Genomic DNA, 72,089 nt, shown 5'->3' on the forward strand with positions numbered 1-72,089 from the left:
TTCAGACTCAGATTCTGATGCCGATTCAAGGTTAGATTCAGACACAGATAGTGAAGATGAGAACAATGATTACAACTCAGATTCAAATGATGATTCAAGTGACTTTGATGAGGATAACTCTAGCAAGAGGAGACATAGGAAGAAAAAGGAGAAATCAGGATTAACAAAGACTAAAAAGAAGAAAGAAAAGGACAAAGATAAGAGGAAGTCAGAGGACAATAAGTTAGATAAAATGATAAAACAGAAGCTAAAAGATTTGGGTATTTTTGAAAGTAAGAAGAAGGAAAGCATTGTGAGATATGCTAGAGAAGGGGCCATGAGACTAGGACTTGCTGGTATAATCCTAATGTCACGATGGCGCAACAAATGCCAGTAATGTAGGCTAGGCCAAGACCTATTCAACCAACTGCAGTAAATTAGATTATTCCTGACACCATGTCACAGAGACCCTTCAGAGGACCTAGAAGAATGTAGGCTAGGCAGCCTTGGAAAAAATTTCAGGCACAACGGCAAACTATCCAAACGAGGGCATGTCGCTATTGTGGAGGTCAAGGACACTTTGTTAGACCAAATTGTGAACTTTGGGCAAGGCATAGGACTGAGAGAGGAATGCCAGTAGCATGGTCCCGCAATGACGAAAGACCTGCATGAGCATCTCATCAGCATCATCCACCTGCCCTAGTTGCAGTAGTCCTTATAGAGTTACCTTATCGAGATGAGAAAAGGCAATCTCTTGATGGTACAGGAACTGCTAGTTGTAAGAAAATTCAGCAAGAGAAGGTTCAAGAAGAGGCAAAGGAGGGACTAATGCTATAAGTATGCAAGTTCATTACGATTTTTCTAATTGCATTGAAATAGAGGAATGTCAAGAGGAACCAATGGTTTTAGCAGTCACCAGAAGTCAAGGTGGTATGAAGCTTGATTGGCAAGAACAAGAGAAGATAAGGAAAAAGGCAGTAAAGCAGGTAAGAAAGGTGCAAAAACTTGTTGAAAAATGTGAAGCTGATCAACTTCAAGATGTAGGGAATTCAGGTCTACAGAGACCTAAATTGTAGGATCAGTTTCCTGAAATTCAGGAGTATGCTCCTAAACAACAGAACCAGTCTCTTGAAGATCAGGGAATAGTTTCTTGAGTAGTGTTGCCAAAAACTTATAGCAAGGAGGCTCGGAAGAGCTATTCCAAGCTTTAGCAAAGTGTTCTCTGCAGTTAACTTTGGAGAAAATCTTGGATCTAATATCAAGATTTAAGGAGAAGTTACTTCTAGAGATCAGGGGCAACAAGGAGTCCTTGAAAGTATAACAATTCAAGATCAAATAGTTCCTGATTGTCAAGTAGTGATACCAACCCGACAGGAAGTGGTGGATGATTAAGTACCTACCATTCAGGTTGAGTATGTAGGTAGTTAGTATGATGACGTTCTATTGGATGGAGGTTCAGTGGTTAATATACCTCCTAAACATACATATTTGGCAAATAAGCAAGAAGAGTTATTGCTAGCCCCATCGTAGGTGCGGATGGCAGACCAAAGGAGGTTATAGCCTTTGGGTATTCTTAGAAATCAACAAATTTGAGTAGCTGGCCTGAAGTTTAGGGTTAGTTTTGTGGTCTTGAGAATGTCAAAAATTGGGGATTCTTATACAATGCTTTTGGGGAGGTCTTGGTTTAGATTGGCTAAACTCAAGCAGGATTGGGGAAATGATTATGTGTGTATTCTATAAGAGGACTCAAGGAAATTAGGTTATCCACAATAAATAAGTTATTTTGAAGAGTTCATCTAGACCTATTGTGGCCCAAACTATTAACCTTGCTGATGAAGTAGAAGATGATGAGGAGGAATTATATCTTCAAGCAAATCCTTATGTAGTTCTAGTTTTTGAGATAGATGTTGATGGTATTATTCAAGGGTATCAAGAGCAACCCAATAGGGATGGAGATGTATTTCTGGAGCAACAACCTGTTGAAATTGCAAGTCAAAATTAGCATGCATAGCAATCAGAGGGTTTTCTTCAAGGTCTGGAGAATCCTAAATTTAAGGACAGGTCAAGGCCTGAAGGGAATAAATTAATTCAAGACCGAGGCATCACTCATCCTAAAGTTTTGCAGCAAGCAATACTTGCTAAACAGCAAACGGGTATGGAAAATTTCATGGATAGTTTTGGTACATTGGATGAGCATGGACAGAAAGCTATTGTTTAGGCTAAAGTAAGATATGAGCATACAATGAGAAGATCGACAAGAGTGGTTGAAGATGAGGTTCAAGAGGTTAACTTGAATGTGGAAGACAAGCTTTAACCCATCAAGGTCAATATTTTTGTGGAAGATAATTTCAAGCAGGATCTAATTCAGTTGTGTAGAGAGTTTCAATATATTTTTGCTTGGGATTATAAAAACATGAAGGGATTTGATCCAGCTATGTGTCAGCACAGGATAAACTTGAAAAGGATGCTAAGCCTGTTGTTCAAAAGAGGTATAGAATGAATCCTAATTATGCCAAACAGGTCAAGGAAGAAATTTACAAGCTTTTGAGAGTTGGGTTTATTAAACTGGTTAATGAGGTTACTTGGTTATCTCCTATTGTTGTAGTGCCAAAGAAGAATGGGAAGATCAGAGTTTGTGTGGATTACAGGAAATTAAATGCAACTACCATTACTGATCCGTTTTCCATTCCTTTTACCGATTCTCTTCTGGATGATGTATTAGGTCATGAGATCTATAGTTTCCCGGATGGTTTTTTAGAATATAATCAGATTATGATGCATCCAGAAGATATGGATAAGACAGCTTTCATTATAGAGTGGGGAGCTTATGTTAGCACAATTATGAACTTTGGGTTGAAAAAATGGACCGCCTGAATTCCAAGGAGCTGCTCACAAAACCTTTGAATCATATTTAACAACTTTTATGATAGTATTCATTGATAATTTTTGTGTTTTTGGCAACAAAGCGGAACACGTAAAACACCCAAAATTATGCTTTCAGAGATGTAGAATGTTTGCTATGTCATTAAATCCTTTCAAATTAGTGTTTGTAGCCAAAAAAGATGTGTTGTTGGGTCATATCCTGTCTAAAGAGGGTATGAGTATAGACCCTAGGAAGATTGCAGTTGTGCAGAAGGCTAAGGCTCCCAATAATGTGCAAGAAGTCATGAGGTTTGTGGGGTAGGTTAAGTGGCATAATAGAAATTTAAGGTACCTGTCACATATATGTTCTCCTCTTACAACTCTCACAAAGAAAGGAATGCAGTTTGTTTGGAGAGAAGATCAGGAGAGAGCTTTTAGGGTTTTGAAAAAGATGTTGGTGGTGGCTCCAATTTTACAACCTCCAATACGGGATTTATCTTTCCATATTTTTGTTAATGCATCTAATTTGGCTATGGGAGTTGTTCTTATGCATGATAAAGTGTCTGGTTGGTACATACCAATTTATTATGTAAGCAAGAGATTGAGTGCTGCGGAGAAGAACTATTTAGTAACGGAAAGGGAAGCACTTGGAATGGTCTTCTTGGTGTAAAAATTTAGCCATTATTTATTGGGGAATCAAGTTGTTTTCCATGTGGATCATCGAGCATTGATGTTTTTGATTAATAAGCCCCAGTTGACAGGTAGATTGGCTAGATGGATGCTACTATTGCAAGAGTTTGATTTTAAGATTATTCATACATCTGGAAAAGAGCACGCCATTGCTGATTATCTAAGTAGATTGCAAACTGATGAGCCTGAAGTAGGAACTCATGATTAGTTACTTGATGCTGAATTGTTTGAAGTTTAGGTGCTTGATCCTGATTCATATTATGACCAGATGCTGCATTTCCTCAAGTCAAGAATTATGCCTGCACAGCTTTCAGCAGATCAGAGAAGAAGGTTGGCATTAAAGAGTGTATTATTTCATGCCATTTTGAACACACTCTATAGAAGGGGAGTTGATAATGTATTGCGAAGATGTGTTCCTGAGTTTGAGCAACCAACAGTATTGCATGAAAGTATTCCAGATTATCAGGAGGTCATTTTTTAGGAGAGATTATAGGTAGGAAAATTTTGCAGGTAGGTCTTTGGGGGCCTACTGTGTTGAAAGATGCTCATCAATATGCCAAAGAGTGTTTGTAGTGCTTGAAGGAAGGTCAACCACTTGATAGGGATAGGATGCCTGATCATCATGTATTACCTCTTGAACCATTTTAGAAATGGAGAATTGACTTTGTCGAGCCCATCAAACCAACAGCTAAATGGACAGGTAATAGATCATACATTTTGGTTTGCACTGACTATGCTATAAAGTGGGTAGAAGCTAATGCATGAAAGGATAATAAAGCAGCAAGTGTGGCCAAGTTTTTATACTCTAATATTATAACTAGATTTGGTTGTCCTATCGAGCTAATTAGTGATCGGGAAAAGCATTTCTTGATCAAGTGATCAGAGAACTCACTGTCAGGCATATGATTTTGCACAAGAAATCTACTCCGTATCACCCTCAAGCTAATGGTCAAGCTAAAAGTTTCAACAAGATTTTACTCCGCATCTTGAAGAAAATTGTGGAGGATAATAGGGAGGATTGGGATATTAAACTTGATTCAACATTATGGGCCTTCAGGATAGCATATAAAGCTGCCACAGGGCTTACACCTTTTAGGTTGGTTTATGGTTTGGAAGTAGTGGTTCCTACGGAATTTGTAGTTCCAAGTATGAGAGTTGCTATTATACACAAGATGGATCTTGAAGAATGAGTGCAACATAGATTAGAACAACTTTTCACACTAGAAGAGGGTTGGATATTAGCAGCTTATATTACGGGTGTCACACAATAGAGGAGATTCTTTTGATCATATCCAAGAGTCTTTTGATCTTACATCTTGTCTATATATTTAATCAAAGAATTTGTTTTCTCATTCATCTTGAATCTAAAATTCTTCTGGATAATTATTTACATTGAGTACTCCCATCGCAAAGTGTCCTTGAGCAACTTTCACGAACCCCCCCTGTGAATTCCGTGCGACAATGAGACGCCATTGCATCTTGGATCTGGACATGTATGTAACCATATGGGCTAATTCTCAAAGTGTGACACCTATACGCACATTTGATGTAGTTTTAGGTCAGTGGTATGCTCCACAATGTGAAGAATGTTGTTTGACTATGCCACATCTAATGGTACTTTAGGATCTCTTAGTTATTGCATCAGGTATTGCCTGTATGCTATTATGGTTAATGTGGATATTTGGTTGTTCTTTTTGCCATTGCACTAAAATAATTAGGTGCATGAGTAGCTGTAGTAAGTAACGAGTTAATGCTAGTTGTTACACACTATGAGATGTGGTATACCTTGCTTGCCTTCAAATAGGCGCTTGATAACTAACACAATTCCTCTCTTGAATGTAAACCGATTGAGTCTGGCAATAGCTCTTAGTGTTGTTTGTGTTTTTAGCTTTCCATATTAGAGTATTGCCCATCCTTGCTCTTCGTGGCCTTAAGGATGGTGCTACTATGATCTTGTCAGATGGCATCTTTTCTACTTGCAACCTGTCTTAAGACCGACATTAACACTTGCATTCTTTGTCGTGAGACTCTAGATTTTGTTGACGGAATTGTTGGTTGCGTCTAGTTTGAATATTTTAGGAACATTTACAATTGATGAGATCTCTATGCCATCTATAGATAATCTGGTCAACTACACGTGATCACAGGTTTCGAGTAAATGGATAATGTTATTGATATATAGGAACAAGAGTTTCTTTTGTAAATGCATGTATAAGTGTTTTGGTAGGTGAATTGGTCAAAGACCTGTGCTTTGTGTCTACATGAAACATTGAAAGTTTTGAGGTGATGTATGCTAAACATCAACTAGGCAATAGTTGTAAAAGTAGTTTGTGAGCATGGACATGATAAATCATGGACAACTGGTCGGTGACGGTAACTAGTTAGCATAATTTGTCCTAGTCTAAGTGTTTTGGCACATTCAAGAATCAAAGGTATTTAATATACTCAAGAATCAAAAGTATTAAATGTATTTCCATCAGTTCTGAACTGGAAAGTATTAAGTATACATGAGAATTTCAGCATTGCTTTCCGATAGATATGTGTCCAATGATGGACCAAAACTGTGTTCCCGATGCAGGAAGTGGGTTAGCAGCTGCAGATGCTACATTAATCCTTGCAGGCTGATGATCATTGCCGGCATTGTGATATTATTGAGCGCGCCGCCTCTTGTTTGCCTTATTGGGGTTGTTTGTGGGCGGGAGTTCGAATCGGCAGAGGGGGCATGTGTTTCTGATGTGCAGCCACTGGGTGATGCATTTCTTGTGGAAGAGGTGCTTGCAGGGCAGCTCTGTGCAGGGGCCATGGTTAAGGTCGTCAGTGCACACGCTACAGTTACCTGCATCTGCAGCACTCTCCCCCTCCTCCTGCCCCCCTGCAATTCGATCATCATGAGTGCTTGTTGTGCAGCAGCAGCTGAAGCCATGTAAAGTATCAGGAGTACTATCAACAGTATTAAACTGCAGGTCAGGGAGGGCAGTACCTGCATCTGCAACAGTATAATTGGTGTCCAGCTCGGTTTCAATTATGTCCTGCTCCTGAGGCGGAGGAGCAGCATAAATAACATGCCCCTGCAATATGAGACGAAGGTGCATGAGGAGCATGGCCAGCCGCTGGCTCCTGGGGTCGTCCCGCTGCACAATCTGCCCGGCCAGCCTGCCAACCTCCTCTGCCACCAGCTGCGCCACGTCCACGCCGTCCGGCACATCGTCCACCCTCGTCACCGCTAGCAGCTGATCGACGCTAGACGTAGCACGTGCTTCTTCTTCCGCGCCTGCTGATCGAACCAGCACGCGCTGCCGGTAGATGACATGCGACTGCACCTCCCGGCCATCATGATCAGTCATACTCCGTCGCCTGCCGATCGCGCGGCTCTTCTCCACGACCGACAAGGTGTGCTCAAATAAGGCGTGCGCCTGTCCCTGAAAACGTCGATCGTCCAGCTGCGGGGCGGCGGAATTTTCGTCCGCTGGTAGTGGCGTTGTCTGCATCTCCAGGGCGTACCCCATCACCTCTCGGCTCACAGGATCCAGCTGCCGCTGTTGAGGAGCCCGACGACGAGCATACTGCCGTGGTGTCAAATTATGGCGGAGCTCAGGTTCGCGCCGCCTGCGCCGCTGCTGCTGCTCCTCTATGATCTCGAGAATCGATGATAATTTCAAGCGGAGAGTCGATGGTGTGGATCGGCGGCTGCAGCCTGCTGGTCACGAAGAAGAAGGATAGTGATGATGACGAAGATGCCGAGTGATGATTTTCTTGGTTGGTGGGTTGCTGTCACGCGGCAGACGGAATACGACGAAGGCCGCGCAGTGTTCATTTTTGAAGGGCTAGTCCATATTTTCTCCGGAAGGTCTCTCTATGATCTTGCCCTTCGACTTGAAGGTCATTTTTCAAAATATAGCCTTCGAATGATGTGTGCAATAAATATTTCCTTTCAAGATCTAAAGTTTGTGCAAAGATTCAAGAAAGCTTTTTAATCAAAATCACTTAACAACGGTAAAATTCTAATTCATGTACAATACAAATTTTCCTTTCAATTTTTACTATGCATATTAGATTTAATCAACTCTATTATGAATCATATCAACTCTATTATGAATCATTGATATAGCTTTTACTATCTATTCTCGATAAACTATGTAATCAGACCTATTTTCATGTATCTTTGGTAAGAAACTTCAAAGTAATAAATGAGACATAAATCTTTGTATTCTTACAAGCTTTAACAACAATGTTAATATCTTTTTATTTGAATTGTATGCAAAATAACAATTGTCAAATCTCAAGTCAATAAAGAAAATAAATTAGAATAGTTCATACAAGTGATAAAATAGTGAGAGGCTAGAGCACAACTATCTAACTTGTGGTATGGATATCAACATCCCGATGAGCTTTCAAGCTATCCCAAGTACAGTAGATCGCATCCCAATCTACCTCTCTTGGATCTCGTGTGCCATTGTAAGAAAGAAACATCAGCTTGTTAACATTCTCCAAGCTCAATCGATTGCGGTCATTTGACTGGATCCGGTTCATCTTGGAGAATCCCCTTTCACAATTGACTGTGCTTGCAACAATAACCAAGCAAGCACGCCAAAGCTTCTTCATCTCACCAAAAGACTGATCCCATTCGATATCATGTGCACAAAATTGCCATGCCATATGCATACTCTTTCCAGGACATGCTCTCTTCAGTTTTGCCATGAACTCTTCATATTGCAACTTACACATATTCACATTCACTATATCTCCAAACTTTTCCAACAATGGCCTAATCCATATAGCACCCATGTTGAAAATACCACGTACATCCTCTGGATAGTCTCTAGGGCTAAAGATTTTGGTAGCCTCAAAAAGCTCCAAGTCACGAAATCGAGCATGCAATGCAGTTCTCAAACTATGAAGAAACTGTCTTCCAACATCAATACAAGCATCCCATGTGATAAGATCCTTGGTTGTATCTTTATTTCCCAAGACATTGATATGCACTGTATGCTTATCTATCAGTTGTGCACCATTTTGAAACACCATGCAACCATCTTTCACTTGCCCGAAAAACTGGGTAATATGCTCAGCACCTCTACCAAACTCACCTGCAAGAAAGCGAGCTTGAAGAATATCGATTGTAGTCACAAGCTCTGTGCCAATTGTAGTAATATCCACATGATCAACTTGGAACTTTTTGTTCAAAACATTCAAATGATGAAGTACATCTGTCAATAAATGAAGAAAAAACTGAACTTTTAAAGAGGTAAAGGAGGTATACAAATCACATTTCTCTCGCTTCCAAATTCGCAAGAGCACTGGCATCAAAGTTACCATCCTCTTTGTTACTTGCCCACGTGATAACCAACGAATGTCATGCATTCTCAAAATCTCATGGGCTGAAAGATGAAACTCTGAAGCAAGGTCCTTTACCTCTTCATGTCTCTTATAAGAGCTATTCACCCATTTGTAAGGCTTCTTTACTGCCTTTTCCACAACATCAAAAATAGGAAATCCACCCAATGCATCTTTTACTGCCAAAGCATCTCTATGTGCAATGCAATGAATTCCAACCAAATGAGGTACATCTCTGGCAAAACGTGCAACCAATCCATTCTCCATGACCATCATAACACTGCAGCCATCAGTGGCAAATCCCACCAATTTTGATTTTGATAAACCATACATGCATAAGAACTTTGAAAGTGCATCATATAAAGGAGCTGCAGTTCCATTTCTTGTATGAAGCAACCTAATGAAGCGATTGCATACATGACCAGTTTTTGTCAAATATGTTATACACACAATCATATGATGGTCATTAGAGACATCTGTACTCTCATCTACCATCAAGGAGAAGAAAGGACTCTCAATAATTTCACTTTTAACCATCTCATAAAAGTGTGTATAACATGCCTCCAAGAAAAGCAAAGAAGATGTGTATGAAAGGTAGGATGCATAACAATTCTCAATAGGAACATTTGGTGTTCCAAGGAATTCCAATTCCTCGACATTCTTTTGAAAATCACACAAAGATTTATCCCTAATGGAAATGAAATACAAAACTTTCAAAAGAACTTTTACACGAGATACCTATTTATCTACTGCATTAGAGTCCATCTTTTCAAGATGCAAGCTCATAGGCACCATAGATTTCCTTTCTTTTTCAGCCCATAGAAATGCAGCCTTCTCATGCTCCTTCGATTTCTCGTGAGTCTGTAATGATGGCCTTTGAAGTACTGTACTCCCAACAGTAGCAAAAGCATTACTCATTCGAAATTGTATGCAATAGCTACAAAAAATCCTTTCTTTACCATAAGCATCATGCAATGAATAACTCCATGGATGATATGTTTTCCAATGCTCTTTGTAAGAGCGTTGACCTTTCACTTTTTGAGGTACACTATCCTCATAATCTAGGGTGGCATCTACATGAGCAACATATTGCTCTCTTACCCCATCAAGACTTCTCATAGCTTCATCAAAAGAATCCACACTTTCACTTGCATCCCCTATAGGCATGTTTAGATCCAAACTCATATTTATATGAGTAGATGCAATAGGTGTGTCAGATGTGGGCAGAGGTGCAATCGATGAGGCACTTACAGGCATGGAATCTCCTTGAGCAACCCGTTTCCTTCGAGCAAGTGCTAGAGATAGAGTCAATTGACTCAAATCCCTCTTAGGACGACCCATATCTATAATATGGATGCAAAGAGTTAAGGTATGCTAAAGTTAAACACTCCAAAATCCAAATGGTAGTGGACTGTGACAAATACTAGCAATCTTTAAAACTTGAGATTTAAAAATTGGTAGAATGTTGAACTCATACCTGCTCAAAGTTTCGATGAAGACTTGATTTAAAGTTAGATGGTATACTCTAATATCAATCTGCCCTGTAGGCTGCAAGGCAAAGACATCTATCTAAGATTAATAGTCTTAGATTTTGAAAGTCTCTAAGCTCAAGAATCGTATGTTAAAATCTAAATTCTCCAAGCTCAAGAATCTATGTTGTACGACAATAAATGTACCTTTGAAGTTCGAGCTGCGCAAGGCTGAGCCAGTGAGCAGTGAGTAAGCTTTAGCTCCTCGGGCGGTGGACCTCAAGATAGCTTCTATTATAGCTCGACGCTCGTATTGAATCTTGAAAGGCTGAATCCTGATTCCTGGGACCTGAATGATGAATCTTGAAGTGCCAATTTCCAAATGGCATTTGGTACTAGCCTCGCGACTCGCGAGTGATCGGGACTCAGCCCTCTAGGCAGTGGCAACTTGCAAGTGCCCTCTAGTCACAATCTACAGACTCCACGATGGAACTTGGAAGTTCAAGGCAGTGCCGCTACCCGCAGACTGCAGTGGGCACTGGCCCCTGGGCACGCATGCATCGTGATTCGTCACGTCCAGCCTCCAGGCCCGCCGCCCCACGCTGAAGCCTGACTCCTGAAGGCTGAGACGCTCGCGAGTCGCTAGGGAGTCGACTGTCGGACCAGCATCCACGGTCCACGACTCCACGCCGCACGGACCAGTGACCACTGACCACCACTCGAGCCTGGCGAGTTGCGGCTCCAGAGTCCAGCGGCCACGCCGGCCAGCCTTGAGGCTTGGCTCTTGAGTCTTCAGGCTTCACGTCGACTCCTGAGTCCTCACTCCTGGGACCTGTCACCTGAGGGCCGAGTCCCGACTCTCGAGTCCCAGCCGGCAGCCTCCAGGATGGTGGACCGTGGTCAGTGGTCACGACTCACGAATGGAGTGATGACTCACGAGTTGACTCTGCTTAGAGGCTAGAGCTACGTGCCTCACTGCCTGTCGCTTTCAAGAACATGAGCCTTGAGGGGAGGGTTTTGCTGACTCTTGAGCCTGTCGCACTCAAGAAGATGAGGGCCTACTACCTACTACCTAGTACCTAGGGTTTTGATCGCCACAGCTCTCAGTGTACTTAGAAAGTTAGAACTTAGAAGTTAGTAGTATAGTACTATAGTCTATTATCTAAATTTATTACTAACTAGTAACTTCTAAGTTAGTAACTCGGGAGTCGGAGTCTCGGATCTCAATAATAGTAGTTACAACTTACTCCTAAGTTCTAACTAGTAGACTCACTACTAATAAATTTATTTATAATATAATATATTAATTTTTTAGGAAAAAAAGTGCCCTTCGAATGTAGTGCTTGAATAATTTTGCCTTTCTCCAAGAAGGGCAAATTTTTTCTTTTCCCCTTCAACTGCATTGCTTGCAATATTTTAGGATTCTCCAGCAGGTCAATAATGGCCCAGAAGGGTTGTGTAACCTTCAAAAATGAACACTGCGAAGGCGTTGTCTCGCTGCTACGAGACGTCCATCTCGTGTATATAGTCGTCCCGCCGGTGCCAGCTGTCCGTCACGCGTCCAAAAAGCACTATATCCCAAAGGCGCAATACTTACGAAAGCTTCATTTGCTTTTGGGGAGGGCATTCATGTGTTCTAGTACGTTGTGTGTTTCGTGTGGTGTGAATCATTGCAAAGCTTGCGAGGTTATATCTTGCTTGCTTTGCATTTGGTGAGGCGAAAGTTTTTTCTCATAACTAGGTTAACACGTTTAGTTAAGTAAAGGAGTATGAAGTTCCCTATGAAAATCTTACATATTTGTTATATAGCAGTTTTACTCATGGTGATTAGACGTATGACATGTTTTAAAGTGAAGTATGTTTGTAGATAAGATTTAATGTTCTTTAAATACATGGAAAATCTCGAAATGAGAATATGTATGCTTATATTGTTTGAGTCAATGATCATGAGTTTGAACATTTACATTTTATTTGCTATGTTATATGAGGTTTCTTCTCTTTAAAAAATAATACTTTTTACATATTGCTGAGTGTTTGTATAAGTTGTTGTACCCTGTCATGGTTGCATTTTTTTACGGATGGTGGCCTGCTTAAAATTCCTAGCCTTGTTTATGCTATCAACTATTGCTTCTATGTTAACCTCGAAGTTATGCTTGAACGGCTAGAATGTTTCTATATCTTCCTTTATTTTATTGACGGGATTTTTCTAGTGTTGTTGGATTCTTTTCTAAATGCTGGTCGTCTATACTACATACTCCTTGTAGTTTTTCTTACATCTTATGCTGTAGATGAAGTACTTGCTTTTGTGTCTCTTGATCGTTGGTGCTTTTGGATTGGCTCGTGGATTTTGGTTGCATATGGTCCCGTATGATATGGATGTACTTGAGTTGGAGGCAAGACTTGCATTGGTTGAGACTGCGAGGTTAGCGTTGGTAGAAGATTGGTTTATTCTTGGTTTACTTTTGTTTACATTTTTACGAGAAAAGTTGATATTGTTAGTTTTTTTGATAAAATATTTAAGAAGAAGCCATGTTTGAGAACTTACACGTTACATAGATTATGTTGCTGAATGGATCAAGTTGGAATCATGTTTCTGGGTGTAGACCTCTTTGCTCAATAGGTATGTGACCTTCTAGATTATTATTGCAGGACTGTCATGACCGTGATTGTAGTGATTCTTTTTCCATGTAATCTTCTAGTATGTCCTTGCCTTCTTTTTTCACGACTTCAACCAATTGGTTGAGCCAAATGTTAAATTTGTAGCGCAACAACTCAATTGGGTATATTCTGATGTCGTTTGTTCTTGTGTCTAGAAGCGCTTGGGCGTGCTTATTTGTGGTGGCTTGTTAACCAAGTCTTTATAGTCAAGTTTGAGTCTATTGATTATGTCTTTGAGGAGTCCTGAATGTTTAGTGCATATGAGTTAGAGTTTTTGTTTCAAGTAAAAGTGAAGGTTGCGAAGTTTGTAGGAGATTGTGTACCAGTTGTGATCTTGTCATCTGATGCAAGATGTCATTTGTTGTAAAAAATTTGAGTGCATGGCCATCATTTTTTGGAGATTATTGTAAGTAGAAGATGTTGACGTATGGTACTGGCTTTTGCCTAGCAACGTTTACCATTCTCATCAGGTTTATTGTTACATACATGTGATTCTATGTATTTGCAAGATGGTTCTCGATCGACGTTGGGCGATCCTGTGGTTTTGAATGTATAGATGGACCATCTGCATGCATAGATCAATGCGTTGGGTGAACCTCTTCAGAATAATCTTTCCATTGGATGAGATACTCCCTAAGGGATTTACTTCTCAAAACCATCTCTCACTTGTCAAGTATCCTATGAGGTTGAATTTCGAGGGCTCTTCAACTTGGCATCACAATTTGTTGGTCGTTAAGTACGTGATCAAGGTTAGGAACATAGGCCTCCAATAGACTAATGTGGAATACATTATGCACTTTCAAGTTGTCAGGCAGAAGTAGCTTATAATCATTAGGTCCTAGACATTTTAGCACCTTATATGGCTCACAACATGTGGGACTTAGCTTCTTGCATTCTTCCGGACATAAGGAACTTTTCTTTGGGCGAACTCGAATAAAACCATGTCTCCTTCCTTGAAAATGCATTCTTGTCTTTGTTGGTCAGCATATGCTTTCTATCAATCCTTAGAGCTTGAATATCTTGCATTATATCCTTTACTTGTTGATTCATTTGTTCTAGCATTTGCTTAGATTCTTCTACCCGTAGGGTAGGATTAAAAAAACTTAGTAGTGTAAGACAACCTTGCCCAAACAATGCCTAGAAAGGAGTCATTTGAAGACTTTGATGATATGATTCATTGTAGGAAAATTCAACTAAGAGTAGGTATTGAATCCTTCGTTTAGGTTCCCTGTTGCAATAAGCTCTAAGTATATCTTCAATAACTTGATTGACTCACTTCGTCTAACCATCGGTTTGGGGATAGTAAGCAGTAGTACTGAAGCAAAGTTGAGTTACTAGAACTTCAAACAAACTCTTCCAAAAGTTTGATGTGGAGAGAGAATCACAATCATTGATGATTCTATAGGGTAATCCATGTAATCTAAAAATTTCATTGATGAAAATTTTAGCGATTTTGAAAGCCTTTTAATTGCTTGTACAGGAATAAGGTTTGTAACTTTTATTAGCATATTAATGACTACCATAATTGAGTTATATCCTTCTTGTATTAGGGGTAATCCAACTATGAAGTCTATGCTGATATATTCCCGTTTCATTTGAGGGATATCAAGTGGTTGCTTGGCAACTTGACACATTCACCTTTAATTCACAGGTAGTTTAGGCATTTGATAAGATACTTAAGTATGTCACCATCGAGTCTCTCCATGTAGAAGCTTTTTTTGACTGCATTAAGAGTCTTAACATATCCAAGATGTCCCAAAAATGGAGAATCATGAGCTTTCCAAAGTATTTTCTTCTTGAGTTCCTAACTTGCCTTGTCTAGTTGAAATAGACAAGCTTCTCATTTATGAAAAAATCCCGATACTTAGACTTGAGTTTTGGAATACATAGCCTTGTCTAGTTGAAATAGACAAGCTTCTCATTTATGAAAAAATCCCGATACTTAGACTTGAGTTTTGGATTTGTATCCTTAATGGGGATCTCTCTTAACTTTTTCTGATAGCTTGGATCCTTCACTACTTCTTTGGCCATTTCTATGATAGCATTACTCTTGGGTTGTTGGGCATTGAAATCATTAAAGCAATAGTTTCTGTCCTAGAGGGTTTCCCCAAGATCAGAGTATTGACAAATGATTTACGGCTTAAGGCATTTGCAATCATATTCTCTTTGTTTGATATATATTTGATTTCAAAATCAAATTCTTGCAAAATTTTGATACATTGATGTTGCCTCATGTTGAGATTTGGCTATGTGAAAATCCATTTCAGGCTTTTGTGATTGATGACTAAGGAAAACTTGTTACTAAGCAGATAATGTCTCCACAATTTGAGGGCAAGAATTACATCAAGTAATTCTAGATCATGAGTGGCATAGTCCTTTCATGGATATTTAATTTCCTTGAAGGATAGGCTACTAGATGTCCTTCTTGCGTAAGCACGCATCCCAATGCAAGGGAGCTTGCATCAGTTATGATTTCAGGTAGCCTTAAAATAGGGGCGATTGCCAAACTATGCTTAAGCTTTTCAAAGCTGGATTGTTTGATAAATGTCCATACAATGGTTACTTGCTTCTTAAGTAGGTCAATGAAAGGTGCAACGAATCAAGGCATAGTCTTTAATGAAGACTCTATACCCTAGAAAGCTTCGCACTTCATTGATTATTGTTGGGGGTGGCCAATCTTGTACGTCTTTGACCTTGATTGGATCCACTGAAACACCATCATCTTTTGACACTATGAACCCTAGATATTCGACTTGGTTTTTGAAGAAAACATCATTCTTCTTTTTAGCATAGAGCTTGTGAGTTCTCATTGTTTCAAGAACTATTCGTAGGCTGTGGTTCATGCTCTCCTTTATTCTTGGAATATGTTAAGATATCATCGAAGAAGGCAAGGATGAATTCATCAAGATAAGGTCTGAAAATGTCTTGCATCAATCTGTTAAGGTGGCAAGTGTATTTGTTAATCCAAATGACATCATAATAAATTCATAATGGTCATATCTTGTGTTCTCTTTGTGTTAAAGACAATTTTAGGGATATCTTTCTCCTTGATTCTTATTTGATAGTAGCTTGATCTAAGGTCGATCTTTGAAATTTAGATCTTTGCTCCCTAGAGTCAATTAAGCAACTCATCTATCTTGGGGATTGGATATTTATTTTTCACTAGCACCTGGTTGAATCCATGATAATCAATACAAAGGTAGTGTGTTCTATATTTTTTCTTCTGAAATAGTGCTGGGGCTCCCCATGGTGAATTACTTGGCTGGATGTATACTTGGTCTAATAATTATTTGAGTTTTTCTTTTAGCTCAATGGCTTCAGAAATTGACATTCGGTCGGGTTGCTTGGCTATAGGAGCATCACCTAAAATGAGTTGGATCTCATGATCTACCTCTCTTATCACTGGAAGCTCTGTCGAGTCTTTCGAAAAATCATATGCATAATCTTTTAGCCAAGATGGTTGGTCCTTGGCTTCACTATCTTGCTCGGCCCTGCTGAGTTTAATTAGATAGATGGGTAATTATTTTTTAGACCTTTCCCTATTTGTGAAGGTCTAGTTGGGAATTCTCATATAGTTTGAAAATTCCTAATATAGTTAATGTTTGGCCACATGATCAAATCTTCACTTACTTGAAAGTGGAGTCCATCCTAATTACTTATATATAGGCTGTCTTTCCAAGTTTGCCTCTTTGAAGCATGGATTTAGATTTAGCCACATGGTCAAATCTTTATCCCTTATTTGAAAGTGGGACTTGGAAGATTTCCAAATTCTCTAATATGGTGTTCTTCTAGGTTTTAAAATGTAGTTTGACCCTTTTTGCAATGAATATGGGTTTTCTTTATAATTAGCCAATCCATACCCAACAGACATTCATAAGCCACGAGGTACATAATTTGGAAACTCATTTTGGAAGAATTGCCACCTAGATTGAATTTTACCTTGTTAGTCTATTGTGTTGAAAGAACTTCTTTACCATTTGCTAGCTCCATAAGCAATCTAGATATAGGAATAGTGTTTATCATAAATGATTTTAAGAGCCAATGTATACTTTCATGTTATAGAATATGTGGCAAAACTTGTATTTTAGACTTTCAAAAGTGTGGCGATTTGTTATCTAAACCAAAAATACCCTATAATCGATTAACGAATGTTTTTTATTAAAGTAATAAAGTAATAAAAGGTTTAAAGTGTTAGTTTTGAACTCAAGATGGTAAAGTTTTCTTAATAAAAATGTAGAAAAAACATTGAATGAAAGATAATTCAACCAATGACTGTGTTATTGAGAAGAAAATAGTACAACTAAAGCAAGGTAAATCAAGTCAACACACATTGATTAAAGCTCAACTTTCTTGTGAGAAAATACATATAAATAATGTATTGATTAGCCATAGTGCGACATTCAATTGGATTGTTTATGCAAAAGCTTCACCAATCAGGTTGAATACACAAAGAGAAACTTAATTATCTTAGGCTTGCCATCCATCAGTACTAGGAACTTCATCATTTTCATGTAGTTTTTTTGATGATGATGGTAGTAATGTCGACCCTGTGTTGATATCCAATTGGTTTTGCCGAGTATTGCCTGATATATCCAATATGCCAAAGCTCGATCATAGGAAAAGTTCTTTACTAAGTACTAATGGAAAACATACAATCTCATGCAAGTATCTAAGTTTGTACCTAACTTGTTGTGCACCTTGTTTTTTAAAAACACCATAATACTAAAACATTCTTTCATCCTCCACGGATCCTAAAATCATTGTTTGAGCCAAGTCAACAAGTCAAAAATATTCAGGCATACGATCTTGGAGAACTTTCAATATGTTCCCTAATCAAGTAATTGCGCCTAATTTTATAGGCTCTACAAGTTCTATAAATTGATGCCACATGGTCTCTCCAAAGCATTGTGATTGTTGCAAAAGTGCATCTCCATCTATTATCGAGAAGGTTGCATCAAACCCTTGCAATCGTAACATTTTCCCAAAGTGAGCTTTAAGAACGCGAACTCTTTTCTTGAAATCTGTTTGAAGAGCACACGTCTTACTGATGGTTCTAAAATTGTGGATAAACTATTGACATTGCCTCCAATAGTTCATCTCTTGGAAACCGTTCTTTTATTTCCTATGACACAAACCATGCAGCTTGTGCTAATGTGATTTTAACACTCTCCACCACATTATTAAAAGTTTCCATCTTTACAATTTGTCTCTAACAAGCCATCCTTGAACTCGCTTTCTAGATACATAAAGATGTACCAACCTTAAATGAAATAGCACTTGCACTTGGGTTGTATTGGATGATATGGCCTCTATTAAGCAAATGTGAAGTGCTTTGGCAACATTAAAAGCCATCTCCACAAGGCCAATTTCCCCCAATTTGTGACAGAGGAAAAAATGCATATAAACAGGGCACCCAAGACCTTGCCTCCCAATCGTAAGTTAAATTGCATCACTTGAATATAAACATTTATTATACAATCCTTGATTTAAATTTTTTTTACATGATATCAATCTTGGGTTATACTAATGTTGTATATAGACTTCAATTGAGTTAAAATTTGCATGATATCATTTAGACATTGAACAATGAAGATGCAACATAGATTGCATCAAGTTGTTTTCTCATGAAAGCGTAAATACAAAAAAAATTGCTAGAGTTTTAAATATGTACGCACGTGAGGACACTTTATGGTCGAGTGCACAACCTACATGCCCATCCCATTAAGCAATACCAAACAACTAGAATGTCAAGACATTACATAGGGGCTTCTTTCAAGTAACCCCCATTTGCAAATGTCCTCATGTAGCCTTGTGCCCTTCAATAGATCCATTTGCTTTGCACAAGAATTTTCTAGTCCCACAAAATGAAAACTAATTAGTCTTCTTTGGAAAGACACCTCCTTTTTGTTGTGAACTGCTTTGATTAGTTCATATATATATGTATTGATAATCCGACCACAAGGCATCTGCTATCACTTTGTGCTTGAAATCTAGATACCTTGCATTGGCTTGTGGTTGCAGTGGGGCAAAAGAAAAAGGCATGTCTCTATGAGAGCTCACAAGATTTCATGCTTTGTAAGTGTGGAATATGTCATAATCAGATCGATTTGGGCAAACTAAGCTTGATGTTGCAATTGTTCCACTGTTGCAAGGGAATTTAATACTTTAATACTATCTCAAGTCTTGTAAAATAATCTATAATAAGTGCACTCCAAGACAATGAGACACTACATCCTGAGCAAGAAGCTAATCCAAGACCTCTTGCGCTTTTGCAAGTGCACCACATTTGGCATACCTATCCACAAGAGCATTTGTGAACACAATCTTGCCCTCCATCATCCACAATCTAACAATCTCATTATCAAATTTTTAACCCTTGTAAACTACTCCTATGGCAACACATGCTTTCAAGGAATAGCTAATCGTGACAATGGCATCTTCACCATGCCCATGGTCAATATATCCAACCATGAGTGTCTTCTAGGAGGATGCGTTTGCAACGGACAACTTATCAAATACTAAAAGATAATAACTGAAGACTTGAAAAAGTACATTTAAGCATTTTTTGAACTTGAACAAGCTGCCAACTTCCAAGAAAATACTTGTTTTACAAATCATATGCTCCCAAGTCAGAATGAGCCATTGGCAAAGAGAAGTTGAACACACTCAGAATGGGTTTAGGGGACACCTATAATTTTTATACATTTAAAAACATGTAATGAGATAACACAAATAATTTCTTCCTGCGATTGATAACCCAAAACAATAAACCAGTTGTTGTGGTCAAGACTTTTGAATGGACCTCTACCACATAGATGCATTTTAGACCTCTACTATATAAATTAAATGCAAAGGGAGGCAAAATAAAGGAAAACCCCTACATAAAAGAAGAGAAAATGAAAAGAGAACCATTACAACTATCCTCTTAAATGATCGGGCAAAATAGCAAAAGAATAAGTTAAGCATTCAAAAATATCTACAAAATCAGTACCTAAAACACAACAAAATGCAATTGCTGTATAACCATCCAACTACTGTCATTCAAGCTTTCTACAACTAACTTGGCTAATAAAAGGGGGCATGTGGTTCCCAGGCCTAACTTTCTTAGTAGGACTAACTAACCTGAGATTGCTTGTCTAGAAGCTTGTAAATGATACAAAACACTTGAGTATTATTCAATCCAACCATCCAAAGACTTTCATTCTCACTTTTCATTTCTTTTGAAGCACTGCATAAGGTAACCACTTCTATACTCAATTCAAGCTGATTGAACAAGAAACTTAGGGTTGCCTTGTGCTTAGAAACATGCCCCGTAGACATCATAATGAGTTACCTGAAAATGGGTATCCAAGTGCCACCATATTGAGAGGTGTGAACTCGAAGTTGTCCCCGATTGTTGATTTAACAAAAAATGATTGGATCTCTCTCTCTCTCTCTCTCTCTCTCTCTCTCTCTCTCTCTCTCTCTCTCTCTCTCTCTCATATTCCACATGGCCTTCACATAGATGACCTATCAGCATTCCAATACAATCTAGATGTCCCCACCATGCAGCTTAACCATATAGAGTTGAACCATGTTGTCAGGATGGACATCACTCAGATTTCCCAGACACACTTGGCATGAAGATGGTCTTCCACGAGGATCATCTTCTCCAACTTTTAGAGAATGGCTTCATCAATAGACCAAGATATATGGATGTGCACATGTCATTTCTTGGGATGCAGTGTGCCATCTCAACAGATGCAAAACCTCCTCACATTAGATTTGAGTCACGTGAGATACACCAAAGAGGCATGAGAAAAACAAGCTATTTCAACAACGAAAGTTGAAGGTGGAGATAGAGAAACACTACATATGGATATGCTTGCTTACTATGAGATACAAGGATACTATCATTGCCTTTTCCATGAGAGATACAATCTCCTTTGCTGTATTCTGGCTTGCACTGATAGAAATTCCCTAACATTCTATCTTCAGAAGCTTCACAACAACCAAGATACATTGACCCAACCTCGAGCGGCACCAATGGGTGCACAAGGCAATAGTGGACATTCACATACTTCATCAAGCACAAGTACTATCTCTATCAACCACATCAGTCCCACCAAGTAAAGGAGCACCCAAGGCAAACATTGAAAAAACTATAGAACTATGTAGAGCTAGGCAGCCTTTCTCCCTTGGCACTATTCATCACCCACAAGATTATCAAGGATCCCACACCATAAAACATTCTTACAGAGCCTCACCTGAAGGGATTCCATCATAGATGCATTGAGATTCCTCCACAAAAACCCAATGTTTGTATGAATGTATGATTTATAGAGACACACAGTCTCCAATTTTGGATGTTTAGTACTATTCCTACTCCTCTTAGGGATTACAATCTCTATGCACATATATATGATTTCTCATTATCCAATCTACTAGACAACTTTCTCATTGCCTAGAAGAGATCAGGTTTAAAATCCAGAAAGGATCAGTTTTGGAATGGATCCAATAATCAGCACCTTGGAATCATATAAGCTAAGAAAACCAATGTCGCTAAAACCCAGCCAAGTAAGATGAGAGCGAGGACTCAAGGGAAATGGCCCTTCCAACACTTTTCTATGTTCTGCCACATTGAATTTTGTGAATTGCATCACCTAAAATGAATACAAAATCAGAGAAAAAGAATCATGCAATTTCATCACACACCAAGACAGCAATTATTTGCAGTATTATAACTATGCTTGACATAAGGTGCATCTACTTGTTGGTCACAAGACAAGGGAGAGCTTGCATGTAGAACAATAGCGGGAAGCTCCTTGTGACTTGCCATAGTGACCACTAGGCCTGCCAAAGACAGCAAGGAAGTCTACAACATACAAATGACAATAGTGAATAACAATCAAGTCAAGTCACTAATAGCTTTATTCAAGATCATATTCATACTTTAGACTTTGAAAATGAGGCAGCACTTGCAAAACACCTTTAGAAAATAGTCGGAGGTGGTTGAGACTAGTTGAGATAACTACCCATCCACATCCAAGAGGTAATGCTTGCTGCAAGCCGCATTGACACTGAAGCATTAACTTGAAACCTTAACATTGCATCATTCATTTATGAGAAGCACAGTGAACATTACTGCACAAAAAGTTAATTGAAATTGAATGGGTGGACCTCACTATTTTTTGCCCAGCTACTACAAGGCCGATAAAGTATGGTACTTGGATTGTTTTCCCCATTCCTATGAGATGCAAAAATGCAGCCGCTATCATTCATAGCATCCATTTTGAAGCCAAAATAGTCCGTCATTGAGGGCACACGAACCCCTTTCCCTGTATCATGAAACTCCACCTACAAATCACCAAACAAAATCAATGGTATAGTAGAGCCTGGTTTAACTGTTGTGATCAATGATCATCATGCATCTGATTATGAGAACATTGCAAGGGAGAAAGCACCTCTATGTGTGACAGCTCTTCATTGTGACAACTAGTGATGCTGCCTATGAGATTGTAAGAAAGAAAATGGCACTTGCCCAAACTAGGTGTAGTAGAGCAGGGCTGAAAAGGAGTTTGTAATGCAGGCACTAGATGTCCACCTATAGTGGCTCCAGATGACAAGCTTAAGTTTTTATTCTGGAGCAGAGCCTCAGCTTTACTAGAGAATGATTGCTGGAGCCTATCATGACCTTTGATCTTTTCCTTCTTTCTAAAATCAACACTGAAGGAGAATTGGGTCTTTTTTCAGGTGAAGATCCACCTTCTTCCTCACTGTGAAACTGCTCTCCATCCTCCCCATCATCACTGAAGTGCAGCAGTTCTTCTCTGTTAATAACTGAAGGAAAACTAGCATCACTGCTAGGTAGGGTCATGTGAGATGGAACAACGAGTTCCCAAGCACCAAAATTTTCCATACAAGTCACCAATGGCTAAAGCATTTCCTTTCGATCTCCATGCCAAGCTGCAGATTTGAGATTCAAACTTTTGGCAGTCTTATGTCTTGCATGTTATCCACATCCCAAATGATTATTGGAAGAGAGAGAGAGAGACAGAGTGGAGTGGAAGATGACCCTCAGCTCATTGTTGTTCTTGTTTCATTATTCTTCCATCATACAAATTGAAAGAGACTTGCACACATAGGTATGACTAACCAAGACTAACTGTGGTTAAAGTCACTAATTACATCGACTTATTGAATGTCACACACATATAGAGCTATATCCAGCTAATGTGGTTACACACATAAAGATAGACTGACTGAAGAGTAATGGGAGCTTGATATTCTAACACCCCCCTCAAGCTCAAACCATCTGATAAATTCCAAGTAGTTGTCTGAAGTATATGAACTTTTCTTTACCAAGAGACTTGGTAAATATATATGCTACTTGGTCTTCAGTCTTCACATGAATCAAGTCAGTCTACCCTGTAAGAACCATTTCTCTGATGAAATGGTAGTGAACCTCAATATGTTTGGACCTAGCATGGTAGATAGGATTGCTAGCCAACATAACACTGCTGAGGTTATTACAATGCAATCTCACTCTACTTTCTAGCTATATTCCCAAGTCTTTCAGCAATTTCATCAACCAAATTGCTTCATAAGCTGCTAAGGCAGCTCCTCTGTACTCAGCTTTTGTACTAGACAATGCAACAGTAGGCTGTTTCTTACTCTGCCAACTAATCATACTACTACCCCCAATCCAAATGCATAACCACTAGTTGACCTCCTATCATAAGCACAACTAGCCCAATTAGTATCAGTAAACCCTGTCAAGTCAAGGGATTGTTTGATACATAAAACAACCCATAATCTATAGTACCCTTTATATATCCCATGATCCTCCTAACTACATCTAAATGTGGTTTGTGACGCTTCTGCATGAACTGACTAATCAGCCCCACTACATAACATAAGCTAGGATGGGTAATAGTCAAGTATATCAAGCCGCTTACCATCTGTCAATACATGGTCACATTCTCTATGTCATTTCCAACATCAATCTGTAGCTTGACATTCTGATCAAGAGGTATCTTCATAGGCTTGCATTCAACCGTACCTTACTTCTATAACATGTCATGAGCATACTGCTTCTGTAGTAGACTTATACCTTGAGGCGTAGAGACTACCTCAATCCCAAGAAAAGACTTTAGCTCCCCAAGGTCTTTGACTCTAAATTTAGCCTGTAAACATGATTTAATTTCAGCAATGCCCTCTTCATCATCTCCACTGATGATTAGATCATCTACATAAACCACTAGAAACACATATCCTGTCAAGATTGTGGGAGAGAAGGAAGGAGTCTCACTTGAAGCTTTCTTGCTTGCACAATGGGGGAATACACACAAGGGTGGAGGCTGAAAATAGTTTTCCTCTTCTTAGTTGTGTAAGCCAAAAGAACTCAAGTACAAAGAAATAGAAGAACCCTATATATGGGTCTTAAACCAAACTCAACTAACTAAGGTGGCATACTAACTGAGCCACGAACTAGAGTAGATAAGGATAGCTATCATGTAGCTATTATTCATGGGCGGTGTACCAACCGCGTCTGCAACTGACAAGTCGATGACATAAATACACAACGGTCACCCTGGCGTATCACGAGTGGAGCTCGATATCTCAACACTCCCCCTCGAGCTCAATCCCAATTCCTGCACACCAAGCAGGTCTTTGAACTTGCGCAGCTTCTCTGCGCCCAATGCCGTCGTGAATATGTCAACTACCTGATCCTCTGTGCTGACATAAACTAGATCAATAAGACCTAGTAAAACCCTCTCTCGCACATAGTGATAATGCACCTCAATGTGCTTTGTTCTAGCATGATAGACTGGGTTATTTGCCAAGTGTATACTACTCATGTTGTCACAATAAATGACAACTGGTCCATCTATAGACTGATGCATATCATAAAGTAGCTTATGCAACCAAGCTACCTCACATGCAACCATTGCTGCACCCCTGTACTCAGCCTCTGTGCTCGACAAGGCAACTGTAGGCTGTTTCTTGCTGCTCCAAGTGACTGCAGCACTCCCAAAAGAGAACACATATCCACTGGTAGATCGTCTATCAGAAATACTACCAGCCCAATCAGCATCAGTGTATCCATGCAGCTGTATCTGAACCCCAATCTCATAAAATAGTCCATATTGCAATGTGGACTTCACATACCTGAGTATGCGTCTAGCCGCATCCAAATGTGGTTTTCTTGGAGCCTGCATAAACTGACTTACCAATCCAACAGCATAGCTCAAATCTGGCCTCGTAATAGTCATATAAATGAAACTTTCTACTATGCGTCTGTACATAGTAGGGTCTTCTAGAAGCCCACCTGCATCTGTGCTCAGCTTCACATTCTGCTCCAAAGGAACTGAAATAGGCTTACAGCCTGTCATCCCATATTTGGACAGCATGTCCAATCCATACTGCCTCTGTAAGAGCTGTATCCCACTTGGTGATCTAATCACCTCAATGCCCAAGAAATAACGCAACTCTTCCAAATCCTTCATCTCAAACTTCTGCTTCAATAGCATTTTCACATGAAGGATATCTTCATCACTGTCACCTGTCATAATCAAATCATCAACATAAATGACAAGTAGCATAATACCTTTCTCTGTTTTTCTCACATAAAGTGAGAAATCTGCCTTGGAAATCTAAAAGCCAATAGTGACAAGATACTGTCCTATCTTGTCAGACTATGCTCTAAGTGCTTGCTTCAAGCCATACAAGGCTTTCTTCAACTTGCAAACAAACTCAGGATGAACATCATGCACATAACCTGGTGGCTGCTCCATATAGACCTCTTCTTGCAAATCACCATGCAAGAAGGCATTCTTTACATCCATCTGATGTAAAGACCATCCCTTTGATGCAGCCATAGCAATGATTGCTCTAACGGTTGCCATCCTTGCAACCGGACTGAATGTTTCTTCATAGTCAATGCCATATGTTTGTGCATACCCCTTGACTACTAATCTTGCCTTGTATCTGTTCACCGAACCATCTGCATTGTGCTTCACCTTATAAACCCACTTACAGCCAATTGCATTTTTACCTTTAGGCAAAAGTACCAATTCCCATGTAGCATTTGCTTCCAAGGCATCCATTTCTTCATCCATGGCTTTCTCCCATTTTTCTTTTTCCATGGCTTGCTCAAAAGAAGTGGGTTCTGGTTCCTGTATCACTTTGACCATATATGCATAGTGAATGGCTGTAAATCCATCATATTTCAGCCTATCCACAGGATACCTAGCTCTCGTAGACCTGCGCAAAGTAGGTTCACTCCTAGGTGCTCTCAAAACATCCCTGGTCTTCCTTACTCCAGCTGTAACAATAGAAAGAATACCCAACTCATCATCAATGCTCTGTTCTGAGCCACTGGATTCACTATCCACATAAGAGTGACCTGCATTCACATCAAACATGGGCTGATCAACCTTCTCTTTTCCTTTTCGTGATACCTGCATACCACTATCTGCATTACTTTGAGAAGATTCTCCTGATCTCAATCTGCCTGTCCATGGCGAAGAATGTGAACCACTGCTAGAGGACGCTCCAGGTCCACTAATATTTTGTGACTGCTGCTGTGAATTCTGTGCAGCATTACCATTTTGTGCATCTACATCATCAATCACATTTACTGGTTTATACCAGCTACTCGTCTCATAAAAAACAACATCTCTGCTCACTGTAAACTTACGAGTAGAAGGGTTATAGCATCTATACCCTTTTTGCTGCAGAGAGTAACCAATAAAGATGCACTTCTCAGCTTTTGGATCCAACTTGGATCTCAACTCATCTGGCACATGTACATAGGCAATGCAACAAAAAATTTTCAAATGAGAAATATATGGTTTCCTTCCAGTATACCTCTCCTCTGGAGTCATTCCATGTATTGCTGCAGTGGGAGTCCTGTTCATTATGTAGACTGCTGTAGCAACTGCTTCAGCCCAATAAAAATCTGGCAAGTCTTTTTCATTGAGCATGGCACGAGATACCTCTCCAATATGCCTGTTTTTCCTTTCTGCAATTCCATTTTGTTGTGGGGTATGACTGCATGAATATTGCTGCTTTATGCCATGCTCCTACAGGAACCTTGCAAACTCATTTGAGAGGTACTCTCCCCCTCCATCTGACCTTAGGCATCTTATCTGCAGGACTGTTTCTTTTTTAACCATCGCTTTAAGAGTTTTGAAATGCCCAAAAACTTCACTTTTCTTTTTCATAAAATACACCCAAACTTTTCTGCTATAGTCATCAATAAAATTGACAAAATAATGACAGCCTCCAAGAGATGCAGCTTTAGTTGTCCACACATCAGAGTGGATTAATTCCAATGGCTTCTTACTCTCTTGAACATGTCTAGGAAATGGTTTCCTTGCCTGTTTTCCAAACTGACAGGCTTCACATACCTTATGCATTTCTGCAACCTTGAATTTCGGCAAACCTGCAACAATATTTTGGGCCTGCATTGATTTAAGTCGCTGTACATTAACATGACTAATGCATTTATGCCAGATGTCAATATCTGCAACTACACCGGTCCCATGTGCAAACATTGTTGCACTCAATTTAGACATGTCTGCATCCAATGTAAACATTCTGCCCTTCTTCTTTCCTTTTGCTATCAATCGACCTTTATTTTTCATATCTTCAACAAAGCATCCATGAGGATTAAATCTGACCTGCAAGCCCTACTCAACCATTTGACCAACAGAAACCAGATTCTTGGTGATATTCGGGACATGAAATACATCGGAGAGGTATTTCTTTTTCCCATATTGCATAGACAAAGGAAATTTTCCAATCTGCACAATAAGATGTGCAGTATCATCACCAGTCTCCACAAATCCTGGTTTTTCCATTTTTCTTGCATCCTCCATCCATTCTGCATGACCTGTCATGTGGTTTGATGCACCTGAGTCAACATACCATACATCATTGCTTTCTTCTGCACTTGTCAGAGAATTATTCATGTGCTGCACCATAAACAAGTGCTCATTTCTGTCATCACCCTGTCTACTAGAAGATGCATAATTCCCTTGTTGCAGTTTTCCATTCATGATGTCATTCTGCTTTTTATAGCAGTCTTTAGCCATATGACCCATTTTACCACAGTAGTAGCATTCAACATTACTGTTTGCATTTTGGCCTCTTTGCCATCCACCACGACCTCTTTGACTCCCCCTGCCTCTAGAGTTACCACGTCCTCCTCCATAGGACTGGTTTTCTTGAGTTTGCTGCATATTCTGATTTCTACCACAGCCTCCATATCGGCCTCCTCTACCTCTGCCTCTACCTCTTCCAGCATTTGAGTAGAAGACAGCTTCTTTTGAAGTTCCTCCTGAAGAAGATGCACCACCATTTCTCTGTTCCTCAGAAATTAGAAGAGCAATCAACTCCTCAAAATCAAGAAATCTTTCACGAACTGAAATGGATGTCCGAAACTGTGCATAATCCTTTCCTAGACCATTCAAGGTCACAGAAACTAAATCATCATCTTCCACTAGTGACCCAATGGAAGCAAGTGCATCTGCAATCTTCTTCACCTTCATGTGGTAGTCGTTGATGCTCATATTTTCTCTTTGCACATTGTGCAACTCTTGCTTGAGCTGCATTTTCCTGGCTTGCGTATTTGTGTTATACATTTTTGACAAAGTATCCCATGCCTCCTTTGGCGTACTTGCATCCTGAATATGCACAATCATAGAGTCTGAAATGCTGATAGACAGCCAATACATAACTTTTCTGGCTCTCTCATGCCATGCTTTAAATGCCTGCATTTACTGTTGATTGGGAACATCAGGAAGAACTGGTTCTTCTTCATTTCCTGCAACAAATTCCCAATATCCTTTTCCCATAAGGAAATTCGTCATTCTAAACTTCCATGCTTGGAAGTTGTTCTTGTCAAGCTTTTCAGTGACAATCTGTGAAAGAGAATCAGATGCCATTACAGAAGACTCCAAAAAATTCTGTCACTGCAAAAACCACAGCTTCACCCTCACAAGGGAAAATCTGCAAAACTGGCGAAAGTGGTATTTGACCACATAGTCACTTCCTAGTGACGATTTTGCATCAACAGGCAACAGGGATGATTCTGTAACTCCCAATGTCTCTGCGCACAAGCATACAATGCAATTTTTACAGTAACTATTCACCGACCTGTAGAACAGTGGCTGCACAGCATAAAACTGGGCCTTTTCCTGAGTGCATGCAGAAAACTTCCGCCTCCAAAACAGGCCCCGAAATGGCCTCAAATAAAAAAAACAAGGTCGCCAAGGGCTAAAGCCTTCTCCCGCAGCATATACTGCCCTCTTGCTTCACCGCGAAGGGCGTCTCAACCTAAGACAATGCACTCCTGCACTTTCCGGCTGTGCTACCTATAGAGATCTGCTCCCAAAACAGAAAATGAAAGCAACATTGCTCCTCTTACCAGAACACCGCGAGCTTGGCTTGCTTTCTTGAGCTCCTTACCACGAACAAGGCTCTGATACCATGTCAAGATTGTGGAAGAGAAGGAAGGAGTCTCACTTGAAGCTTTCTTGCTTGCACAATGGGGGAATACACACAAGGGTGGAGGTTGAAAACAGTTTTCCTCTTCTTAGTTGTGTAAGCCAAAAGAACTCAAGTACAAAGAAATAGAAGAACCCTATATATGGGTCTTAAACCAAACTCAACTAACTAAGGTGGCATACTAACTGAGCCACGAACTAGAGTAGATAAGGATAGCTATCATGTAGCTATTATTCATGGGCGGTGTACCAACCGCGTCTGCAACTGACAAGTTGGTGACATAAATACACAACGGTCACCCTGGCGTATCACGAGTGGAGCTCGATATCTCAACATATCCATGATCTGTCTTCTTCATAAACAGACTGTGATCTGCATCACCCAATCTAAATCCATGTTGCTATAAATAACTACTGTTCTGAGCATTCCATGCTCTAGGTACCTGTTTGAGTCTATATATATCCTTTTTCAGCTTACATACATGTGTAGGAAAGTCCGGGTGAACACAGCCTTCGGGTTGCTCCATATATACTTCCTCAACCAAATCACTGTTCAAAAAATCATTCTTGACGTCCATTTGCCATAATTTCCAGCCTTTGCATGCTACCAACGCAATGATAGTTTTGACTGTTGCCATTTTAGCCACCGGACTGAAAGTTTCCTCATAGTCAAGGCCATATTGCTATGCATACCCTTTTGCAACCAACCTAGCCTTATAGCGTTCTAACAAACCATCTGACTTGCACTTAACCTTGTACACCCATCTGCAGCCAATGGTGACTTTTCCTTCAAGCAACTCAACCAATTTCCATGTCTCATTTTCAGCCAAGGTTGCATACTCCTCATCCATGGCACACTAGTTATCATTTGTAACTGCATCATCAAACTTTGTAGGTTCTTTGTAACCTGTCACACTAGCCATATATGCATAATAGTGGGCTGAATAACTAGTGTATGTAAACCTGTCAACTAGTTTTCTAACTATCTCAGATCTCCGTAGTTGTGGCTCACTCTGAGCTTGCCTCTCATGAGGCGGTACATAATGACTCTACCTTGCTCTAGGCATCATAATAGATAGAATGCCCAACTCACTATCCAAATTGTCACTGTTAGATGACTCATAACTTGCTGTAAGTGGACTTGTCACATCCTCATTCATATTTTCTTTTCCCTTATCCAATCTCCCCCTCATTGACATATCCGTATTAGTGGACATAGGAGTATAACTCTGCAAGCGTCCTGACCAAGGACTTACTATAGGTGACCCATCACCTATAGGACCACTCATAGATGCACTCACTATAGGTGTATTTTTAGTATTACTAGTACTGGCTGATCCATCAGTAGCCATTGCAATCGGATTACCATACCACGATGCCAGCTCATAAAAAACAACATCTTTGCTAATCAATGTCTCTTGTGTAGACAATACATAACACTTGTAAGCTTTTCGATCTTGTGCATAACCAAGGAACACACTCTTGACAACTTTAGGATCCAATTTCTTTCTCTTTTCATCAGGAACATGCACATATGCAATGCTACCAGATACCTTCAAGTGTGAAATGTCAGGCTTATGAGACCATACAACCTCTCCCCTGCTGCCGGAGTTCTATTCAGCACATAGACAGTAGTCACTACTGTTTCAGCCCAATAACCATTTGGAAAACTCTTCTCATTCATCATAGCTTTTGCTATTCCATCAGTACCCTATTTTTCCTTTCTGCTACACCATTTTGCTATAGTGTATAGCTGCAAGTTAACTGTCTTTCAGTCCCATGTTTAGCAAGGTGCCTGTCAAAGTAATTAGAGACATATTCTCCACCTCCATATGATCTAAGATATCAAATTTTATAGCTCAACTCATTTTCAACATGCTTCTTGAAGTCCTTGAGTGCATCAAACACATCATCCTTATGTTTTAGTATATGAAGCCAACTGTACGTGTTGAAATCATCAATGAAGGATACATAGTAAGGAGCACCACCAAATGAAGCATTATGAGATAGACTCCATACATTTGAGTGTACCAACTGCAAGGGTTGTAAGCTATTCTGTACATGTCATGAGCTTTCCAAATTGGCATGCATCACATACATATCCAAAGTCATGATACTTGAACTTAGGCAGTCCAAGGACAATCTACTTTTGTTGCATAGATTTTAGCTTTTGTACATTCACATGGCCAATCCGCTTATGCCATATCTCAACATCCTGTATGGCACCATCATCATGTGCAAACATGGGTGCTTTCAACTCTGGAATTAACGCATCAAGAGTAAACATTCTGCCATGTCTTCGGCCTCTAGCAACCAATTTGCAGCCATTACCATATTCTTCAACAAAGCATCCATCTCTATTAAATCTGACTTGTAGATTTTGTTCTGCCATTTGTACAATTGTCAAAAGATTCTTGGTTATTGTAGGTACATGTAGTTCATCATGTAGGCTCTTTTTCTTGCCATCAGGCAAGCATCAACAATGGAACAATTTTTGTGTGCTAAATGTCATGTTGGGTGTCGTCTCCAATACACACATAACCATGTAAACCTGCAACCATCTCATCAAACCATTCTCCATGGGGTGTCATATGATTTGAAGCCCCTGAATCAATGTACCATCTCTCATCTCTGTTCTGCCTAGATGCATTTTTAGACACATGCTACATTACAAACAGTTTGTAAACCTGCTCGTCATGAGTACCGCTAGAAGATGCATAGTGCCCATGTTGTTTGCCCTTTGCCTTCATATCTCCCTGCTTCTTGTAACAATCCTTTGCAATGTGTCCATATCTACTGCAATAATGACAGTCCTTATCTTTGTTTGACTGTCATTTGACTGCCATAAACCAGATCCACTACCTCTACCATGGGGTGATCTCCCCTTGCCTCTAAAGCTGCCAGGCCCTGTGTATTTTTGCCATGCCATGCATTCTACTGATGCTATCCATAAGCATTTTGAGTGTCTCCTCGACCTCAAAAAGAGCCACTGCTTCTGCCGCCTCTACCACGTTGGCTAGCGTAAAGAGCAGTGTCTCTACTTTGAGGCTTACTAGAACCTGTATTCAACCCAAGCTTAACTTCCTCATGTAGCAGCAAAGCAATCAGCTCATCCCAATCAGGGGATTCAGCTCTCATAGAAATAGATGTATCAAATGCTCTATACTCTTTGGCAAGTCCATTCAATGTCACTGCAATCATTTCATCCTCAGACACTGAACATCCAATGGTGGCAAGCTGATCCACTATGTTCTTGATCTCTGTAGTGTAGGCCTGAATGCTTCTCCTATTCCTAGACATGTTATTGAATTGTTGCTTTAGCTGAATATTTCTTGCATGTGTTACATTTCCATAATTCTTCATGAGTATGTCCCATGCATCCTTTGGAGAATTGCATGCAATAATCTGTATAACCATAGCATATGATATATATAAGGAAAACCAATGTAACACCTTACATGATCTCTCAGTCCATAGCTTATGAGCCCTTTTTTGATCATTTGTCAGATTCCTTTCATGCATTTCAGGTTCAGCCTCATCACCTGTACATAAGTCCCAATAAACTCTGCCAACCAAAAAATTCTTCATATGGAACTTCCATAAAGCAAAAATTTTGTTGTCCAGCTTTTCTCCCACAATTTGAGTGATATTGTTAGAGCCTTGAGCATTTGCCATAGTTGCAGCTTAGGTATTCAGTGATATATACAACCTGTAAGTATCTGACTCCTTTTCCTACAGTTCAAGACCAGTTTCCTGCTATTCAGGACAGTTTCCTTGCAATTCAGGATAGTTTTTCTGACAACCTGTTTGCTATAAAATGTATTCCAATAATGAAAAAAAAATCCAACTGAGCATAAACCAAGCTCAAATTAGTTCAAAACATTCTATGGTAGTGGCAAAACATCCCAACAACCAACTATGTCCATGTAAGTATCAATATTTGTCATGTTGCAAGTAGCAATACCAAATACAACCAACCCATTGCTATAACCAGCAGTACTTTCTATGTTAAAACAAGAGTATTTAGACCTCAAGAAAGCCCCAAAACATCTCATTCAGTTGCCACTCTATGCAAGAGTTGATACATGTCCAATTGGTCAAAATATATTGCATGTATGCCAAGTGAAGATGATAGGTATCCTTCCTGCAGACAATAACCAGTCACAATACCCTGGTGTAACCAGCAACAAATCAATCCAAACTTTGGACTTTTAGCACTCACAATATCCCAAAAATTATCTACCACTCAAGTGGTATGATCCAAGCATTTGTCACTAGCAAATAAGCATCACAGATACTTCAACCCTATAGGTATATTGTTTCCAAATTCAGGACAATAACCAGTTTTGCTATTTCCAACTGCAAATAAGCTCCAAAACTGAGCATTTAATACTCCAATATCATGCTCAAATGCATGATAATAAGGGCACATACATTGTTAGGATGAAAGCCGCCAGTCCCTTGGAATCACATTATGTTTACTATAGAAAACAGCCAGTATGCACAGGTCTGTGCTGAATATCTCAAAATCTATGAGGAATTTGAAAAAACTTTCTTCTGCAAAGTTGTAGATCACGTCGAAACGGTCAGGGAATGTGTGTTGTTTCTCCAAAAACCATTTCTATAGCAAAATATAGCTTCTGCAAAAAAAAGGGATGAAGGCACAGTCTCGTTTAATGACGTTTTCTTTAGACTTGATGTCTTGATGTCAAATGGCCACTGCCAAGCCTTCAGGCTTCAGGCGTTCAGGCGCTGATACCATGTCAAAAGAGAGGGATAGAGACAGAGTGGAGCCAAAGATGAGCCTCAGCTCATTGTTGTTCTTCTTTCATTATTCTTCCATCATACAAACTGAAAGAGACTTACACACATAGGTATGACAAACCAAGACTAACTGTGGTTAAGTCATTGACTACACCGACTTACTGAATGTCACACAAGTGTACAGTTGTATCCAACTAATGTGGTCACACACATAAAGATCAACTAATTGAAGAGTAACGGAGCTTAATATTCTAACAATGATGACCTGATTGTCACTTGCTACGGTTGCAAGGTATTTGCCATTTGGTGACCAGGCTAATGAGCCAATTGAAGCTGAATGCCCACCTTTGAGGATGAAGACCTTTTCACTTGTATCCTGATCATACATAATCACATCCACGCCATGTTTTTTGCTAGGAATCGCCAAGACATCTCCCTTTGGATGCCAAGCAATTTCATTCCTCCCAAATTTGTTCAGATTTGTGTTGAGTGCAGCATGGTTAAGTGTGTGGATTCGCTTGCCAGATGAGAGGCACCATCACATGATAGTGCCATCACTACTGCTGATGCCAAAAACTCATTGTTGGGGTCAAATGCAAGGCTAATGATAGGTGCATTGTGGCCTTTAAGGACTCGCACAATAGAGCTGTCAATGGTACCGATGATCTTGATGCCATCATCCTCTCCTCTTGCCACAAGCAAAGAGCCTGCGGAACTAAAGGCAATGGCATGGATGGGCAAAGTAAAGCAAGTCACAATGCTTTAGAACTTTCCATCTGAGAAAAAAAAAAGAGGAAGGCTATGAGAAACACTCACTCTGCAACTCAATCTCTACAATGGACAAGGGCCATCTTGAGTCAGAAAAAATGGTTAACATAATAAAAATCCATGTGATCCTATGTGTAAGGCTCTGAGCCATGAACTCATGCCATGGTAAAATTCATGCAATCATGTATTAGTTTGAAGGCATGAAGAGAAAAATGAATGAAATTGTGACTACTAGAGAAAAGATCTCATGCCATGTAGTGTCTCTGAAGAGAAAAATGAATGAAATTGTGACTACTAGAGAAAAGATCTCATGCCATGTAGTGTCTCTGAAGAAATCTATATGCTGTAAATAGAAATCTTCACAGAGAAGCATTTAGTTCCACAAAAGAACTTGAATGAAATGTTGCAATGGCTGACAACATTTAGAGAGTAAAGAGTGAGGCTACGACTGTGGGAAACATTTGGTGCAACATTGTGTCCATAAAAGAAATTTTCATAGATTTCCATAAAACAGACATTTGTGAGTGAAATATTGAAATGCCTGAAAGCATTTATCTCGTGCAGCATTATGTCCATAAATAATTTTGCATATACTTCGAGAAAATAGACATTTTATGAAACAAATGTTGCTATGCCTGAAAGAACTCAGAGAGTGAATAGCAAAATAGTCACGGTTGGTTAACATCTAATGTAGCATAATGATCTACATGTGTTTCCACAAAACAAAGTTTTGTGAAGGAAAGATACTGAATGAGCATAGTTCTTCTGAATTGCCATTAGAGATTCATCAGAAAAACTGTGGGGCGATGATGGAAAAAAAACTTGGATAGGAGAAGAGTTTGAGTGAGTGATTGAGGGAACTAGAAGGGAAGGTGAGGTCGGAGGGAGAGAGGCAAGGGAGTGATGGCAGAGCGATGGTGGGAGAGGCGCCGAGAAGGGGCAAGCGGCGAGTGGGTGGCTGAGGAGGAGGAGGGAGGAGGAGGCCATGCGTGAAAGAAGATGAGGGCGTGAGAGGTGGTCGCGATTAGTTGCTGGCCTTCTTTGTCCCACGCAATGCATGGGTTGCCATCACCCTTGTCGCCCGGTTTTCCTTCCACCTCCAGCATTACGACAGCCTTATTTCCCACCCCTGCCGCTCCTCTTCCCACTCCGTCATAGCCATTTCCTTTCGAGTTCCTTGCCATAGCTCATGTGCGTCCATCTCGCGCGCTCTCTCTCTCTCTCTCTCCCTCCTCACGTTAAGAATTAGCCGCCCACCTTATTTTCTCCAAACCCTCCCTCCCAAAATTTAATTCTAGTGCAATTGAATAAAGTTACTAAGTAGGGTACGATTTAAATCCCAAGGTGTACAAATTAGCTTTAGGAATTATTAGTTAAAAAATTATATGATGATATAACTATTAGGAATAGTAATTCATATCTACATGATAGAATATAAGATATTTATGCTTTGTATATATTGATATAACAATTAAATTTTGTGTGTATCTCTATATGTATACATGCTTGTATAATATAACAATACACATATGAATGGGTGTATCATATTTGTGCTCTTATATGCATGTGAGAAAATATGTGCTCTAGTGATGGATTACTCAAATGTAGAGGGTTATTGATCATAATTTTACTCAAATTTTGTGCTCTAGTGAACTATACCATTGAAGAATATGGAATGAAAAACGTAACATACATGTGGATATAATTGAAGGAGAGGTGGCCAATCATTAGGACATACTGTGCCCTACATTATAAGCCAATTGTTACACCCAAAATAACAACAAAATAGGTAATTAGTTGGTTTGAATTTCCATAAGACTAACATCATCAACATACATACCTACCTCTCTCTCTCTCTCTCTCTCTCTTTTATTAAATCTAGATAGGACCAATACACATGCTTAAGGACATAGAGAATAAAAGCTCAAAGATTTCACAATTTAATAAGAGTACCATAAGAATATAACAATGTAGCATTCCTCCTATTTTGAGACATGGGCTTCTTCATCTTCTTTTGCGGCTCTAGCATCAAGCTTCTCTTGCATTGAGGGCCGTTTGGTTTTGGGTGGAGCCATGAAGGATGATGTTGTGGGTGATTCTACCAATCTAGAAACTCTTCTTTTAGTTAGTCATTTTTCAATGAAAGGATTAGCTTGTTGTATGGTATTTCCAAATCCATCATTAGTGGGCACAAAAGCTTGTGTACTGCACATATCTTCTCTACGACCTTTCAGAGCTCGAATTTGGCTCAACATCTTCTTCATAGAAGAACACGCCTCAGAAATAAGCTCCATGTCATCCCCCACCAAATCAGATACATCGTGGCATAGATGTTGCAATGTTGTGGATGGGTGGGTGTCTCCATGGGAGATATTAGTCATACTTGTATCCATGTCTTGGAGATTATCCACATCCAACGTGGTTGGCATGTATGGATCATGTGCAGCCTCATGCTGTATCATATGAGAGTTACTTATAAGTCCTTTATATTTTCCTCTTGGTTCCATGCCTTTATATAAGTCCATACATTGTGCCACCACTGTAGTATTCGGTACCCCTATAAGAAGTAGCACCTTGATTTGATACTTACATATGTTCCCCAACTCTGCCTACTTGCATGTACAACATGCCCATTGACAATCCGCATTATAAACTGTGTATTCAATAGTGTCTTTGGACATGCTTCTTACATATGCACATGAAGCCCTTGTACCATTCATTTCGAATCTAACATACTTGACTGGAATCTTCAAAGCCCTCTCATATGAGTTAGCCACTATCTTTTCAATGTTATTGCTTCTCACAAATCCACTTTCTTTTATAGCTTGCACATACCAATAATATGGAAGAGCTGAACTTGTCAATTTATGAAGGAGCCAATCCACCCATCTCCCATTCAACCTCTTTGAGCTACCTAAGAATTTGTACTTGAAGGTGCCATGGTATGCCTCTATAGCATCGTTGGTGTGTTGACTAGAATGTGGAAGTGTACATGTTGCACGTATCCCCATAGCTTACAATACACACAATACAAATATTTAAAAGATGATGAGTTGAGGAAACCCAAGCAAGCTTGGAATATTGTCTCACGCTGGAGGACCCAATTGATGCTTGGGGAGGTGTGATGCAAAGCTCAGGGTGACATGTCTACCAATGTTCTTGAGATGTCCTGCCCTTGAGGTGCCTTGAGTTTGTAAAGTGGGGTAGGGCTAGGGGTTAAGGCCCCTAGGTGTTATGATTGTGTGGAGCCCTCAGTCTTTTTATTTTTATTTTTCTCTTTTTTAAAGAAAATTAATATATAAGTAAATGATGAGGACTTCATTGGAGCTCTTTCTAATTCCTCAATGATGGTGGTTGAGGTAGTAGCTGCAACGATCTTTCTAAGTATGTTTTGCTCATCATATAGATCTTCAATTTGGACTTTGCTGCTAGGGCTATTGTTGGAAGAAAAGGATAGCTACAATTGGTAAATTGGATGACGTTCATATCTTCTAGTAACTAAAAAAATTATCCCAATAGCAATGTGGCCTAAAGGAGTAATCTCACTATGGCATATCTATCTATTCTTCCATTCACATCAAAGAATAATGGGTGAAGACCCTCCTCTTTTGCCACCTTTTTTAATTTATTTTCTGCTTACTATTGATACATGTCCTAATTTCTTGGACATGTGCTTCAAAGCAAAGTGGGGGTAAGATAAGTAGGATCATAGTCAGACGTCCTAATGTACACTGTTACCCTACATGGTCGTGATCTAGCATCCCATTCTTTTCTATTGCATCCGTAACATAAACCAATGCTATAAGAATGAGGAATCAATATGTGCAAGATGATCGAGGCTAGCAAGCTCATCAATGGTGGTCTCAACACACTACATTTGAAAGAGGTGAGCAATATTCCTTTTAGGGATTGCTCTCATAAAACTCGAGTTGCAATGAGCTCATCGACAATTGAGGCGACCTTGGTGAATATAAAATCATATCCCTTCCATGAGGATGGTAGAGACTTCACATCATTTGTGGTATTTTCATCGAGGAGACCTAGATCAAGTCATTTGTAGCTACATGCAAATAGAGTGAAGATGCTATCCAGCTGTTAAATACATGTGACTATGTCACCGTTGGTATAACAGCCTTGTTGGAAACTAGTTCTAAGAGAGGCTACCTCTCATAAGAAGGTCAGAGGCCATGAGGGGATTTTGGCTTCTAGTGGCTAATTTGATCAAGTGTTGTAACTACTTGACCTTGTCTTGTTTTAGGCACTGATTTGAGTGTGTTTTTAGGTTCAAATGGGGATCTTGCATTCATTGGTTGGACTTGGGCTTGGGAATGAAAATGTGATATAGTTCTTATGGTTTGTGGCATTCCTTACAATTAGGGATGGCTAGCCTATGTGAGCTTGTCGACTTAGTGAACTATGATTCTTTGCACATTGTTTGCCAGTGTTCACAGTTTGGGCTTTTTATAGGATTGACTAGTGATGCCTATGGTTCTATCATTTTGTTATCATGCTGAGGTGCATCATTAGATGTTGGTAGTTGTGGCGAATGTATTTTTGGTTGTGGAGACTCGGCATCCCAAGAATTTGGTTGTGAGGATATTAGGGTAGCCTTGTATGCGAGCTTTGGCAACTAGATGTGCTTGTTACCAACATAATAACCTTATGCTTTAAGTAGAGCTTTAGGAACCCTTTGAGTTGGATTTGGAGCGTAACGTTTACATTGCCATAGTACTTGGTTAGGGGTTGATTTTGATTGGTGACGAGTGTGTAAGTGAGCATATTTACTTTTTCTATTCAACATTGGTACCCACTTTTTATTATTCACATTGGACTAATGTACATGATTGATTGGTTTACTATGTTCTGCTTGAACTTTGAGCAATTTGTTGAAGAGGGTAGCTCTTTTTAAGGGGTGAATTTGGATACATGGAGAGTATTGGTGGTATTTCCTTCTTAATCGAAACATTCGTGACCTTGTTGAAAGTTTTGAGTATCTTGACATTGGGCAACTCCAAATGAATACATTGTTATTCGAGGTCAACTATACACTTACTTGGTCATTTAAATGGGAATGCCAACAATACCTCATTGCTAACTTCTTTAGTGTTAGGCAACATGTAGAAAATGGTGGATAGACTTTTAGCTTTGATGGTCAACATAATTTGATATTTTCCTAATAATGCATAAGGAGATCCTCCATATATATTTACTTTTGTAGTCATTGGTATGAGTGCCAAGTACCCAATTCCTATCCAATCATAATATGTCAAAATGTTACAATCAACACCTTCATCAATCAAAGTGATGACTATGCAGGATTTCCTTGTAGTTAGTGTGATGCTTAGATAAGTTGCAAGTATAGGGCATTCATCTTTAGGGTTGACTTTAGTGATTCTAACTACTCATATGACAATAGATAGTAGTCTCATTGGGGATTTGTGTAGTGGAAGTGCAAGTGGATATATTTTTTGATTCGTCTTTCCTTGAAGAAGCCTTTTCCTTCACCATTCAATGTTTTAAGCTTGACATTATCCACTCTAGTAATCTCACATAGCATGCTGAAAGAGCCTAGATCCTCGCCTGGATCTCAATATTTCATTTTTTGCTTATACTCTCTAATGAAGTAGAGCAATGCAAGGTCATCTTTCTAATAATCTCGAGCTTGATGTGTTTGTCAAACGTCTTATGTCATACTTTTTTGCATACAAGAGCGTGTGTTGCCAATAATTGAGTTTTTATTCTAATTCTATCAAGCAATTGGTCCAAGCTTTCCTACCTTTCCACCACTCTTGCATAACTACTCTCAAGCTAGGGATGAACAGTTCAACTAGCATAATTGCATTGATACCATAAGTCAATTTAAAGGGGGTATGACCAATCATGGTCTTATAGACTGTGATGAGCCCAAAGTGCTACCATTGGCTTGTTGCCCAAATTGCTTTGAGAGACACAGATGGTTTGAGCTAGGATATTAATCAAGATTTTGTTTGTAGGTTTAGCTTGATCATTTTCTTGTGGGTAATATGGGAAGGATTTTTAGTGTACAATCATGAATGTGGACATCATGTGTGAAAATCACTTCATTAATGAAGTACGTACCTTGATCACAAAAAATCTCAATGGGGCAACCAAACTGTGAGATCACTTAATCCCACGAGAACATTGATGCTGTTTTTGCATCGTTTTTCCTCGTGGTCCTAGCCTCAACCTAGTTAGTTAGGTAATAAGTAGCAATAATAATGTATCTAGCCTAAGAATATTGAGTTGCAAGACTTATAGGCCCTACAAAATCTATTTTTCACTTTTTAAATGGTTGTCCTGCAATCATTAGAATGAGCTCCATCTTGTCTTTCCTAATTGAAACTTTTGTGCATTAGCATTCATCACAATGCTTGACAAAACCTTATAGTAGGATGGAATAGAATCAGCCATTAAAATTGAGACTACAAGATTTTTTGGGCCATGGAATCTCTGTCAAAGTGACTTGAGAATTAGAGCATCACCCCCTCTTGTATAAAACCCTACTCAAGAAGGAGTTGCACATAGCTAGCCACCTTGAGGGTCCCAACCTCATAATCAACATTGCTACTTATCATTGTGTGTTAGCGGCTTGAACATTCGATTTGGATCCTCTTGTTAAGTTAGGTGGAACCTCCTGAGAGATGCTCCATATCAATTTTACTTCAATTCCTTCAAAGCCAAGCATCAAAGAGAGATTATCACATTTATTTAGGACGAAAACCTTTATTGATGACTAGGATATGCTAATGTTTTTCACAAGCATCTCTCAGTGCTAGCCAAAGTTGAGCCCAAGAGTGTTGTTGATTGGTCCTGGTGTGTTGCTAAAATCTTGGATTTCCACTCTAGGACCAATCAACAACACTCTTTATTTAGGACAAAAATAGATGCACCTTTACCGATGACTAGGATATGCTAATGTTTTCCACAAGCATCTCTCCATGCTAGCCGAAGTTGAGCCCAAGAGTGTTGTTGATTGGTTCTAGTGTGTTGCTAAAATCTTGGATGCAGAAATGGAGAGAGTCCTTGGCACCTTGCTGAAATTATCTTGCTCTTGGATAAACCATTCATTGAAGGGGATGTATTATTTGTGCTCAAGTCTATGAAGAGGGGAAGTCCCTTAGCATTTATGGGTTTTAGGTAGAGCTCTATCTTGCTTTGCAACTTTCAAGATGCATGCTTCAAAGTTCTGACTAGCTCAAGTTATTGGACCATGAGTACCTCAAACCTTTTGGTTCTAAGAATTGTGTATCATTGTATGTATGAATAGAAGAGTAGATGTAATGCTAAGTAATGTGTGTGTGCGGAGGGGTGTGTGTGAGTCATGTGTATGAGTATGTAAAGGAGCAAGGATAAGTAGTATGTGGCATATGTCTATGTATGTAATGTGTGTGAGTACATATGTACATATGGCGAATGTTTCTATATATATCCCATAACTTATAAATGTTGTGGCAAATTTAATATATTTATTTTACATGAATGACGAAAGAGCCTTCAAAATCTTGATGTACCTTAGAAATGTTGGAGAATAAAAATTTTGGAGTTATAACTCAACCTACTTGAGTTTCAAAAAAAAATCCGAAAAAATAAAAATATAGCCATTTGGCGACATATAGCCACTAAAATCATCTATGGTGTTTATGCCTAGTTTTTTTGCACATCTTGATGATATGAAAGAATGGGTACTCCCACAAACAATTAAAATCTGGAAGGATTTACCTTGATAATTTTCTAGTGTCCAAATCACCAAGAATTGGCCATTTGGACCCTTCTAATTGAGAGTGGCATATACTCTTGCTCTTTCCATATGAGTTTTCATTGTAGGATCTTTATCATCACTGATCTCCTTCAGGGTTAATATTCCAACAAATTTTCCCTTGGCAACTTGGTTCTGCCCTTAAAATTGGCCTTGGTGGTTATTTGGGCCAAGCTTCGAGCATTGCCTCTTGAAATATCCCGATTCCTTACAATAAAAGGACCTTGGAGCCTCATTGTCTTTTTTCCAATGGGTAGTAAATCTCCTACTACATTTGACTTGGCTCTCTTTTCCCTGTTTGGCTGATACTTGCCTTGGGCTCTTTTTTCATAACCTTGGGAGTTTCCCTTATTCTAACAGTTCTTGTTCCAAGTTTTTATATTTCTTGACTTTTTCTCCATCTCTTGAACTATTGGGATTGCTCGAATCAATGCATCTTCTAAATTTGATGGTCACATTAACTCAAGACATGTATTCAAGGGTGGACTTAGACCATTGCAAAATTTGGATACTTAGTATGAAATACCCATTGTTGGTGCATATTTTAGAAGCGTTATGAGTTTGGAGTCATAAGTTTCTAGGCTTAGGCTTAGGTGCTTTAAATTGACAAATTCATTCATCTTCTAGGTCCGTATGTGGGTGGAAGGTATCTCCCATGCACATCATCCGTAAGCATGTTCAAAGAAACACAATATTAGTGAGTTTGGGAATCTCCCAATCTCCATTTTTTGAATACTAAAAAGGTGGCGCCCAGATAATATGCCCATAAGTTTCTCAAAACCATATGATGTGACCTATCATTGGAAAGTGCTTGAAAAATGGAATCTATTGAGCTTTAGAGCGCTCGATTTGGAGTTATAATGTTCAAGTTATGACAAATCCAAAGATTTGACCACGTGTCCCAAACGTATGGGAAATCCCCATATTCCCCAATATGGTGTTAAGAAGTAATAGCGATTTTCGATACTCCTTGGTCATTGCACCATTGTTTCCACCAAAGACTACATCCCTTGTTAGTTTTAGTTTTGCGATCATTGCTTGATTTGATAGTGCAATGCCTATAACAATGAAATAATCTTCCATGCATTCTATCCATATTTTCGCCTCCGTTGGAGTATCCTTTGTGAACGTTGCCTGATTTGATAGTGCAATCCCTATAACAATGAAATAATCTTCCATGCATTCTATCCATGTTTTCACCTCCATTGGACTATCCTTTACCTTATCATCATCATTTGGAAAAAAATAAACTCACAAATGGGCCCTTAAAAATAATATAGTTTAAGATGTGATCCTTTTGGATTATCCAATAGGAAGGCTAGATGTTGACATCCATGGAGGGTGAATCTTCTCTCTCCAAATCTTGGATTTTTTAATTAAAAAAAGGGATAGTGAGGGATTTAAAAAAAGGGATAATGAATAGTACACAAAATTTTAGTTTCTCTCTACTCATATTTTTCCCCCTTTTTTGAAAAATTTTCAATTTAGGTTTTTTTTCCTCTCATAAAATCAATTTGACCCAAAAGTTGAGCAGCATACCACTTTCCCTCTCTTCTTTATATTGGTGAATTTTCATCTCCATTGAAGCTTCTTGCTGAGAGTAATTAAGGTTTTGAGCATTCTTCTTATCTCTACACTTTCTTCTCCATGAAGCTCCAGATTTTGGGCAAAACATAGGTGCCCTTCACTCTTTGAATTTTCTATTGTTTGCTATTTTTTCAATAGGGTTTGATGTCATTTCTTACTATTATTATTATTTTATTGTAGAGGTTGTTTTGGGTAGGAGGCATAGGTGTTTCTCTCTCTCTCTCTCTCTCTCTCTCTCTCCTTTCTTCCCCCCTTTCTCTATGTGTTGTTTCTCTTTTATTGTGTTTATTTAGAGCAAGAGACAAAGGTGTTAATCTCTCTCTCTCTCTGTTTGGTTTTTTTTTGCTATCTTTTCAATACAGCATGATGCTAGTTCTAACCCTTGTTTTTGTTTTATTACAGATATCATTTTGGGTGACATTGCATAAGTGCTCATCTCTCTCTCCCTCTCTCTTTCTCTCTCTATGTTTCCTCTTTTCTACTATTTTTTCAGTATACCTTCATGTAAACATTAACTCTTGCTATTGTCTTTTGTAAAGATCAATTTGGGCAAGATTGGATAGGTACTCATTTCTTTCTCTCTTCCACGTACTCACACACTCTCTCTTTCTTCCTCTCTGCTGCGTTTTCCCTTTTCTACCATCTTTACAATAGGGCTTGATGCTAGTTCTAACTTAAGGACCAATTTTTGTTGCAGCACTTAACAGAAGGTAGAGCAAAGAGATTTTGTAGCACAATTTACAGGTAAAATTGCCATATTTTGTGGTGCCAAAATTTATTCATTTGATTAGTGACTTTTATTTTGATGGGATTGATGTTTTCTTTTGTCCATCATTACAATTCGTTTTGATAAGCAATGATTCAATCTTATCTTTAGTTAGCTTATATGTAAATTGGCCTTATTTTGTATTACTTCTATTAATGCAGTTATTTAGATATTTTTTGTTAAAAGGGATTCATGCTAGTATTTTTGTTAAAAGGTATTCATACGAGTATTTTTTTGTATATGCAGGTATTGTACAAGGTTTAGGTGAAGCAGATAATTTGTGATCAACTATTTTGTTGTGGTGAGTGATTCCTTTGTGCTAGGTGATATGGATCTACTAGAAGTTGATGGTTCAAAAATCCTCTGCTTTATTGGTCCTATGTGTCCATTCAAATCTCCATGCCAAATGGAAAATATTATCCATGAAACTCTTGTATCATAACATCCATATAATGCACAATGTGTTGAGTCATAGAATATCTCAGGTGTCAATCCAATGTGCCTATTAAGATTTGCATGCCATGTGGCTACTATCCTTGTAACAATTACTTTATAATACTCTCACTTCACACAATGTATTGAGTCAAATTAGACTAATATTCATTATAATGAAATTTATTTTGACAAAATTCTCTGAGTATTATTGTGCTATTCATTCCATTAAATATCATGTAAATGGTATGCTTAAAGTGATGTTTTGAAATTGAATCTATACTTTGTGCCAATGTACATATCCACATGCATTTCAATATCAATGTTTGTGTATGCTTACAGAAGTGTGAACATCTCTTAATGTCATGTTGATTTGTATGGCATACTGGTGATCAGACTTAAAATGCTTACTGCTTAGGGATTAATATATACTTCTTTACATCTAATGCTTAGTTTATAATGCCTAAGAGAAGAACAAGAATTCTCTCAATAGAAGTACATAACAGAAAATATGAAGAAGGGAATTGGATCACTGATACGTATCATTGCTCGTCTTGGGTACATATGCATCAAAGTATGAAGGGAGCTTTTAGGGTGAAGTTTCAGATGTATCAAAGCACTAGAAGGGTAAAATTTTCGCTCTTAGACAAAGGAATGTTGATTCTCACCTTGTAAAAGAGGCGTTGGTACAACATGTATTCATGCAAAAACAAATATATATTGTGCTCATTGTGCTCATAGTGTGCCCTTTCAACGAAACATTGCAAATAATAAGTATTTGCAACTCATTGAGAATGATAAATTTCATGATATCTATGTAATTACTTGTCTTGTATTTATAGAAGTATACCCTTCGGATTGCTGTGAGTGTCAAAATATTGAGAATTTCATAGGTTCTTTTAAGTGTTACCACCTCGAAATTGCTAGATTGCTCTTTGAGGGGCGTATAGCTAAGCAGCTAGTAGATGATCTTGTTTTTTCTATGACTCCAAGTACATATTGCCCAAGGGGGGTCGAGAATATAGAACCCTTGAGTCTATGCGCATATCGAATCTCAATAGCATAGAATGGCCATTGTGTAGTAGTTACATTTTGCACATGTGTAGCAAAAAAATTTCACTAGATATATTGAACTCTATGAAGCCAAGCACTGGCTCAAAGAATGTACTTGTGAGATGGTTCATACCAATTGCAAATTTTGCACATATGTTCAAGGAATGTAAGGGTTTGAGACATACCAAAAGCACGTACGTTATAAAAAGTGCATCGGAGGATTATGTAACAATGATTCTAGGCAAAACTTGGACATAAAAAATGACTCATAGTCTTGACACAGTAGAGTGTCGAGTCACAACAAGAGACATGGCTTTTAGGTAAAATTTTTCTCTCTTAATTGACTATTATCTTACTTTGGGATGGATCACCTAACTTTCCTTTCCAATTAAAGGTACTTTGTCACATGACAGACTTGATGCTATTTTAGAAAATAAATAAGCTAGTTTATCTCTTTAACATGTGAGAATGATAATTTTTAACTTTTTAAAAATAGTATTATAAATAAATAAATGAAATAAATAAATATTAAAATAAATAAAAATTAACAATACTTCAAAAACTAAATGAAATGAATAAACATGCTATATAGCATATTGAAGAGTTGGTACATGTCTCTTCGTATTTAAATAATAATGGAGAAGGATGAAATTCGCCCATCTATTCAAAATATGTAGTTTGTTCAAAAGATATATAATTTCATTTTTTTCAATACGTTTGAAAGATTGTTACGCTTTCATTTTTTTTGTACATTCAAAAGATTGTTTTTTTCCCCTTTCGTTTCACTACTATTTAACTATTAATGATTACATATACTACTAATACTATATAAGTCTAACTAATTAACTAATAATACTACAACTACTAACACTAATTTAATTAACCAATTGTTTTGAACTAGCTAACTATTAACTAATTTCTTTGAACTAATTAACTCGCTATTATAATTTGGGAATGTCAAAACTATTGCTAATTACTGAAATATTTAATTAACTATTTTTTTGAACTAGCTAATCAATTATTATAATTTAATAATATTAAAATAATTACTAAATAACTAATTTATATTACTAATCATTGTAAATTAGTTAACTAATCGTTTTGAGCTATCGATGCTAATTGTTTTGAAGTCTCAATGCTAATAACTAGCTAGCTAATTATATAAGTGAATAATTAACTATCAATGTTGACATTGACAAAGTGGGGAGAAGGCTCTTCTGCCTATTGTAGTCATGACAAGATGTTCCTTAGACTACCCACACACAATGAGAGGAGCATTATGCCATACAAGATGAGACACAACAAGACAAGGCAAGGCTTATGCCATACACATGATGAGATGAGCCTTAGCGATGAGATGGTCTTTAATTCACATGCAACAATATGGACTAGTAGAAATGCAAAAATAGTTAGCACAAGTAACCTAGATAGGGCTTCACTTTGGCGACATGAAACAAAGTTGATTGAAGCTCCATCCTTTAGAGCAAAGTTGAAGTGAAGCAAAGAGAAGCTCGAAGGGAAGCTCCCATAATCGAGATTGAGATCGAGAAAGAAGCTTAAGATGGAAAAAGAAAAGCCAGGACACAAACAAAATGAAACTAGTGCTAAATGGCAACAAGAACAAAATGAATAAAAAGTTGAGCTAAAACACTAAAAGGAGCTTCAAAGCTATTGAAACAAACAAAAAGGTAAGCTAAAATGCTAAAAGATTCTTCAAGCTACACATGTAAAAAAAGAGGGCAAAGAAAGAAAAAATCAAATAAAAATATTACAGATTTGGAATAAAGATAAATCCAAATTAATGATTAGCTAAATGTGTAACAATTATTTTTAAAACATGTTTCCTTTGTGGAACATAAACATTTGTATGAGAATATTGTTAAGATTTATAGCATCCAAGTTGGAGTGGGTGCAGTAACTCCTCCAAGCATCCAAGTTGAAGTGGGTACCATTAACTTTTTAGGAACAAAAACCCCAATAATGGATCTCACACACACACACACACACACACACACACACACACACACACACACACACACACACACACACACACACACACACACACACACACACACACACACACACACACACACACACACACACACACACACACACACACACACACACACACACACACACACACACACACACACACACACACACACACACACACACACACACACACACACACACACACACACACACACACACACTAGGTTGTGTCTTAGTTCTCTCATTGAAGATGGCATGATGCATAGTTTTCTCCTTCCACATGACATAGCCCATATCATACATCATGTGAATTTGTAAGCCATTAGAGTAACTATAAGAACTTATGATTATGGTGTGAAGGTAGAAATATTATTGTTGCATGTGTGAGGAAGTCTCTACAATAAATGAGTACTCAAAGCATAAGTGCTACTATTAGATTAGCCTCAATTTGCTTCATGACTTGTGGCTAATGACTCTTTGAAACATTTTAACTATCAAGAGCTACTCCTTCATTGGAAACCATATCTTAAAGTAGAGGTGAAGAATGTGAGAAGTTATAAAATCTATATATAGCATTGTATATGAGATAGCCCTCTATACCAAAACTTGTGGTTTATTGGAGCTTTGAGGATTCTACTTTCATTGTGATGTGCAATAATACAAAATGGAAATATACTTAATTAAAATTTCAATCATACACTTACAAAATCCACATAAAGAATATTAGATGTTATTATTCTCACACATCAATATGTCGAATATTCTATTCTCATAAGGACATTTAAATGGCCTTTTATACACACAAACATGTTATCATCTTTATCACAACATGTGGAAAATCAAGTTTGCGAGTTAGGACATGGACAATAACCACTCAATGAATGTTGCAAAGTTATCAAATAAAAAACAAGTAAATAAAATATGAAACCTGATTCCTAATTCCACATTGTTTTCTTTTGTTGTTGCTTTGCTTCCCTTTTTTCCCCCTTGATGACGAAGTACAACAAAAAAAATCAGTGCTCCTAGTTGGCCGTTGACTGATGGATACCAACTTCTTGAGGTACTTAGCCTCTCTTTCTTTTATGGAGTAACATCACACACACAAGACAGTAGCATCCACCCCTTTCCTCACAAATATAACCACTCTTTTTGTGCAAGCCTACATTGTGCTGCAACTATAGTATTGCCTTGCATCCTTGTCTAGTTCTTCTTTTGTTGCTACTTCCAAGAGATGCCACCACCTATGCAAATGTGGAAAATGTGGGATTGAAACAATCAATTCTTTCCATACCTTGTCCTGCTGGGCAACTTTGACATGTGCAAATGTCTTGTCATTGGTTTGGTTTTGAGAGGCAAAGCCTTATGAGCAAGCGAGCCGATACCCCATGGTGCCACTAAGCTTGACTTCAACATCCTTGGTTATGGTGCATATGGTGAGAGCAAGCTCAAGGAGTCCAGGGAAGAGATGGAATCATTGAGTTTATCTTTGGGGTCTTCCATGAGCTCGAAACAATAGGCAGTGGCACCTTTGAGGAGGGAGAAGTGAGAGGCTATTTGGAGGTGGGAGGCCAAGGCAGAGGCATCATGGACATGGTTGAGGGTATGGCGGATGTTGAGGCTAGTGAGTTGTATAGGCTTGGCGGAGAGGGTGATAGGGTTGGAGGAGATGGCTTGGTAGCTGCAAAAGTTGGGATACATGGTGGAGCTCTAGGCGGCCTTGATGGTGGTGAGCTCGGAGAAGAGTTGTGGGTTATTGCCACCGCTTGACGAGACTGAACTTGCGTAATTGTGTGATGATCGAGCACAACCCTCTGTGGTGATTGAATCTAACACACCATCGCCACCACAACCAGTACAATGAACTTTTTATCTTTTCCTAAATAGGAAAAAGAGAGAATTTCCCATGAAATTTCCCAGTTTGAAATACACATATGTAGGGAATGTATACACTAGGGAAAATGGGACATTTCCCAGTTAAGATTCTATGTAGGGAAAATTTGGTATGCAAGAAAACTTTCCTATATGCAAAAAGGGTTGAGAGGTGATTCTCTAGTTACTGGTATGTAAGAAATCTGCTACTTTTCCTAGTTTGCACACATTCCTAGATAGGTGAATTTCTAAATATAAAATTCAATTGGGAATTTTTAATTGCAAACTTACACTGTGAATTTTTAACTAGAAATTCCTATTTTGGCACCAATTCAAACTAATGAACCTAGTTGACACCTATCCAAGGAGGAATTCAACAAAGAAACTTCCTAAATGCATTTCGTATGAATCATTAGCACATAAATAATCACAAGCAATATAACTTTGCTCAAATATGCATAGGTTCTGCTACCAAAGGGAGACAAAAGACATGACAGAAAAAAAAAAGTTATCTTCACTCATTTGTTGTTGAAACTACTATATTACATGTCATTCTTACTAACATAAAAAATCTAAATACTTAAACATCTTATTACAATACAAACTTTAGTTACAAAGATCCAACCATGTGGAATCTCAAACCCTTAGTGCTGGGCAATTTGCACTCGATTATCTATCTTTTATCTTGATAATTTTGGAAAAATCAGAACCTAATTTACAACCACAAAGAGCTTAGTATTATACACAACAATTTTAATGAATTTCTTTCAAAGACAACCCTTTTCCTAGAATAACAATATTAGGGCTAAACTTAGCATAAGTGGCAATATCTTCCAATGATCCTCTTGGATTACTCTTCCCCTTGGGATCTAGCCCAAGATAAATTTAAACAAGAGTTTTTTTTTTTCAAAACTCCCCTCTTCTTTGGGGGGAATTCTTCTAAGATTGCTAAAGGACTTCTATAAGAAAAAAACTTTCGTGATGATCTCTTTTCTCTCTCTTTTTTTTTTCTTAATGGGATTCTATTGGCCCTTGTCTAAAGATAACTCACTTGGTTCAAAACTCTTGGATATTTTATAACATAAAGTATTCTAATAACTCCATCTCAAGATTGTTCAAGGAATTAGCATTTGTATTTATCGATTAGAGGTTCCATCGATTTAGTAAAAAATGGAATCAATTTTTTCATATTTAAATATTTATTATTGCAAAATTCATAGTCCCTAAATCTAATTTTTAGTAAATCCTAATTGATGCAATAAAATCACAAATTCTTTTAGGTGGTGCGGCAATTTCCCTATGTCCTATTCCTAGTGCATCTCATATAATTAAATTAACCCTTTGAATTTGCAATTAACAATATTTCTCTATGCTTTAGATTATATGGAAAAGTCCTACTCTTATGAATGCAATTTTTCTTTACTAAACCATGAGATGATTATCTCTTTACCGTATTTTATATTTAAAATAATAGTCAAATATGGTACCTAGAGATTTACAACGAGGGCTTGGTTGTTGTTGGTATTCACAGCTTCATTTGTAATTCTGATATTTGCCATTCCATTTGTAGTGGTTGCATCGGTATGTTTATTAGTAGCTCCAACTTCCGCGGTCTTCTTAACTTTCCTCTTTGAGGCCATGGTCTTCGATTAGGAAATTGTAGAGAAGACTTCGATAATAGAGCTATGGGCCATCTCGATTAGATTGATAGAGATGGCAACAATAGGAATTGAGAAGAAATCATGTAGAGTCTCGATTCTATAGGGGAGTGAAAGTAGAAGAGACAAGATTTATCTTAGAAAGGTGATAGAGTATCCTCCTTGTCTTTGCAATAAGAATTATCTCTCTCACTCTCCTATTGCCTCTCTCTCTCTCTTGCTCTTCTCTCTCGATTCGAGAAAAGTCTCTTTCCCTGCTTCTAGCTAATGTCCTCAACGGCTCCTCATGCCCCATATTTATAATTTAATTGAAATGAGGGGGTCTCATGAGTTGTGGCCAAGAAGAGGAGCTCTTATGGAGGGTATCTTGCCAATTTAGCTATTTGGAAGCTTTTGAGATGCAATCTAATGCTAGCAATCTATTATTTGAGATTGAGAGAGGCTGGTAGAGATGCATGACTTATTTACCTGGCTTTTGGGCGATATTGCTTCAATTTGGGCCTCTTGTCAAATTAAGAAAAGGGGGAGATTGTTGAGGTCTTTTACTGAGATTGAGAAGAGAGATCTCAAGATTTTTCTCTATCTTTTAGTTTTCCAAATTGGGAAAGGAGAAGATGGCAATGATTTGCCAAAAAGGGAGGGGAGGGGGTGGCACAATTAGTTGATGTCTCCTTCTCTATTAAGCTTTAAAAAAAACTTAAAGTTAAAAAAAAAAATCTTAAAGCTCTTTCTTTTCTATGCCTTTAATCCTCCTCAAGTCAAGTCTTGACTTGCTTAAGTATTAAACATTGTTAGTCTACTCCGAACATACTAGCCATAACCACCATGCACATGGAAATTTCCTTGTAGAGATATTCATATCCATATCGATCTCGAAAGGTATTGGGGTACGAAATATAGATTATTTTATTCGTCAAGACATCGCTTTAAATAGTCTAAGTTCTTCAAAATTAATGTACGGGAAGTCAAGAAAGTCAAAACATCACATCCTTTTCCCCTTAGAGAAATTGAGATATCCTCATCTTTGGATGAAACTAAGGATATTCATTACATAGTGATTTTTCATCAACCCAAGTGACTTCCTCTTTAAGATAGTCTTTCCATTGGATGAGATACTCCCTAAGGGTTTTACTTCTTAAAAACATCTCTCACTTGTCAAGTATCCTATCGGGTTGAATTTCGAGGGCTCTTCAACTGGGCATCACAATTTGTTGGTCGTTAAGTACGTGATCAGGGTTAGGAACATAGGCTTCTAATAGACTAACATGGAATACATTATGCACTTTCAAGTTGTCAGGGAGTTGTAGCTTATAATCATTAGGTCATAGACATTTTAACACCTTATATGACCAGCAATATGTGGGACTTAGCTTCTTGCATTCTCCTAGACATAAGGAACTTTTCTATGGCGAACTCAAATAAAAATCATGTCTCCTTCCTTGAAAATGCGTTCTTGTCTTTGTTGGTCAGCATATGCTTTCTATCAATCCTTGGAGTCTGAATATCTTGCCTTATAGCCTTTACTTGTTGATCCATTTCTTCTAGCATTTGCTTAGATTCTTCTACTTGTAGGGTAGGATGATAAAAAAAACTTACTGGTGTAAGACAACCTTGCCTAAACAATGCCTAGAAAGGAGTCATTTGAAGACTTTGATGATATGATGCATTGTAGGAAAATTCAACTAAGAGTAGGTATTGGATCCATCATTTAGGTTCCCTATTACAATAAGCTCTAAGTATATCTTCAATAACTTGATTAACTCGCTCCGTCTAAACATCGATTTGGGGATGATAAGCACTAGTGAAGCAGAGTTGAGTTACTAGAACTTCGAACAAACTCTTCCAAAAGTTTGATGTGAAGAGAGAATCGAGAGAGAATCATGATCACTGATGATTCTCTAGGGTAGTCCATGTAATCTAAAAATTTCCTTGATGAAAAATTTAGCGATATTGGAAGCTTTGTAATTGGTTTTTACAAGAATAAGGTTTCTAACTTTTGTTAGCATATAATGACTACCATTATTGAGTTATATCCTTCTTGTATAAGGGGTAATCCAACTATGAAGTCTATGATGATATATTCCCATTTCATTTTAAGGATGTCAAGTGGTTGGCACTTGCTTGGAAACTTGACATGTTCACCTTTAATTCACTGGCAATTTAGGCATTTGGTAAGATACTTAAGTATGTCACCCTCGAGTCTCTCCCAGTAGAAGCTTTTTCTGACTGAATTAAGAGTCTTAGGATATTCAAGATGTCCCAAAAATGGAGAATCATGAGCTTTCTAGAGTAATTTCTTATTGAGTTCTTGACTTGTAGGAATACATAGCCTTGTCTTGAAATAGACACGCTTCTCGTTTATGAAAAAATCCCGATACTTAGACTTGAGTTTTGGATTTGTATCCTTAATGGGAATCTCTCTTAGCTTTTTATGATAGCGTGGATCCTTCACTACTTGTTTGGCCATTTCTATGATAGCGTTACTCTCGGGTTACTGGGCATTGAAATCATTAAAGCAAGAGTTTCTGCCCTAGAGGGTTTTCCTAGCATTAGAGTATTGACAAATGATTTGCGGCTTAAGACATTTGCAATCACATTCTCTTTGTCTAGTCTATATTTGATTTCAAAATCAAATTCCTGCAAAATTTCGATCCATTGATGTTGCCTCATGTTGAGGTTGCTATGTGAAAATCCATTTCAAGCTTTTGTCATCAATGACTAAGGAAAACTTGTTACCAAGCAAATAATGTCTCTATAATTTGAGGGCAAGAATTACATCAAGTAATTCTAGATCATGCATGGCATAGTCCTTTCATGGATATTTAATTTCCTTGAAGGACAGGCTACTAGACGTCCTTCTTACGTAAGCACGCATCCCAATGCAAGGGATCTTGCATCAATTATGATTTCAAAATCCTTGCTTATGTCAGGTAGCCTTAAAATAGGGGTGATTACCAAACTATGCTTAAGCTTTTCAAAGCTGGATTGTTTGATAAATGTCCATACAATGGTTACTTGCTTCTTGAGTAGGTCAATGAGAGGTGTAGTGAATCGAGGCATAGTCTTTAATGAAGACTCTATAGCAACCCGTTAGCCCTAGAAATCTTCCCACTTTATTGACTGTTGTTGGGGGTGGCCAATCTTGTATGTCTTTGACCTTGGCTGGATCCACTAAAATATCATCATCTTCTGACACTATGAACCCTAGATATTTGACCTGCTTTTTGAAGAAAACACAATTCTTCTTTTTAGCATAAAGCTTGCATTATGAGAAATATGGACTCTTTTGTTTTCCCCTTAAGGAGTTTCTCTCACCTCTCTCTCTCTAAAAAGAGATACCAAAATAATATTAGAATAAGAGATATTCTACAATTGAGCAAATCTCGTATTTGTATTTTCAATAGATTTCACCTACTATTTTATTCTCAAACTATAGGATAAGGTCTCTTTTTCTCAAAATCCTCATAACTAAAAAAATCAATTCTATTTTCTCTAAAAACGGAGGCAATCATTAATATATGACTCTTTAATGCCCTCATGACTTTTCAACATGAAAATATAGTAGAATCATTCTCATTCTTGCTTCTTAAAAGGGCGGAAATTAAAAACGATATAAAATGATGTACACATCATATTTTAAGATCATTTTTTACCTAGAGATACCTTTTTGACTCAAGAGTTTCCTTGTAAATTTTTATCATTTTTGGACAACTATATGCCTATTTCTGGGCATTTCATCATTCCCTCTCAAAGCTCTAGTTTTGTCCAAAATTTTGTGTACTCTTCTCCTTCTCTCCAGAATATGGTTTCTTGCGTACAAATTCTTCTGAAGCAACACTCAATACTATCTACAACACTCTCTACCCTGCTACAAGCAATCTCATGAGTAGTTTTGATAGCATTTGCCAAAATCAAATAATCTGTATCTACAACACTCTCTACCCTGCTACAAGCAATCTTAATTCCCTTAACAAGAATCCGTTGGAGGGCAAGTTTGGTGCCAATAGCCATGGTAATTCTAGCTTCAATAGCGTATATTTAAGTTGTTGCAGTTAAAAAAGCTTATAGTTGGATTTTGGGGCAGGGTGTGCAGTCTGCCTCCTTTGGTGTGCAATTGATCGCCCCGCTATCAGAGGGGTTTTTGTCGAAAGGTCGAATCCACCTAGGATTAGAGGTAGAAGGAAGTAGAGATAGAAGATGGAAGCAAATAGACAAGAGGTAAACACGACAAAGACAAATCACAATGAACTGAATCAATATGTATTGAAAGAACCTGGAATGTTTGCACTACCCAGAAGTAATCTCCAAGCTTTAGATCTCATGGAGCTTCTTCGTAGAACAAAACGTGCATCAAAATTATAGCTCCTCTGCTGCTCAGAACCCAAATCTGATGGCTCCCTTGGCTCCGAAAGGGGGGTAAAACCCTAGGACACCTACTCAAGAATCTCCCAGATCGCTCCTTCTTCTTCTTTCAGTTCAAAATGCACATTTCAGCCTGTTTGGAGTGATCGTGACACACATGATTTCGTCAATTTGTCTTTTTTATGAAAATCCCATAATTGGCTAAAAAAGCAACTAGCTTTTTGCATGCCATCCTAATCTAGAAGCTTTTCTAACTTTTGCAGATTTTTACAATAAATAATATAAAAAATAGACTAAAATTATCCAAAAATCTAGTATTTTTGGATAATCCATGCAACTCACACTAATACTAATGACTCAGATCACATTGACTCTCTTGATCAATAAGAAAGTGGATCATGATACATTCCATGCTTTTTCACACTGTGTCTGCATAGCATCACGACATCCAACCCCTCTGAACCTGCACATCCTCTACTATGTGCCAAAATCCTAGTTGTCACCAGATTCTGAGTCCCTCTCATCCTTTGTAACCATATCCTTTGCTTCTTCATCTTCCATATCTTCATGGCTACCCCTTGTATCATAGCCACCATTTTCTTTCAATTCTGGCAACTCATAGGCAGTATATTTCTGCCTCTTGAATAATTTGATTCTTTTCCCTACTGCCAGAAGTTTTATGGTTGTCTCATCCAGTTCATTTAATGCATAAGTAGCATTATCAAACACTTGTCTTACCACAAAGGGTCCAAACCATCTTTTGGAACTTTACACATGGCACTATGCTGGTTGTCTGAACTACTATCATAAACCAATACCCAATCCTCATCTTGTATAGTTCTTGGTCTCATTCTATGCCTTTTGTCAAACCATTTATTGTTCTGTATCCTTCCTGCCCTTAACTTTGCAATTGCTACCTCTATGTCTTCTAACTTTCTTTCCAACTGTGTAATGCGTAAGGCTAATAACTCCTCTCGATTCAACTCCTTCTCTCAAGGTATCACACTCCATGTGACTATCATTTCTTCTATCAGCATGATAGGTTTTTGACCATACATAAATTCTGCAGGCATATATCCTATAACGGTACTATGAGTTGTTCAGTCAACCCACAAAGCATAAGGGAGAAATCGTGGCCACTCTTTTACCTTCTCTCCACATGATTTTGTCGATGCCTTCACAATAGGTGGATGACCTCTTTCACTTTTGAAATTTCCTTCAAGGTTATAGGCTGAAGTTAAAGCAAGCTTTATCCTCAACCGTGCAAAGAAATCACGAGCTTCATCTGCATCTAGCTCACCCCTATCTGCAGTAATTTTTCCCACACACCCATACCCACAAAAGATCTCTTCTAAGAGAAAAGCACACATAGCATTTGTTGTCTTAGTATGTAAAGCTCTCCCTTCCACTTGATTAGTCAAGTCTTCATGGGCAAGCACAAGATACCTCATTTTTCAAAGACCTATAGGCATTGTGACCAAATCCACCACCCACTCAAAATGAAGAGACAATGGATATGTGGGCTGCAATCCATCTCGATGTCTCACAGATGAATACAATTGACATGTCGTACATGTTTCCACAAAGTGAGAAACATCCTCATACATACCCCACCAATATCTTTCTTTGATCTTTGCAAAAGTACCCCAAACACCTCTATGACCAACTCACAAGCTTTCATGAAATTCTTGCATAACATTTACTTGTGAAGCTTTGTCACCCAAAGCTCGCAATGGCATACCCTATTTCTTTTTAGCATGTTTCCATAAGTATCCATCTTTTAAGAAAAATCCATACGCTTTCCTCTTGATTTTCTTAAACTCCTCATCAGACCATTCATCTCTCTTTCTTAATGTACTGAGATATTGACCAATTCTTAGCCATTCTCCTACATATTTGTCTTCTAGAAACACTTCTACACAAGATGCAAAACATCTAAAGTGTCTTCTCTTTGTTGTTCAAGCTTCTATTAATGCTGTAGCAACAGCTTGCATTGCTAAATTCACTCTTGTAACATCATTTTCAACTGCAAGAAAGTAATCTTCTTCCTCCTCATCCATCATCCCATCTTCATTCTCATAGCGTGCCTGAGATAACATGTATACCACTGGGTTATCTCTTCCTGCAATATGCTGAAATTCATGGTTCAAAGATTTGATGTATGCAATCCACCGGAGCATAGCAATGTCTGGGGTAGCACAACTAGTAATCATACCCAATACCGGCAAACAATCGGTCTCAATGACTACATGAGCACCCATAAAATACTCCTTATCACATTTAAGGTTGTCACAATTCCCCATAATTCTCTTTTTTGCTGTGGATATCTTCTCTATCATTCAGTCAATACTTTAGCACCAAAGCATATTGCATATCTTTGCCCTTTCCCATCATCTTGCCCAATTGCCCATCCAATCCTAATTGGGCTTGTATCAACAGTAATAATGATAGGCTTTCCATGTGAATAGTCAACCTTTCTCAATGTAGGAGCAGATTTTAAGAGTTGCTTCGATTTCTTCATTGATTTTTGATACTTCCTTTCCCAATGAAATCTCTGACCTTAGAAGTTGATATAGAGCATCAGCTACATGTTCAAAGTGAGGAATCCATATCAAATAGAACACACCCTCCCAAAGAATCTATGCACCTCTGATACATTTGTGCATACATCTTGCATTCTATCAATTCCATCTATTTTTACTGGTGATGGTCTTCGTGTCAAGATTGTGGGAGAGAAGGAAGGAGTCTCGCTTGAAGCTTTCTTGCTTGCACAATGGGGGAATACACACAAGGGTGGAGACTGAAAACAGTTTTCCTCTTCTTAGTTGTGTAAGCCAAAAGAACTCAAGTACAAAGAAATAGAAGAACCCTATATATGGGTCTCAAACCAAACTCAACTAACTAAGGTGGCATACTAACTGAGCCACGAACTAGAGTAGATAAGGATAGCTATCATGTAGCTATTATTCATGGGCGGTGTACCAACCGCATCTGCAACTGACAAGTCGGTGACATAAATACACAACGGTCACCCTGGCATATCACGAGTGGAGCTCGATATCTCAACACTCCCCCTCGAGCTCAATCCCAATTCCTGCACACCAAGCAGGTCTCTTAACTTAAGCAGCTTCTCTGCGCCCAATGCCTTCGTGAATATGTCAGCTACCTGATCCTCTGTGCTGACATAAACTAGATCAATAAGACCTAGTAAAACCCTCTCTCGCACATAGTGATAATGCACCTCAATGTGCTTTGTTCTAGCATGATAGACTGGGTTATTTGCCAAGTGTATACTACTCATGTTGTCACAATAAATGACAACTGGCCCATCTGTAGACTAATGCATATCATAAAGTAGCTTATGCAACCAAGCTACCTCACATGCAGCCATTGCTGCACCCCTGTACTCAGCCTCTGTGCTCGACAAGGCAACTGTAGGTTGTTTCTTGCTGCTCCAAGTGACTGCAGCACTCCCAAAAGAGAACACATATCCACTAGTAGATCGTCTATCAGAAATACTACCAGCCCAATCAGCATTAGTGTATTCATGCAACTGTATCTGAACCCCAGTCTCATAAAATAGTCCATACTGCAATGTGGACTTCACATACCTGAGTATGCATCTAGCCGCATCCAAATGTGGTTTCCTTGGAGCCTGCATAAACTGACTTACCAATCCAACAGCATAGCTCAAATCTGGCCTCGTAATAGTCATATAAATCAAACTTCCTACTATGCGTCTGTACATAGTAGGGTCTTCTAAAAGCTCACCTGCATCTGTGCTCAGCTTCACATTCTGCTCCAAAGGAACTAAAATAGGCTTACAGCCTGTCATCCCATATTTGGACAGCATATCCAATCCATACTGCCTCTGCAAGAGCTGTATCCCACTTGGTGATCTAATCACCTCAATGCCCAAGAAATAACGCAGCTCTCCCAAATCCTTCATCTCAAACTTCTGCTTCAATAGCATTTTCACATGAAGGATATCTTCATCACTGTCACCTGTCATAATCAAATCATCAACATAAATGACAAGTAGCATAATACCTTTCTCTGTTTTTCTCACATAAAGTGAGAAATCTGCCTTGGAAATCTGAAAGCCAATAGTGACAAGATATTGTCCTATCTTGTCAGACCATGCTCTAGGTGCTTGCTTTAAGCCATATAAGGCTTTCTTCAACCTGCAAACAAACTCAGGATGAACAGCATGCACATAACCTGGTGGCTGCTCCATATAGACCTCTTCTTACAAATCACCATGCAAGAAGGCATTCTTTACATCCATTTGATGTAAAGACCATCCCTTTGATGCAGCCATAGCAATGACTACTCTTACGGTTGCCATCCTTGCAACCGGACTGAATGTTTCTTCATAGTCAATGCCATATGTTTGTGCATACCCCTTGACTACTAATCTTGCCTTGTATCTGTTCACAGAACCATCTGCATTGTGCTTCACCTTATAAACCCACTTACAGCCAATTGCATTTTTACCTTTAGGCAAAGGTACCAATTCCCATGTAGCATTTGCTTCCAAGGCATCCATTTCTTCATCCATGGCTTTCTTCCATTTTTCTTTTCCCATGGCTTGCTCAAAAGAAGTGGGTTCTGGTTCCTGTATCACTTTGACCATATATGCATAGTGAATGGCTGTAAATCCATCATATTTCATGAAGCCTATCCACAGGATACCTAGCTCTCGTAGACCTGCGCAAAGTAGGTTCACTCCCAGGTGCTCTCAAAACATCCCTGGTCTTCCTTACTCCAGCTGTAACAATAGAAGGAATACCCAACTCATCATCAATGCTCTGTTCTGAGCCACTGGATTCACCATCCACATAAGAGTGACCTGCATTCACATCAAACATGGGCTGATCAACCTTCTCTTTTCCTTTTCGTGATACTTGCATACCACTATCTGCATTACTTTGAGAAGATTCTCCTGATCTCAATCTGCCTGTCCATGGTGAAGAATGTGAACCACTGCTAGAGGACGCTCCAGGTCCACTAATATTTTGTGACTGCTGCTGTGAATTCTGTGCAGCATTACCATTTTGTGCATCTCCATCATCAATCACATTTACTGGTTTATACCAGCTACTCATCTCATCAAAAACAACATCTCTGCTCATTGTAAACTTACGAGTAGAAGGGTTATAGCATCTATACCCTTTTTGCTGCAGAGAGTAACCAATAAAGATGCACTTCTCAGCTTTTGGATCCAACTTGGATCTCAACTCATCTGGCACATGTACATAGGCAATGCAACAAAAAATTTTCAAATGAGAAATATCTGGTTTCCTACCAGTATACCTCTCCTCTGGAGTCATTCCATGTATTGCTGCAGTGGGAGTCATGTTCATTATGTAGACTGCTGTAGCAACTGCTTCAGCCCAATAAACTAGCAAGTCTTTTTCATTGAGCATGGCACGAGATACCTCTCCAATATGCCTATTTTTCCTTTCTGCAATTCCATTTTGTTGTAGGGTATGACTGCATGAATATTGCTGCTTTATGCCATGCTCCTGCAGAAACCTTGCAAACTCATTTGAGAGGTACTCTCCCCCTCCATCTGACCTTAGGCATTTTATGTGCAGGCCTGTTTCTTTTTCAACCATCGCTTTAAGAGTTTTGAAATGCCCAAAAACTTCACTTTTCTTTTTCATAAAATACACCCAAACTTTTTTGCTATAGTCATCAATAAAACTGACAAAATAATGATAGCCTCCAAGAGATACAGCTTTAGTTGTCCACACATCAGAGTGGATTAATTCCAATGGCTTCTTACTCTCTTGAACATGTCTAGGAAATGGTTTCCTTGCCTGTTTTCCAAACTGACAGGCTTCACATACCTTATGCATTTCTGCAACCTTGAATTTGGGCAATCCTGCAACAATATTTTGGGCCTGCATTGATTTAAGTCGCTGTACATTAACATGACCAATGCGTTTATGCCAGATATTAATATCTGCAACTACACCGGTCCCATGTGCAAACATTGCTGCACTCAATTTAGACATGTCTACATCCAAGGTAAACATTCTGCCCTTCTTCTTTCCTTTTGCTACCAAGCGACCTTTATTTTTCATATCCTCAACAAAGCATCCATGAGGATTAAATCTGACCTACAAGCCCTGCTCAACCATTTGACCAACAGAAACCAGATTCTTGGTGATATTCGGGACATGAAATACATCGAATAGGTATTTCTTTTTTCCATCCTGCATAGACAAAGGAAATTTTTGAATCTGCACAATAGGATGTGCAATATCATCACCAGTCTCTACAAATCCTGGTTTTTCCATTTTTCTTGCATCCTCCATCCATTCTGTATGACCTGTCATGTGGTTTGATGCACCTGAGTCAACATACCATACATCATTGCTTTCTTCTGCACTTGTCACAGAATTGTTCATGTGCTGCACCATAAACAAGTGCTCATTTCTGTCATCACCTTGTCTACTAGAAAATGCATAATTCCCTTGTTGCAGTTTTCCATTCATGATGTCATTCTGCTTTTTATAGCAGTCTTTAGCCATATGACCCATTTTACCACAGTAGTAGCATTCAACATTACTGTTTGCATTTTGGCCTCTTTGCTATCCACCACGACCTCTTTGGCTCCCCCTGCCTCTAGAGTTACCACGTCCTTCTCCATAGGACTGGTTTTCTTGAGTTTGCTGCATATTCTGATTTCTGCCACAGCCTCCAAATCGGCCTCCTCTACCTCTGCCTCTACCTCTTCCAGGATTTGAGTAGAAGACAACTTCTTTTGAAGTTCCTCCTGAAGAAGATGCACCACCATTTCTCTATTCCTCAGAAATTAGAAGAGCAATCAACTCCTCAAAATCAGGAAATCTTTCACGAACTGAAATGGATGTCCGAAACTGTGCATAATCCTTTCCTAGACCATTCAAGGTCACAGAAACTAAATCATCATCATCCACTGGCGACCCAATGGAAGCAAGTGCATCTGCAATCTTCTTCACCTTCATGTGGTAGTCATTGATGCTCATACTTTCTCTTTGCACATTATGCAACTCTTGCTTGAGCTGCATTTTCCTGGCTTGCGTATTTGTGCTATACATTTTTGACAAAGTGTCCCATGCCTCCTTTGGCGTACTTGCATCCTGAATATGCACAATCATAGAGTCTGAAATGCTGATAGACAGCCAGTACATAACTTTCCTGGCTCTCTCATGCCATGCTTTAAATGCCTGCATTTGCTGTTGATTGGGAACATCAGGAAGAACTGGTTCTTCTTCATTTCCTACAACAAATTCCCAATATCCTTTTCCCATAAGAAAATTCGTCATTCTAAACTTCCATGCTTGGAAGTTGTTCTTGTCAAGCTTTTCAGTGACAATCTGTGAAAGAGAATCAGATGCCATTACAGAACACTGCAAAAAATTCTGTCACTGCAAAAAACACAGCTTCACCCTCACAAGGGAAAATCTGTAAAACCGGCGAAAGTGGTATTTGACCACACAGTCACTTCCTAGTGACTATTTTTCATCAACAGGCAACAGGGATGATTCTGTAACTCCCAATGCCTCTGCGCACAAGCATACGATGCAATTTCTACAGCAACTTTTCACCGACCTGTAGAACAGTGGCTACACAGCATAAAACTGGGCCTTTTCCTGAGTGTGTGCAGAAAACTTCCGCCTCCAAAACAGGCCCCGAAATGGCCTCAAATAAAAAATATAAGGTTGCCAGGGGCTAAAGCCTTCTCCCGCAGCATATACTGCCCTCTTGCTTTACCGCGAAGGGCGTCTCAACCTGAGACAATGCACTCTTGCAATTTCCAGCTGTGCTACCTGCAGAGATCTGCTCCCAAAATAGAAAATGAAAGCAACACTGCTCCTCTTACCAGAACACCACGAGCTTGGCTTGCTTTCTTGAGCTCCTTACCACGAACAAGGCTCTGATACCATGTCAAGATTGTGGGAGAGAAGGAAGGAGTCTCGCTTGAAGCTTTCTTGCTTGCACAATGGGGGAATACACACAAGGGTGGAGGCTGAAAATAGTTTTCCTCTTCTTAGTTGTGTAAGCCAAAAGAACTCAAGTACAAAGAAATAGAAGAACCCTATATATGGGTCTCAAACCAAACTCAACTAACTAAGGTGGCATACTAACTGAGCCACGAACTAGAGTAGATAAGGATAGCTATCATGTAGCTATTATTCATGGGCGGTGTACCAACTGTGTCTGCAACTGACAAGTCGGTGACATAAATACACAACAGTCACCTTGGCGTATCACGAGTGGAGCTCGATATCTTAACACTTCGCCCATAGGGTCCACACATATGCCCAACAATCAAAACCTCTTCAACTCCAAAGATAAACTTTTTTCCAGAAAGAGTTAAATGCACCTCCTCTAGACGCGTCAAAATCCTCTCACAATCCACAATATGGTATGCAACAAACTGTATGCATCCATGAGCATCCATCTCTTCATTCTTTTCATCCACTACACACCCTTTGATTGGACCATCATCCAAGAAGAGCATTTTCAATTGTGGTATAAAATCCCTGAGTACCCTATTCATAGCATTTGTCATGTGTGCAGTTTGTTGCACCCTGTGGGAGAGTACACATCCGTACTAACCCCAAGGGAGTCTTCATGGTTGTGATATCCCTGCTTTCAATTGCAAGTTAAAACTGATCACAACCCAAGTAAAGATCACCCAAAGAATAGATCGCTCTGTCTACAAAAGCCTCTACAAATTCATCAACCACAAGACTTGTACCCACATTTCTTATGATCACTTTATTGACCAGTTGCATGTCTTGAATTAATCTCAAAGCCCCATTCGTTTTGGGCACAGTAAACCAATGATTTGAGTACGGGGCTGAAGAAGGATCCAAGATCTTCATGCGAATCTTTTCATTTAGCTATGAGCAACTTGTTTACTGCTACAGATGCTCAGGGATTATGTGACAAGGTGGGAATGAGTTCAGAGTCATATAGTTTGCTCTATCAACAATTGGATGCAGGATTTAAGCAAGTCTTCAAAACTAAGTAAGTAATGCCTTTGCCAAAACCATTTCATGTGAAGAAGGCTTGCAAACAACTAAATAAGAAAGTTTTAGAGCTAATTGGTGAGCCAACACATCTGAAAAATACACACATATTAAAGTATGGTTCCAAAGAAGTTTCATTTGTATTGAATGCATCCAACAACTTTGTATTGAATATATGATGGGTTCAGATTGCTATGGTCAAGTTCTACAATATGTCTATGGAAGGACGCAGAGGCAAGATTATGAGAGTGAGATTATTAAGGAAAAAAAACTTGAACATGTGAGTATAACAGTTATGAATCAAGCATTGGATCCCAACATCGATGAAAACCATACTTTATAGTTCAGTGTACAGTCAGAGAATGAAATATGATGGCTCGCAATATTTGAAGTATCAAAGGAGGACCTTGAAGTACTTAAAGTTTTTTCTAACCTCACTAATATACCCAATGTTATTCAACAGCAAAATAATGGAGCAATTTAACACATTGAGGGGTTTGGGGACTATCTGATGCCAGGAGGCATATTACACGGTGGATTCCGTGCCATGGTGGATTCCGTGAGGTTTTACGGTGGATTCCCTAAACTTTTATTATCGGGGCTCATACACAAAGTGGATTCTTTATGCGAGAAGTCGATGGGGACGCCTATCATTTTCGGGCGTTTTGTTACTTTAGTGTGTACATGGGTGATTCCATAGCGGGTGATTCCGCAAAATACATATTAAATTAATAAACATTTATGAGTTTAGAGTGCGCATTCATGATAAATTAAGGTTAGGATTGATTTCTAACCAATTGATTTATTTATGTAGCTGAAGATTGCTAGGTATTCACTTTTGTCGGTTTAATTGTATTATTTTACTAACGATTGTGAATGCTTCAGTTGATGTGTAGAGATAGCAGCAGTGGTGGTGAAAAGCATTAGAGGATAGCGTGTATTTGAGTTATCATCTATATTTTGATGGGCGCATACCTTAGGCATGGCGCCTATATTTTGTCGTGCTTATTTATCAAGGCATTGGATATTTATTTATTATTTTTGTATGCGCATGGACGCACGATTTAGATATTTGTATTTGGACATTGTATTGGGTATGCTTGACTTCTTGGGCACCCACCCATTAGCTTTATTTCTATTTGGCACTAAAGCAAACTCAAAAGCCAAAAGTGTGCTATTTTGTAATTTGGGCTATTATTTGAGCTTGAAGATGATTAATACATAAAATACATGCTTTGTGGAGCGCTCACACAAGGCATGGGGGGAGATTGCACCCAATTGGTCTCTTGTTCATGTCGTGCAAGTTTTTTACATTGAGTTGTGTGCAAAAAGTAGAGTTTTTTTGTTCTTGGGGACCTTCTGATGCTCACTACGCGCGCTTACGGCATCCGATCTGTGCACCACTATCAAGTTGAATGGCATCTTGCATGTGATTTAAAACCATTAAAGTGTATGTTTGGTTTATCAAATGCAACGAATGCAAAATTTTCGTGCGTATACTATATGCAAACTAGGAAGAATGGAAAAGATGGAAAGAAAGAATGGCTTGCCAAGGCAAGACAACAAGGTGCTCCAACACATGATAAAAAATTCATGAGAAACGGAATGTTAGTTCCAATGGATCCAAACTGGCGCCCTATTTTGGAGATACCACTAACAAGGGTTCACTTTTGCACATTGCATTGTTTGGTTAGAATAATTGAGAAGCTAGTATATGAATATATATGCTTTGCATACAAGATGTAGTCTATGTTAGAAGCTAATGCTACATGCAAGAAATTAGAACAAGTCCTCTCTGAAGTTGGATTGCACGGGGGCCAAGTAGAAATAAAAAAGGACAAGAAAAAATTGAGAGAGAGTGGAAATATCCCTTGTAAACCATGCTTTGGCTGACCCAAGGCTAGGAAGTTTATATCTCCACCTCGAGATGAGGAAGGAAATATACTTGTAAAAAAGCTAGAGAAGTATGAAGCATGGAAAAAGTTACACCTTGCTATTCTAAATTGGAGCAATGGGGGATGAATGAGGATTGCAAAGGCCGAAGTGTGGATACACCTAGATAGATTAACAGCTCTCTTACAAAATTTGAGGTTTAGGGATGGTGATGCCAATACATTTAAAGAGACAATTGCTAAATTTCATAGTATCATAGAGGAGGCATGGAGTAATATCATCATTTCAAATTAGTTTGTGTTTCTAATCTCTCTTCTTGTGCATCATATACTTGAAGCACATGGTCCATACTTGCAGATCAAGGAAGTTTGGCAGTATGTCAACTCAAGGCATGGAACAATTTCATTGGCAAGCTCGCTATGCTTTTCAAAAGGCAACTGATTATGGAGGTGGCATCAATGATTCCAATTCTATGAGGAAGTTATTACAATGGTGATATAGGAGATTAGAGATATGATATGTGGAAAAAGAAAACAAGTCAAAAACCTCTCAAGAAGAATTTATAAGTAGGGCAATATATGAAGTGAGAAAAGCAAGATATGAAAACAACACAGCTAGATAACGCCACACAGAATGGTTGGCAACCCAAGAGAGAGATGGCAAGAAATGGAGACCTAGATAAAGATAATACTTTTGATGCATTTAGAGTCCACGAGAGAGCATAGGTACCCAGGATATGACACATCAATACTCCTATCTTTAACATGAGATGTCTTGCAAATTTTGTTTAAAATTTTGAAGGTTTGTCACTATATTTTTCAAAGTCGATTTCAAACTATGCTTTTTAATTTTAAAGTTTATTTACACCACAGTAAGTTTAAAATTTTTGTACTTAAGTCAAGTCTCTCCTTTCATTTTTTCCCATCACTCTTCACTCTACCCTCCACCTTTCTATCCTTCATCATCACAACCGTGGCATGTTCCAAGCTTCTTATCAAGAAGGCGCCTACAAGAGCAAGAGCTCAACACTCTTCTGAATCTAGTGAGCATACTATGAGTGACATGGGTCCCTTGTTGGCCGACAATGGTGGCCCTATTATAGCTATTAATGGTGGTGCTACTATGTCCAACAATGGTGGCCCTAGTGTGGTCAATAATGAAGGTTCACCATTGTATAGAAATAGTGGTCCACATGCTCCACATGCTCCACCTCCCACTACTGCTCTAGCTGGTAATACATGTCATCCAACACATAAGAAGTGAAGATGGAGACGCAATTCTATGCTATGTGAGAGAAGGAAATTCCAGAAGAGTGCCAACTTGATTGTTCCTAAGGCACCATTCTCTAGGTTGGTGTGTGAAATACTGCAAGATCTGCAGTTAGGGCATCATCACAAGTTTTTTTCAAGGAACTAGGCAAGGAATGTGGGGCAATGGTTTCCTAAGGCACCATTCTCTAGGTTGGTGTGTGAAATACTGCAAGATCTACAATTAGGGCATCATCACAAGTTTTTTTCAAGGAACCAAGCAAGGAATGTGGGGCAATGGTCAAGCCAAGCCTTGCTTACTCTCCAAGAAGTAGCTGAAAGTTACTTGATTGATCTAATAGGTGATTCTCAACTTTTAGCCATTCATGCCCAACTCATCACTATTAAGCCCATAGATATGGTTCTTGTTTGTAGGATCCGCAACAACAAGGATGCATTTAATCTTAATGCCAACAATATGCTTTGAGAAGCTACCTTGTAATTGGATCTATGTTTTTAGCTCATGTTTGGTTGTAGATTGTAAGAAGCTTAGTTTTGGTTTATCTTTCCAATAGACCTTCAAGTATTTGACAACAGTGATTTGCAAAACGGAGCTAAATTTTGCCTAGCTTTAGTTGTACTTGGTGCAATGGACTATCTACCGTGCATTTCATGATTTCGTAATGCCAAATTTGATATTTGATCTTATATTTTGCCGTTATTTACATTGCGTGTATTTCTAAGTTTCTAATTTTGAAAGTAGTTTTGTTGAGGATAAATTCAATGCACAATCACGCACACATTAGTGATCAGTGGTACATGGGCCAATGCACTAAATCTTTACTATATTTAGCAGTTTGGCAACACTATATCTGATATGAGATATTCCATTTGACCCATGACTTATTTGTTGTGAATTTTTAAGTTTCCAATATTTCACATAGTTTGGTTGAGAACACATTTACTATGCAGCTGCGTACACTCGGTGCGGTGATGAGTCTTTCAGTTATCAGGGAAGTATAATCCAATTAATGCAATTTTAAAAAATGATTGAACCATCAATTTTATAAATTGAAATCTAGTGAAACTTCACCCATATGTCAGGCATCATAAAAACTCATGGATATTAAAAAATCGACCCCATCAAAAGTCTATGGGACACCTGTTTGGAGATTGGCGTCTGGGGTCCGGAATCCCCAGATTCAGGGCCCCAGATGCCAACATTCAGGGTTCCAAATGCTGACCTCCGGATAGGTGTCCTGGTCTCCCCAGACACCAACATTTAGGGCCCTAGACGCTAGCCTCTGGAAAGGTATCCAAAAAACTAGATTTAGGGCCCCAGATGCCAGCCTCTGGATAGAGCCTCTAGACAAGTGTCCCAGAGATTTTTGATGGGTCCAAATTTTTTTTGGATAGTTAAATTATCCTAGAGGAGTCCACATGTAAAATTTCACGTCAATTAGATCACTGATCATATTTTTCCAAAGCCTAGATACATTAATTCAGGTTTAAGGGTTTTTTGAAAGTTTTGCTATAAGTTTAAAGTTTCACCTCATTTTACACATTTCACTTTTGAGTTTTGAGTTTTTTCTCCTAGAAGACATGGTACACACCAAGCAAGCGGCGCATAGACACCCCCTAGAAATCGTATGCAGAGGCCACCTCCCCCAGCTCTACCACCACCACTATCACCTTTGAGTTTTCTCTCCTAGAAGACATGGCACACACCAAGCAAGCAGCTCGGAGACACCCCCTAGAAATCATATGAAGAGGCCACGTCCCCCACCACCACCACCACCACCACCACGCCAATATCGCAAGCATCGATGAAAGCCAGGCACAGTGGCTCTTTGTAAGATCCGCCATTACCAGAAGAGCATCCACCTCATGATACCAAAGGCTCCATTCCAAAAGCTAGTGTGTGAGATTATGGATGGCATACTCATTAAGAACAACAGGAGACACTTCCCAGATGGAACATGCTTGCAACAATTCGATTGCGGGACTACCCAAGCCCTCCTTACACTATAGGAAGCAATCAAAGCTTATGTCGTCGACTTGTTCGGAGCCTCGGTCTATGCCACAACAGTACATGCAAGGAGAGTCACTGTCACCGATAGGGATTTGTAGATAGTGAGGTTCTTCCGATGATGAAAGGATAGTCCTTGCGGAGATCAACAACAATAGGGATGTACTACCAAAACATATATGAAATGTAGCTTCCAAAGAGATTTTGTAAAACCCTGGTTGTAATGGATCCCATGTAAAATTTTATGAATATACATAAAAAAATTTGGCGTGTCTTATTTTTGTTTATTCATTTGTTATTTATTTTATTTATGTCTTTGAGTTATCATTACATGCATTCGAACGAATACATGTTGCGCACGAACTCAATGAAGCACTATGTATTAAATTAGGGTACGAATCGTGTTGCGTATAAATCTCATAAATAAACGTAACATTCAAGTAAAAAACAATAATAAACAACGTGTATGACAAACTACATTGCATGCAAATCCAACAAATATTGATTTTCATTACTTCAAGAGAAGATTACAAATTACATTACATTGGTGATGAGATATCATTTGCCACTAAGTACATTTACTCTCTCCTAGGTTTCTTTAAGCTAGACTCCCCATGGTCAGAGCTATTCTTGATCATAAGCAGCAATACATTTTTCCCTAGTAGTTCCTACCTAATGACATTGGGGTCTTCAACACCAGCAACCATGCCACGGGCCACCATGGAAAAAAGTGGCCCAAACCTAGTACTAGAGAATAAGTAATGGAGCTTCAAACGTCGAAGCAACACTACTTTCTCCAAGCTAGAGTTTGTTGGGATGGTCTTGAATGGCAGATCCTTCGTTAGGGCCCTCAATTTCAAGAAGTTCTCAATAAAAGCCAAAGAGCATGTCTTATGGAATACAATAATATCACTACTAGATCGGCCACCTTGTCTAGATGAAATTTCATTTATATAGACAATGTCTTACATCACACAAGTTCAGTGCTAGACTCATTGTGTCAGATTCACTATGCATGGAGTGTGCTAAAGATATATACATTGGATTCACATAAAAATTTACCAATAGGGGCTCTAGGGCATCAAGAATGTGCACATAAAATTTTGTCGGGATCCGGCCCCGAGAGTTGCCCCTAGAGACCCTACTGGTAAAGTTTTACATTAATCCAATAACATTACCTTCTCTGCATCATCTATTGATGTAATGGAGCATCTAGGTTTGCTTCTACAACTGGGCCACCTTCATCTCTCTCTTAGGAAGGTACCACATAGTTGACAATGCTTTCTTGCAACCGCTCTCAAACTCCTCATCTGAGATCTCATACTATGGCACCTCATTCTCAATCTACTCTTGGATGCTCACAATGGCATAGATG

At 38.7% G+C, this 72,089-nt stretch overlaps 2 pseudogenes; both read right to left on the reverse strand.

The window, feature by feature from the left end:
• Nucleotides 1-10,849: 10,849 nt before the first annotated feature.
• LOC148013176 (protein ENHANCER OF LHP1 1-like) lies at nucleotides 10,850-36,201 on the reverse strand (annotated as a pseudogene).
• Nucleotides 36,202-37,146: 945 nt separating this feature from the next.
• On the reverse strand, nucleotides 37,147-38,028 carry LOC148013177 (uncharacterized; annotated as a pseudogene).
• Nucleotides 38,029-72,089: the final 34,061 nt, after the last annotated feature.

This window comes from Lygodium microphyllum, chromosome 26 (genome assembly GCF_053477565.2).
Source record: "Lygodium microphyllum isolate KBCC chromosome 26, Lygodium_microphyllum_v1.1.10, whole genome shotgun sequence".
Taxonomy (NCBI): Eukaryota; Viridiplantae; Streptophyta; class Polypodiopsida; order Schizaeales; family Lygodiaceae; genus Lygodium; species Lygodium microphyllum.